Below are 72,089 nucleotides of genomic sequence, written 5' to 3' on the forward strand. Positions count from 1 at the left end.
AATTTTGTCTTTTGCTTTGCTTTTGGAGACAGGGCCTCATCCATGCAGTTTTGACAGTTCTTAAGCTCACAGAGATCTGCCTGTCTCTGCCTCCCAAGTGCAGGCAAAAAGGCCTGGGCCATTTTGCCCAGCTTTAAAAAGTCTTTTGTAATGCTCTCTCCTAACACATGTTCCCTGGTGTTTCTGATGCCACAGCTTTGGTTGTATTAGTGTTAGCAGTTTCCTTATATGGAAGAGTTTCTTTTTTCCCCATTTTTTCTTTTTATTAACTTGAATATTTCTTATTTACATTTCGAATGTTATTCCCTTTCCGGGTTTCCCGGAAAACATCTCCCTAATCCCTCCCCATCCTCCTCTCATTGCCAACCTCCCCCCAACAATCACATTCACTGGGGGTTCAGTCTTAGCAGGACCAAGGGCTTCCCCTTCCACTGGTGCTCTTACTAGGCTATTCATTGCTACCTATGAGGTTGGAGCCCAGGGTCAGTCCATGTATAGTCTTTAGGTATTGGCTTAGTCCCTGGAAGCTCTGGTTGCTTGGCATTGTTGTTCATATGGGATCTCAAGCCCCTTCAGCTCTTCCAGTCCTTTCTCTGATTCCTTCAACGGGTATCCCGTTCTCAGTTCAGTGGTTTGCTGCTGGCATTCACCTCTGTATTTGCTGTATTCTGGCTCTGTCTCTCAGGAGAGATTTACATCCAGTTCCTGTCAGCCTGCACTTCTTTGCTTCATCCATCTTGTCTAATTGGGTGGCTGTATATGTATGGGCCACATGTGGGGCAGGCTCTGAATGGGTGTTCCTTCAGACTCTGTTTTAATCTTTGCCTCCCTATTCCCGGCCAAGCGTATTCTTGTTCCCCTTTTAAAGAAGGAGTGAAGCATTTGCATTTTGGTCATCCATCTTGAGTTTCATTTGTTCTAGGCATCTAGGGTAATTCAAGCATTTGGGCTAATAAACACTTATCAATGAGTGCATACCATGTGTGTTTTTCTGTGATTGGGTTACCTCACTCAGGATGATATTATCCAGTTCCCTCCATTTGCCTATGAATTTCATAAAGTCATTGTTTTTGATAGCTGAGTAATATTCCATTGTGTAGATGTACCACATTTTCTGGATTCATTCCTCTGTTGAAGGGAATCTGGGTTCTTTCCAGCTTCTGGCTATTATAAATAACGCTGCTGTGAACATAGTGGAGCATGTGTCTTTTTTTATATTTTGGGGCATCTTTTGGGTATATACCCAAGAGAGGTATAGCTGAGTCCTCAGAAAGTTCAATGTCCAATTTTCTGAGGAACCTCCAGACTGATTTCCAGAATGGTTGTACCAGTCTGCAACCCCACCAACAATGGGGGAGTGTTCCTCTTTCTCTGCATCCTTGCCAGCATTTGCTGTCACCTGAGTTTTTGATCTTAGCCATTCTCACTGGTGTGAGGTGAAATCTCAGGGTTGTTTTTATTTACATTTCCCTTATGACTAAAGATGTTAAACATTTCTTTAGGTGTTTCTCAGCCATTAGGCATTCCTCAACTGTAAATTCTTTGTTTAGCTCTGAACCCCATTTTTAATAGGGTTATTTGTCTCCCTGCAGTCTAACTTCTTGAGTTCTTTGTGTATTTTGGATATAAGCCCTCTATCTGTTGTAGGATTGGTAAAGATCTTTTCCCCATCTGTTGGTTGCCGTTTTGCACTAACCACAGTGTTCTTTGCAGTTTTATGAGATCCCATTTGTCGGTTCTTGATCTTAGAGCATAAGCCATTGGTGTTTTGTTCAGGAAATTTTCTCCAGTGCTCATGTGTTCGAGATGCTTCCCCACTTTTTCTTCTATCAGTTTGAGTGTATCTGGTTTTATGTGGAGGTCCTTGATCCACTTGGACTTAAGCTTTGTGCAGGGTGATAAGCATGGATCGATCTGCATTCTTCTACATGTTGACCTCCAGTTGAACCGGCACCATTTGCTGAAAATGCTATCTTTTTTCCATTGGATGGTTTTGGCTCCTTTGTCAAAAATCAAGTGACCATAGGTGTGTGGGTTCATTTCTGGGTCTTCAATTCTATTCCATTGTTCTATCTGTCTGTCTCTGTACCAATACCATGCAGTTTTTATCACTATTGCTCTGTAATACTGCTTGAGTTCAGGGATAGTGATTCCCCCTGAAGTCCTTTTATTGTTGAGGATAGTTTTAGCTATCCTGGGTTTTTTGTTATTCCAGATGAATTTGCAAATTGTTCTGTCTAACTCTTTGAAGAATTGGATTGGTATTTTGATGGGGATTGCATTGAATCTGTAGATTGCTTTTGGTAAAATGGCCATTTTTACTGTATTAATCCTGCCAATCCATGAGCATGGGAGATCTTTCCATCTTCTGAGGTCTTCTTCAATTTCTTTCTTCAGTGTCTTGAAGTTCTTATTGTACAAATCTTTTACTTGCTTGGTTAAAGTCACACCGAGGTACTTTATATTATTTGGGACTATTATGAAGAGTGTCGTTTCCCTAATTTCTTTCTCGGCTTGTTTCTCTTTTGTGTAGAGGAAGGCTACTGAGTTATTTGAGTTAATTTTACACCCAGCCACTTTGCTGAAGTTGTTTATCAGCTTTAGTAGTTCTCTGTTGGAACTTTTGGGATCACTTAAATATACTATCACATCATTTGCAAATAGTGATATTTTGACTTTTTCCTTTCCAATATGTATCCCCTTGATCTACTTTTGTTGTCTGATTGTTCTGGCTAGAACTCAGAAGATATTCTTATGCCTTGCTTCCTTGAATATTTTTTTCTTCTGTTTTTCTTTTTTGTTTTTTTTTCTTGTTGTTGTTTTTTTTTTTTTTTTTTTTGCTTTTGAAGTGAGCAGTCTTGCTTCATTATGGCCTTACCACAATGAAACTATAAGTATGGAACCATGAGGGGATACAATTGACCATTTGCTATAAACTCTGAAACATATAAATGAAATGATTCTTTCTTATGTTAACCTGTTTATGCCAGACATTTGTCACAGTAACTCTGAACAATGCAGGTTTTTAATTCTTTTGTCCATTAGTTTTTTCTTTAAGTTTTTGAAATTTTAATTTCATCATTTCATCCACTTTTTTTCTTCCCTCCAAAACTTTTTAACAAAATGGCCTTCTTTTTATTAATTTTTGTTACATATATGTATGTACACATTATATTATTCATGAGTAGTTAAATACATCCTGTTCATTCTTTTTAAGATTTATTTATGTATTTACGTATATTAGTAATTTTTTATATGTTCATCTGCATATCAGAAGATGTCAGATGGTTGTGAACTGTTATGTAGGCTCTGGGAATTGAACTTAATGTGTGCTCTAAACCAGTGAGCCATATTCCCAGCTCCCCCAACCCCACGCCTGATTTTTTTTAAAAATTTATTTAATATGTACAGTGTTCTGCTGCATGCATTTTTTCAGGCCAGAAGAGGGCACTACATTTCATTATAAATGGTCAGAGCCACAGGTGGTTGCTGGGAATTGAACTCATACCTCTGGAAGCCAGTGCTCTTAACCTCTGAGCTATTTCTTTAGCCCCTGTTCATTCTTTATAATACTACTTGTATGACTGTTTTCAGGTCATATTTTTGGTATTGAATAACCACTTGGTGTGTTCTTTACTAAGAAAGATTATTCTTCTTGCTTTCAGTGACCCTTAATTGCCTTATATTCTTTGTGTAGTGTTCTTTCCCACTTCTGCTTTAATTTATCTGTGGTTGTCTTTGCTCAGTTTGTATTTATGCTGTCATGCTGGTGATATTTTTATTGTCTAGTTTTTGATGTTCCTAGGAGTCAGAGTAAAAGAGCAGATTCCCTGTTGTTCTGGCTCTTGAAATATTTCTATACTTCTTTTGTATCGGCCATATACGCTTATGTAACAGTTGTGTAGCTTGGTGTTCTTGTGGGAATTGGTTGCTTCTGATTTTGCTATCTGCCTTTGGGACCCTGTGCCCTAATTTTGCTTCCTTGTCAAGCCTTAATTTGAGATGTGTCTAGTCTTCCTGTTGATTGATATACCATGGCTAGTTGATATTCATGGGTGTCCTCCCTTTTCTAAAAAGAAAGGGAGGAGAAGTTGATGGTGTGAGATATGTGGCTGGGAAGGAGTGTGAAGAGAAGAGCGAGGTAAAACTGAGATCAGGATGCATACTAAATTAATAAATTTATTGTAAACATACATTAGCCATATATTTTGACTAAATACTTGACTTATACAGGTAAATAAAACCATATTTATTATAAACCATTGATTCTCTTCATTGTTATAATCCATCTATTAATTCTCTTCATTTTAAAAAAGAGATTCATTTTATGTATTTATGTGTGCTTCTGTGTTTCTGTATGCCATTTATGTAGAAGATGTCTGCAGAGGCCATAAGAGGACATAGGATCTCCTGGATCTCAAGTAAAAGCAATTGTGAGCTTTCTGAGATAAATGCTGGGAATTGAACTTGAATCTTGTGGAAGACCAGCAACCACCCTTAACCACCAAGCTACCTCTTTAGCCATTCTTTTCTTTTCTTTTCTTTTTTTTAAATATTGCATTGATTCTTTGTGACTTTCCATTCAAACATTTGTGTCCTACTCATGGCCCCATCTGCTCATATCTGTCTACAGCTCTTGTAATATCTCTCCCAAAAGAGAGTGTGCGCATGTACACACACACACACACACACACACACACACACACACACTCACACACACACACATTGTAGTGTGTCACAGTATGTCCTATAGTATACCTCTGTGTCCACACCTCTTCACTTGCAAATGTTCATTGCAATGTGTTATTAGTTTTAGTTGATATATCTGGATTCTGTGACACCATCAACATGGCTTTCTCTCTGTTGTAAGAATATACCTGGCATTTTTATAATGGTACTTGAAATTTTTAATTTACTTGATACTTAGTGCTTTCCTAAGAGCATTACATAATTTTTAACATATACAAGACAGTGGTGCTCAATTTTTCAAAAGTTCATTATTTCTGATAAACTTAATATTAAATGGCCCACATAGAGTGATATTAAATGAATAAGGTGACACATTTATTGTCTTTAAAATGTTATCTTAAAAAAGAAAATAGAAGAAAGAAAACTTTTATAATAGTTGAAAAACTAACTCTGTCTTCGAGATATACAATTATCTGCTCTGTCTATTTGAGCAAAAAAATAATGCTTACAAGGCAGCTCACTATGGAAACATTTGCAAAGATAGTATTAAACAAATGTTCAGAGGTGGTAGGTCTCTGCCCTACCACATAAGTGTCAGTATGGCGTAAGATCTACATCGGGAAATCTTGTATATATTTGGATGTTGACTTATCAACCTGAGCTGTCCTCAGTATGACTTCTAAGGAATGTGAATAATTTAAGTGTTTCAAGAAAAGTCTCCTCGATTTATTTAAACACTGGTCATATCTTGTCACTTTTGTTTTGGTTCACATTTATTAATCTAATTTAAAACCCTGAATACCAGATAAAGGATATATTTTCATTGTACAACTGAGAATATGAGGTATGTCTGGCAGTAACAATTTATATTCCTAAATACTAAGAATCTGGATTATAGAATATCACAAATTCAAATACTGGGTACACAATAGACTGAGTTTCTATATAAGAACTTAACCGGGATGACACAGTAAATCAAGAGAATTTGAATATGGTTCAGTGATAAAGTACAGACCTAGTATACATGAGTTCTAGCTTCAATAGCTACAGTAGAAAAAAAAAGAAACATCTTTCTAATTTTCACTATATACAAGTTACATTTATAGCTCAGCTACAGCATGTAGTCAATAGGCAGGACTGAAATAGCAACAAGAATTCACAACAGGAAAAGTAAAGGAAAAAAGAAACTCACAAACAAAAATAAAGCCTTTTAAACTATATTGCATATTGTGAATTTTCTTCTATTTTCCATTTTTAAACATATTTCATTCTTATTATATACTAACATGAACATGAATGCAAAGTTAGATCCAGAGTAACTAGGTCACTAGATAGTTTTTAACCTTATTGTATATTCTATTTTTTCTAAACATAAGGAGATATATATTTTTATTGGACTTTTTATTTACATTTCAAATGTTATCCCCTTTCCAGTTTCCCTTCTATAAATCCCCTATTCCATCCACCTATCTCCTGTTTCTATGAGGGTGTTCCCCCCAACAACCACCGACCCCCTCCCACCTCCCTGCTCTGACATTCCCCTATACTGGGGGGTCCAGCTTTGGCAGGACCAAGGACTTCTCCCATTGGTGCCCAACAAGGCCATCCTCTGCTACATATGCAGCTGAAGCCATAGGTCTGTCCATGTATAGTCTTTGGGTAGTGGTTTAGTCCGTGTGAGCTCTGGTTGGTTGGTATTGTTGTTCTTATGGGGTTGGAAGCCACTTCAGCTCCTTCAAACCTTTCTCTAACTTCTCTGGTGGGGACCCCATTCTCAGTTCAATGGTTGTCTGGTAACATTCACCTCTGTATTTGTCATGCTCTGGCAAAGCCTCTCAGGAGACAGTTCTATCAGGCTCCTGTCAGCATGCATTTCTTTGGATCAGCAATAATGTCTGGGTTTAGTGGCTTTATATACATGGGCTGGATCCCCAGGTGGAGTAAGCTCTGGATGGTCATTCCTTCAGTCGCTGCTCCCTACTTGTTCTCCATAGAGGAGATATATCTTATAAGGGCAAGCAATGCTTGTATTTCATTCCAAATTTTATATAAATAGTTTTGGCAGAAGAATAACTTCATAAAATCAACTACATAAACAAATAAATTAGGACATGTTTTATGCTTCAGAACACAATATTGCGTCATAGCATTTTTTGCTTTTGCTTTTTGTTGTTGTTGTTTATTGTAATCTAGGTTTAATCAGCACCACTCATTTAAACATTTCCTGAGATAAATGAATATATTAAAATGTGTGTTCCAGGATTTTCTTGGCGTAAAAATTAGAAATAAATTCAATGTTATAACTTTTCAAAAGCTGGAAAATGTACTATATTATTGGATTTTCTTTTTAAGTACATGGTCGTGCAATGAAAGCAAAGCTTTAAGATATTTTGACTTAACTTTTTGAAAGCCATTTTGTATTTTCTGGTCTGAAAAGTTTGTTGCGTATGATGGTTGACCTTGTTTGCCATCTTCATTGGGTATGGAATCAACTGTAATGGGCTGCTTGATGTTCTTGGAGAGTATTTCCTGAACGGACTAACAGGGCAAGGAAGACCATTGCTAAGATTGTCTGCACCCTCTTAAGTAGGTCCTGTTATATGGCGGTTCTGTCGAAGGCTGTTGATTATTAATAGCCCAACTCTGCCCATGTAAGTGAATTCATCGGCCCCTGTGGTTCCTGCAACCCTGCTGCCCCTGCTGCCCTGATGCCCTGATGCTCTCCACCTCTGAAATAGGAACTCAGCCTCTTCTGCCTTCCAGTATGGATGGAAATTATTGGATTTGGGGTAATCTTTGAAATCTAGAGTGCCTGTTAATGATACTGAAAAATACACTCCTGACTGAACGGACATCTGGTTCTTAACCCCTCTAGTGTGCAGAAAACCATTGTTAGACTATCTAGCATGAATCAGGAAAATGAATGCAGTATATTTACCTTTTAATATAAAGTCACTCTATTGGTTCGTTTCTACTAAGTCCATTTTCAGGGGATGTGGTGCCCTTTCTGACCTCCTCGGGCTGGTGCACATATGTGATGCACATATATTCAGATGCACACACACAAATGAACATAAAACTAAAATTTAGTTAAATGAAAAACATAGAGAACGATTGAGAAGCAACACTGGAAGCACATTCACATGCACACTAGCGCGCGCGCACGCACACACACACACACACACACACACACACACACACACGCACACACACAAATACACACTGAATTAGCCAAAGAGTGAAGAGTTGCATTATTCAGGATGAATGAATCAATCATCCATTAGAATCAATAAACAGGTGAATTTAAATTCAAATTTTTCAATATTTATTAGAGTTGTAACAAATATTTACAGTTTTACAGGATTTGAAAATGTCCTATGTAAGGAAAATTGCAATATGTAATATTTTTATAATTATAGAAAACTTTACCTGAAACATATTTTCATTTGCTTTTCTATGTATATAAAAATTATTTATTTTATTTTAAATAGAACTGTTAGCTTATGAAAATTCTATGAGATTTATTTTTGTTTGCTGTATATAAAAAATGATATCTGGAATTTGTAGACGTTTGCTTTATTAAATTGACTGTGATAGTTTGAATATGCTTGGCCCAGGAAGTAGCACTCTTAGCAGGTGTGGCCTTGTTGAAGTGGGTGTGGCCATGGTTGGAGGAAGTATGTCACTATGGGGATAGGCTGTGAGATCTTGCTCTTAGGTGTTGAGGATGCCAGTCTCTTCCTGAATACATTCAGATTTAGATGTAGAACTTGGCTTCTCCAGCACTGTTTGCCTCCATGGTTCCATGCTCCCTTCAATGATGAAAGTGTAAGCCATCTCCAATTAAATAATGTCCTTTCTAAGAGTTGCCTCACTGATGGTGTCTTTTCACAGCAATGGAGATCCTTACGAAGACAGAAGTTGGTACCAGATTCTAAGGTATTGTTATGATAGTCCTGACAATGATTTTGTTTGGAGGAATGTGTATATTTAGACTTTAGATTTGGAAAGAGGTGGCTTAATGAGCCATAATAATAGGAATATGAAAGACATTGGTGCTGAGGGTGCTTTGAAGTGTGGGAGCCTGCTCAAGCAGTTTCAGGGTAGAAGAATATTACTATGTGGCCTAGAAATAGTTTTGTTTTATTTTGGGGAAGAATGTGGGTGCTTTTTGCCACTGTCTGATGAGTATACCTGAGGCCAAGTCTAAGGTGAAGAGAATTCACTTTAATTGCATTGGGAAAGGAAGTCAGAACAGCCCAGCATAGAGTTTATCCTGTGGGTTGCTCTCATGAACACTATTTTTGATCGATTGTAGCAAGTTTAGAAAGAATAAATACAAAATGTAGAAGTCAAATTATAAAATGGTACCAGGAAGTGAAATGGAGCTGAATCTTCTGTTCTAGGACATAAACGTATTAAGGAAGTGGTGATCGAAGGGCAAGATTGTATCCAGCTAAGCTTATTATTTGTGTATCTGTACTTGAATGTCCCGCGCTTGACTTTCCGCCGGCAAGAAGCACGCGAGACATAGAAATTCTTGCTATGACTGATACTTTAATCCTATCTCATGGAGAAGCCCCGTGCGCCGGCTAGGCGCGCCTATTTAACCCTCCTGCACGCATCCACACCTGATTGGTTGCTTACTCATGATCTCATCAGGCACGCCCCGGAATGGGCAAAGACCTGGCAGGAAGGCACTCTTGCACATGCGCACAGTTAACTTCCTGATAGGGGGGCCAGCTGGCGCAGCGAAGGCTGGCGCCATCTTGACTGACTTGGCCTTCCACATGGGGCGCAGTGGAAGCCAGCGCCATCTAGTGGTGGCGCATGTTATTGCGGCCCTCTACACTTGAACAAGGAATGGTTAGATATTATTATTTGGTTCTTGTGTTCCAGTTGGACTTAATCTGGAATAAACTGCAGTCCAGAAATGGAGAAGAACAGAGGTTTTTGATCTGAATCATGAGGAATAGTGGCTATCAAAAGCTAAGCAGGCATTGTGATCCACACCTTTAATCCCAGGAGAGAAAAGAAAATAGATCTCTGAGTTCTAGGCCACCCTGGGACAGGAAAATATTCTAGGTGAATAAAAGCTCAAGTCTAGGTAGTGTGTTACATGCTTTTAAGCCTAGCACTTAGGAGACACAGCCATGCAGATCTCTGAGTTCAAGCCTAGTCTACAGAGCAAGTTCCAGGAAAGCTAAACTTAGGCAGGAAGAAGGAAAACAGAAAGCTGACGATAGTGTAGAAGAACAATGTAACCACGTTCTAACTCTTTAGAGTCAAGAGGAGAAGGAAACTACTAGGATAATTGATGCTGGTAAGCTGATGCTAAGAAATTATTGGTGATTAAGAGACCAGCTTCGATGAGGTGAAATTTTCTGGGAAGTGTTTTCTGTTACAACAAAAACAACCAAAAAAAAAAAAAAAAAAAAAAAAGGCTGTGTACCACAGATAGCCAAGATTATACCTCATACTGCAGTGGAATTGGTAATTTTTATGGATCACCAAAGTGGTTCTAGTTTCGAAGGTATGAAGGGGTGATGGAGAGCAGCTAAGGCTTGATACTATGAGACCAGCGAATGTTATTGGTGAAGGTGCAGCCTCATTGCAGTGGATTGCCCAAGACTGAAGGGGTCATAGAAATAACTTGAGGCTTGTTGTTATTAAGGGAGCCTTGGAGAACCTATCAGGGAAACCTAGTTGCAATGGTAGATTCCAGCAAATTGAAGATGCTAGTACCATGGAATGAGCACCAAGAGTAGCAGCATCGAGAAGTAGAGACAATCAGAGGCTAGAGTGCTAGAGAGAGCCAACCTAGAGAAGTGATCCATGCCATTTGGAGGATCCTAGAAGATCATGAGTGGATCCCAGACATTAGAAATGGAAGCTTTGAAGTTAAAGATACTTTGGAGACCTCAAGATGCTTGAGGCATACAAGCCGTAGGATACTTGTCCAGAAAAGCTGCTAACAGGGACTGGCAGCAGCCCAAGACAATGCAGTTTGTTTCAGTAAACAACAATGGAAAGAACTGGAGATATGAAAAGCACTTTGACATCAGACATAAGGACGTAGAGTTTGGAACTTGCCCAGCTGAGCTTTGTCTTACTTTGGTCCAGTATTTCCTCACTATGAGGTTTTGGAATGGTATGTATATCATATATTGTTTGAGATGTAGAACTTTCAACTTCTCCAGAACCATGATTGCCTGCATGCTTCTAAGTTTCCTACCATGATGGAAATGGACTCAAATTCTGAAAGTGTAAGCCAGCTCCAATTAAATATTGTCCTTTATAGGAGTTGCCTTAGTCCTGGTGTTTTTTTTTTTTTTTCAAATAGCAATGAGGGGTTGGGGATTTAGCTAAGTGGTAGAGTGCTTGCCTGGGAAGCGCAAGGCCCTGGGTTCGGTCCCCAGCTCCGGAAAAAAAAAAAAGACATCAAATAGCAATGAATACTCTAATAAGGCATTGATCTTATTCAAATGTTATTTTAGGAAGTAGCTAAGACAATATTAGTACATGCAAGGCTTATAGGAATGAAAACTAAGAAAGGATCTATTTCTAGATATGTGGAGATGAAAGTACAATGGCTTGTTTCAAGGCCATGGTTAAGTAGACAAAGTTCTGACTATGCCCAGGAAGAACTGAGTTTACCCATCAGTACATATGAAAAATAAAGTAACAAAGAAAGCAAACAATTGTCCTAGTGTGTGTTTGTTATCCCAGGACTGGAGAAGCTGAAACAATACTCTCTGGTGCTCTTAAGTCACTTTTAAGCTGGAGTTGATAAAAAGATATTTCTTTCACAAATTGTTAAATATGCCTTAGAAATAATACCCAACACTCGTTGTGTGCCTACATATGCACACACACACACACACACACACACACACACAACATTCATAAACATATAAGTGATTGTGACCTATATATTTACAAATTCACATACACATAGAAACACATACACTGGTATTCTTCTTGAAAAATTTCAGCACAGCTATTAAGATAAATATATATCCTGATTAATAATTACTTTTGTATTAATCATAATTTTATAAAATAGAAAAAATGGCCAGTTTGGAGAAAAAAAAGCAATCTTTTAATTGGAGACTATTACAGAAATGAACATCTGGTCAAAATTAAGAGAAGAACAGACTGCCAAGTTCCTAATCTTAACTGCTTTGTCTATAATGCACCTCCTATGCACAAGCATCAGGGAATGGAGCAGTAGAGGGAGCAGAGATATTAGAAAAACCACCCAGTGATTTCTCTATACGATGGGAAAACTGGACCCATGATTCTCAGTGGGATAGTTGCTTAAATAAGACTCCAGGAGTGGCAACATCAATTAACACACCATGGTGTGTCAAAAACAATAATATACTTTTCCTCCCTGGATGCAGAATTACATAAAATTAATATTTCTTGATAGTAGGAGAATCTATCCTCTCCAGGGGCAAATTGTGTGAGTGTGCGCGCTCATGTATGTGCGTGTGTGTGTCTGTGTGTGTGTGTGTGTGTGTGTGTGTGTAATTAAATAAACCCTATATTTGAAAAGGAGGCTGTTTAAGAGGATATTTGAGATAACAGGACTTTAAAGTGAAGGAGCAAGAAGGGATGTAACTGCAGAACTCATGAATGAAATTTCAATATTTTAAATATTTGAAGCTAATGTAATGTACACCAGATTGTCTTTTGTCAATAATTTTGAACTGCAAATATCAACCATTGAGATTCATTCATTTCAAAAAGAGTTCCTGAAAGAAATAGTTGAATTCAAAGTTAATTTTCCTCTACTTATTAAAGCACATTTCATTTTCTTGGTATTGCACAAAATGGTACCTGACCAATTATCACAAAGAATTTCCTTAGTGTCTTTCATGTTGTAGGCAACTGTTTAATGAGTGAAACTGCATTGCTTCAAGGTCTAAAAGTTATTTATGCATATTTTCTGTCATCAGTGATCCAACCAGACACTTTTGTCCAAAATTCTACAAGAAATAACATGATACTAACACTAGCCACTGATTGCCAGATGTTCTATGACCCCAGAGTTCTCTAAAAGCCCCATTCTAAACACTACTAAAATTAGATCATGTCTCATAAAACAGTAGAACACCTGCTGATAAAACTTACTGATTTTCTACACAAGCTATACTTGAAGTATATACGTTTAGTTTCATATATGTAGAGAGCCCTTCAGAATCTGTTGAGTGCTTGAGGTTATCTTTATATGTTAAGAAGTATTAAATGGCTTTTACCTTCTCTCTCCTCTCCTCCCATTCTTTATACTTTATATTTGTGTGGTCCCTCCTTATTCCATTTAAATTTTCTCTTTGTTTTCTTGCTAACAGTCATAACATATAATGGTTGCTTCAGTTTAAGAGGAAAGACTTTTAGATATGTTTCAGTGCAAAAGATTGCATTTGAAAGTGTAATTTGGATAGTATATTATTTTATACACACACGTGGCATAGAAGACCTAACAACTTACAGCTATAAAATTGAATGGTTGAGTAGCTAATACATCAGGCTCTCACTGCTTAGAAGATACTCTTGATAATTCCCAATATGAAGAGGACAACACCTGCTACAAGTACCGGAGTTATTTATTAATGCAGAAATATTTTTAAGTTAAACTATTTTTTTCAAATCTACCTGGGAATCTGTAACAGAATGATCATGAGTTTGAGGCAACTAAGACAAATATAGCAAGATTTTTCTCAAACTATAAACATTGAATCCCAAACTACTAAAAATAAAATTGTAATTAGCAAAATACAGAATAAATTGTATAAGTAAAACTAAATTATAAAAACTACACAGTAGTAATGGAAATTTAATTATTCCAACATATTCATAAGAACATCATAGGTCAAGGACAAATTATGCTTGTTTGAGGTGGCACAATCCATGCAGGAAAGTTTTTCTTGAAAAAAATCTTTCAGAGTTTGTACAAATGAAATTTTTATTTACTCTCCTTTAATCCCGAGTGTACTTAAAAATACAGATAACGTACACAGAGAAATTATCTATTGACATACCCCGGTGATGGAACATAAATTGACAACAATGTAAAGCACTGTGGTGGGTGAGGTTTTGTTTTTGATTTTGTTTTTGTTTCCAGTATTTTTCCCATTTTTCTAGGAAATCTAAAGGACTGAGCCATTTGGTCCTCTGAGGAAAGCTAACAATGTAAGGATGAATTTTAATGACTCTGTAATCAAACTAAGATTATCACAAACAGGAGAGATAATCAATACCAGGCCAGATTAGAGAATAACTAGTGGAGAACCCTTAACCTCTCCCACTTTCTGAGATCTCTGGGTGAAGACTGACACCTAAAAAACTAACGTGAAAAATTAAAGAGGTGGTAAAAGAGAAAGAGGAAGTCATTGGCTTCAATTCTTTTCATTATGCCCTTACCATACAAAGAAAAATTAGAAATTCCTGGTACAACTTTAGTGAATGATCGATATACTATTCTTGGAGTGCAGCTTTTTTGTTTTTGTTTCCTTGACCCCTAATGTAACTCATTTAAAACACCTTGGGTGCTGTCCCCTGTAATTTTTCCAAATTTGGGAAGCTTAACTGAATAATTAAAATGAAACAAACAGCTCCTTTAATCCGGTTTGCAGCTCCATATGAACAACAAAATCAACCAACCAGAGCTCCCAAGGACTAAACTGCTTCCCAAAGACTATACATGGACAGACCAATGGCTCCAGCTGCATATGTAGCAGAGGATGACCTTGTTGGACAACAATGGGAGGAGAAGCCTTTGGTCTTGCAAAGGCTGGACCTCCCCAGTGTAGGTGAATGTAAGGCTGAGGAGGCAGGAAGGAGTGGGTGGATGGGTGGGTGAACACCCTCATACAAGAAGGGAGAAGCAGATGGGATAAGCAGTTTATGAAGGGGAAACTGGTAAACAAGATAACATTTGAAATGAAAATAAATTTAAAAAATCCAGTAAAAATCATCACAAAAATGAAGTAAACAAAGAACGAAACACAAAATAATTAAAAAAATTACTTTTACTTACTTAGAGTAAATACATGCTAAAATACACTATATCATATATCATTGTATAACCATGAATCATACATAGATTTTAATATAACAGTTGTTGCATTAGGCAATCAAATTCTAATAAAATCATTGAAGTGAACATCCCCAACAATGTTAGGTTTTATATTTCGATTTCAATATGTACATACAAATATATAGAACTCTGAATGTTGTGGTATTTATTCAGAGATACTTCTGTGGTAAATCGACTTTGTACAGTATATAATTGAACAAAAGATAACCTCCATATACCTCACAGTCATGGTTTTCTATCTAAGATTTTGATATGAAAATTTTTAGTACTTCACATGTACACCTGAGATATAATACCCATTTTTTATATAATAATTTTTTGAAAGTCTCCCAAGGTAGTCAGGAAACCAACGTTATTAAATTTAAGGAATGACTGTTGGACTGCTCTCCTCCCTGGACAATAGATTAAGCACACAAAATAGGATTCACTTGGTCCCACTGGTTAGTTAAGCACATCTTTGCAATGCATTCTCAACCATTGGAATTTCCACTCAAAGAAAGTTCCCCTCACCTTGGCTTCATTCTCTTCACAAACATCTGCATCTTGGGTAACATAAATGCTTTCTGCCAATAAATAAAAAGTTTCTTGGAAAAACAGATTTCCTATTTGAAAGGGTTTTTTCCCAACAGTTTGAAAGTTGAAAAAAATGACTAATCAAAGTCTTCCATATGTCACAAAAACAGCTTAACATACAAATGAATCTAAACGATATGTCAGTAGATACTATAAAAATATCTTGTAAACTACATGTATAAACATAATTTGTCTCATGTAATTAATTTAGTCACTTTACATCCAAATCACAAAGTCCCCTTCTCCCAGACCTGTCCTTACAAATGGACAATGATCTCTCTGATTAAAGTTGAGTGACATTCTTTTATGAGTACAGAGGTATGTCACTACTTGTTGTTTTATTACTGTGCTACTTCAGCTGAATAAAAGAATTTTCTTTTAAGGACTATTACCTATAAGTACCAGAGATAATTCTATGCATCCATCCATCCATCCATCCATCCATTCTTCTATCTATCTATCTATCTATCTATCTATCTATCTATCTATCTATCTATCTACCTACCTACCTACCTACCTACCTACCTACCTACCTATCTATCTATCTATCTATCTATCTATCTATCTATCTACCTACCTACCTACCTACCTACCTACCTATCTATCTATCTATCTATCTATCTACCTACCTACCTACCTACCTACCTACCTACCTACCTATCTATCTACCTACCTATCTATCTATCTATCTATCTATCTATCTATCTATCTATCTACCTACCTACCTACCTACCTACCTATCTATCTATCTATCTATCTAACTATCTATCTATCTATCTATCTATCTATCTATCTATCTATCTATCTATCTATCTATCTATCTATCTAAGACAGCTCTGGTTTTTCTGAAACTTACTATGTAGAACAGTCTGTCCACTAACTCAGACATTTACCTGCCCATTCGCTGGGCCTCAGATTGCTGTTTATTTTAGCAGTTTTGGAGATGGGCTTCACCTCATTGAATGCTCCTTAAAACCAATCCAACAGGAGTTGATAGCACATTGTATTTGTGCCACTATCCCAGCAGTAGGCCTTACAGAAAGTTTGTTGTTGTAGGTCACAGGGTTTGTAGCTGGGAGATTCTGATGGGTCACTTTTCCCCTCCAGCAGTCTGTACAATACATTCCAATACCATTTTGTCCACATTTCTCTTATATTTGGGGTGCTTACAGAACCCTTTGAACAATGACTCAACAAACTCTAATATTGGAGATTCAATATGTAAAGTTGGACATTGCTTCACACACACACACACACACACACACACACACACAAACACATATACTACAGTAGTAGTGGCTTTTTAATGGGTCTTTAGTACTAGTTGTTCTTACCCCATCTTCCTTCGTTTACTCTGTGCTCACATCTCTCTCCTTATTTAATCCTTCTCTTCTACTTTTCTTTACCTCTTTATACCACTTTATAGTCACTTGTTAACTCCATATTCTCTGTGGTTATTCAGCTTAAAACATGCAAACAAAAACTTGAAAGCCAACAAATACATAAATCATATAGTATTTGTCTTTTGAAGGGTTACCTAACTAGGGGTGAATATTTCTAGCTTTACTGATTAAATTGCAGGTTTTACAATTTTCTTTATCTTAACAGCTGAATTATATTCTATTGTGTAAATGTTCCAATTTTTTGTGATCCATTTCACAGTTGATAAATACTCAGTCCACATAATCTACAAAGCTACATATAATATTGTACAAACATGATCCCTGTTGGTCCACCTGGGATAGCCTGCAGAGACAGGAACCTAGCATAACTGTAGTTTGAAAAGCTCCACCCAGCAGACAATAGAAAGAGATGCAGAGACTCAGGCCCAAATGATAGATGGAGTTTCAGGAATCTTAGGGAAGAGCTGGGAGAAGGATTGAGGGATTTGAGTTGGACAGGGACTCCACCGGATGACCAACACAGTCAACTAACTTTGACTGACTCATCAACCAAATAGTAATCCAGGCTGTACCTAGGCCCCCTGCACATATGTAGCTGAACAACAGCTTGGCCTTCAGAAAGGTTCCTCAAACAGTTGGAGCAGGGTCTGTCTCTGAACCTGTTGCCTGCCTGGCTCCCTGTTGTGGATCTCATGCCCCTAAATGAATCGCCTTGTCTGGTAAAGAGGATGTGCCCAGTCCTTTAGTGACTTATAGTAAACATTTAACTCTACAAACATTTTAAGAGAGTATTTTTTTCACCTTCAGCATGGACTTAGGCATACATGAAAGCCAAACCCACATTCCTCCTACATCCATCTCTTCAAGGGCATAAGCAAACTTCACATTAGTACCAGGGGTATTTTCAATTTCTACACTTAGGTTTCCTTTCCAATGAATCCTGTCATGAGCTGTACTGCACAATTTTTCTTTACATTCTAACTATAATTCATTATACACTTGTGATTTCATTATAACATATTTTTTTCTTGATTTTTAGAAAACTCTTCAAAAGTAGACTATCAATCACTGAACATGTATACAAAGAAATGACCTTCATGTCTGGATTCTTTTATTTAATATAATTTCTCTCACCTTGAATTAAGTTCTCAAGGTGGCCTGTAGTTTTTGAGCTTCTTGTTTCAAATCTCATTATAGAATTCTGATTGGAGATAAAAAGATATCATGCATGTATGTTTATTCATAAATATTATGTTTATTTTACATATGTATAAAATATATAAAAATGAACAATGCACACATATACACTTGCTTATCAAAAATTAATAATAAAGTAATAATTTAGCTTCCTCCTATATTTTCCTTTTCTGTTTAGATTCAGTGTGAGTAAAGGCTGTGATGAGAAACAAGCATTGTAATAATTATGAAATATTTGAATGTATATGTATTTCTTTTAAAATGTTTTCAGGTTTTAAATATCAAATTATATGATCTAATATATTTTCCTTAACTATTTAAAACAACACTAAAAATAGCCTCATATATGATTAAAAATGAATATCAAATAGACAATTTTTAGTTTTTCATCTGAAGGTAGACTAATTTTTCTATGTTTAGCAACACTTTGAAGTTTAGACTCACTATGATAGTTTTCTTTGTTTTAACTAGCAATTCCATATCCTTACTAAATACAGAAGAGGTATTTTTTTAACTAATTCAACAAATTTAGCGAAGTGGGGTATATATTTCCCACAGTCATTGTCAGTCAATCGACCTCACCCTTTGGTGACAGTTGGCTTACCAAGTAGACGACCAAGTAGGACAGAGCAGATCTAACTTTACTTCAAGTACTCAGAGCACTTAAAATTTCTTCACCAAGATTAGTAAATAACCTCCTTCTGCTTTCAAGTAAGTCTGTCAGTAGAGCTCATCTATTGTTTAGGAAGGACAAGAAGCAAGGTAAAGGGAGAATACAAGCTAAGTCTAACGTTTAGCCAGTCTTTGTTTTGTATATACCCATATTTTAATCACTTGACCATTAACATTAATATTTTAATTTTAGTAAGTGATATTTGACAATATTTTCTTATGAACAAATTATTTAATAAAAGTTTTTTCCTTCTATGTCTCTTTACATTATTATAATATGTTTACAATTTCAGTTTCTGGTAACTTAATGATTTTTCTTTGCAATATGTCTTTCTAAGTTTTATGATTATCTTGCAGATATTTTAATTTCAGGAAATTTGTTTTGTAACATATATTATTATTGTCCCAGAAAAATATAACATAACAGTAAATTGTCATGACTTTTAAAGAACTATTCCTGATATTCCTTAATTAAGTAGTTTGTTCATAGACTACTTTTTAGTTAATCACATGTTCTGCTACATCTCTAATAGTTAAAAACAATCTATTCTTAATGTTTTGCTTTTATTATATTTATTTTAATACCTGCTGCATCGTTGTCTTTTTGCCACATGGGACAGACACATCTTACTATGTTCATTTGCAGTCACCAGTCAATTTTCTCCAATTTTATCTAAAGCACTCTAATTGGTTAACTGGAATAGTAAAGTCAACAGTTTCTAAAGTGCCTATTGTGTTTCAAGTGGCATGCAACCATGTTATGTGCATCAAGTCCTAGGACCCACTTGATGAATGTAATATAGGCAAAGAGATAAACAATTTAAATATGCATTTCTTCTATTGTTTTATAGCTAGCACAGTTGATTTTTAAATTGATTGTAAAAAAGAATTATGTTCACAAAGATGAGTAAATCTCTCTTATATATTCATGGATTTAGTGATATATGTAATTATGAAAAAACAATCACTTAGTGTGATTTATTTAAAAGTGATAAATATGCTTAAAATGATTTTATTGTGGTTTGAAGCAGAATAATTAATACAAATACATCTATTTGTTGGTTAAAAACAAGCATTGTCTGGTAAAGTGATTTTAGAGATTTGTGTATTTAGGGCTGAGGAAAATCAGGCTAAGATTATATGTTCAGTACATGACATTCAATAAATGAATGATTGTATTTGATGATTATCTATTTCCCTACATTTGCAGTTAAACTGAAGAAAAGACAAGTTCTCAACATGTCAGATGTAGATGAACTGATAAGATCAATGTTGGAAGCCCGTCCTCAAAACGCCAACTCATAGATTGCATCTCCTGATTTCCATATGCCATTAGGTTTGTGCTATTTATCACAGGTCTTGTTTTCAGTTACAAAGCTCTTGTATATAAGAAAGCTACACTCTGGCCCATTTCTAAATCTAATCCCACGAAGTAATATACTTTCCAAAGACTTAACTGCTTTACATATTTATGAATTTCTCCACGGGCCCCCTAAGGGATTCATTTCTCAATTGTGTCATAAGACACCACAGTGTATGCTTGGCTTATTTTCCCATCAAGTATTGTTTCACAGCTACATGGTGTTTTCTATTTGTCGTTGTCTAGAGCAAGCTGAGGATGTAGCATTGACCCAGCCTGCTCACTGTGCAGGATTCATGCCTGCAAGCCCTGGGATATGTAAGACTTAGCACTGTACGCTTCTCTGTCATATCAGCAAGCTCATCTGCAGAAATACATTCTGACTGAGTAACCCTGAGGTAGACAGTGTTTAATTCTCCATTTCAAAATCTTCCAGGAATGGAAAAATGATTCAGCTGGAAGGCATCTGCCCTGTCAGCACCCTATTATCTTAACGCAGTGTTTACTCTGTTACTGGCTTCAGTTATCCATACACAGTTTGATAATCATTTTGAAGCTAGCCTGGTGTATAACGTAACACTGGCTCACAGTGTGGGTATGTTTGGTTTTATCGTGATACCTATGGATTTCCATCTATTTTCCTTCCTGCTATCTCTGTTCTTTTCATTTGAGCTAATATACTTTCAAAAAGATGACACAGGAGGAAAGGATTTTCAAAGATTGGTAAGCCATTTGTTAATAATATTTAATGCTTTTTAAAGCAGCAATTACCAAAGTATTGAGTATAATGTTCCCCATATCTAAACACAGTTAAAATGGTATTTCAATATACTCATAAATATCTTAAAATATGTCAAACATAATTCAAATGATGAAAGGAAATCATATTATTCTTCCAAATAAAATAATTTCTTTAGCAAAAATTTAGCATTATGTATGTTTGTGCATATCTATAATATACTCTGTGCAATTTCATGATATTAATATTAATAAAAAGAAAAATACTTTTTGCAAATATAGCTATTCCTAAACAGCTTATTGTGACATTTAACCATCAACCAAATAAAACACAAGTTGTGTATGATAAGGAAACAGAAAATAAATAAATGTAGAAGAGCAAAAATAATTTAACTGATTGTAATACTAAATACATTTTTCACAAAAGATATATAAATAACCAGAACATATAAATAATAAATATACGTGAGCAATTTTATATGCATATATATATAATTTCATTATCAACATTATAATGATACATTAAGAATCTGTTTTCTAAAAAAAAAAAAAGAATCTGTTTTCTGTGTCATGGTCATGATTCTAATGGTCAATTTTAATACAACCATTTTATGCTATTATTTCTAAATTGTTTTATCATTTTATTACTAAATAAATATTTCTTATGTTTTTGTTTTTTTCTTGGTATTGGTTTTGCAGGACAGAATTTCTCTGTAACAGCTCTGGCTGTCTCAGTACTCTTTGAAGACCGCACTAGCTTTGAACTCACTGAAATCTGAGTACTTCTGCCACCCAAGTGTTGGGATAAAATAATGCCCACCACTCCTAGCTAAATAAATTCCTCTAGAGTTTGAATTCACACCATCTTGTATAACATGTTATATTTTTAATACTAAAATAAACAATATCAAATCATGACTATATCGGTTTTCTTTAGTACCATTTAAGAACATTTACTGAAACATCTATTGTACTCATGTATAAAATGTTTAAAATTCCATTGAAATAATGTACTTATGTTTTTCTCTTAAAAGTTTTTTGGACTACATATTTTGGCAAAGAATTTCATATTGGATTTGAGAACTTTTTTGAAATTTATGTATTTCAAGGATCAAATCTTTGATTTAGTTAGATACTTATGTTGCTATCTAACTTTAAGTTTTCTTTCTAGCTTCCTTTTCATTTCAATGAACCAAATTTTCATAAAATGTATGACTACATGCATAGTAATGTATGAATATGGAAAGAGAGTGCATACCACCCTCTATTATCTTATTTATATGTACATGTGCACATGATTGTGTATGTAAATATGTATGCGTAATGCTTGGACACATTTTTATATGCACAGGACATGAATGAATGTATGTTTGAAAGTATATATGCATGTATATTTATGCAAAGATGGTTTACATTTTGTGGCATGTGGTGTGGTGTGTGTTTGGGCTGTTCTGGTATATGCACAATGTCGGGTATGTTTGTTTTCAAGTGTGTGTTATGTTTTTATGTTATGTGTGTGTTAAGTACATATGCAGGTGTTTGGGTGGGAAGGTGTAGGTGTGTGTATGGTTGGATGTGTGGGCATATAGCATCTGAGGACCATTTTAAAAAATCTACCACTATCTGGGTATCTTGATCAATTGCTTCATGGTCAATTTCAGAAAGCAAGGCATCATAAAGAAAAGATCGTTGTGAAATTTCTGATGAAGATTCCTTATCATACTCCATTTCCTACTTATTTTGAGATAGGTTCAGATAATCTTTTGTTTCCTTTAACTTATACGTGGACCATCTCCATTTTTATCTCCAGAAACGAAAAGAAGGAAGAACAATAACAAGAAAAATCCAATGCAATGTTCCTAGACCACAACGTTTCAATAAAGCTTTCCAGTGCTGAGTGAGAGTCTGAGATAGATTCACTTACATTGTGTCATGGTCATCACAGGCTGTGTAAGAGCCTGAATCACTAATTGACTGAAAAGGTAACTTTGTTCAGTGTCACAAAACAATTAGAATCCCAATGTCCTGTTCCTTTTCTCCAAACCAGTAGGGACTCTGTTCCCTAGTCCATGAATCTGTGGTTTGTATTACATAAAATTTTTCATGTAACCATAAAACAAAGGCTCACCCTTGAGAGAAGGTCTGTCCTGAAAGAGAGGGGGCAGCAGGTAACATTTGACTGTCCCTCAGCAGGTTTCCCACTACCTGCTTTGGTTGACCATAGTTCTGTTCTCTGATTGCTTTTATCTGTCTGTCTATTTGCCTGTCTGTCTGTCTGATTGTTTACACTAGAACCTCAGTAAAATTCCCTAACCTTGTGAAGTGAGGAGTGAAGATGCTTGCAAGGAGGTTAAGTGCCAGAAGGAACTTGGTAACTATCAGAGAACTTGCAAAGGGGAAAGATCTGAGGCATTCTGGTGAGCTGACTACAGCCATCACTGAACAGGGATAATCCCTAATGCTTCCTTGGTTAATATTCATTTTCCTCCTTCTGACTATGTGCCAAAATCCTCAAATAGTTTCATATATATATATATATATATATATATATATATATATATATATATATATATATATATATATATATATTCATATATATTCCCATCTACAAAATGTCAGTCATAATTTAATCAGCAATGCAAAAATGTGAAAATCTTGAAGAGAAAAAAATAAATTAGTTTTATTAGCCAACATTGAGGATATACAACTTAACATGTGTTAAAAAAAACTTGAGAATGATGTGTGTGTGTATGTGTGTGTGTGTGTGTGTGTGTCTGATATTTTGAATATGAACTATTGAACTATTGGGAATATTATATATATGTATATATATGTAATTTTAAATAGTGACAAAGTGTTCCTTTTAAATTGCCAAGAAGTACTTACTTTTGGATAGATGACAGGTAAAAATAATTGTTTTTAAAGTGAAAGTTTTCACAGTATTGAATATTTTTCTCAATGAATCGCTCTCATGTCATTATGAACATAAAAAAGTTTGAATAGTATTTTTCAAGACATGCCTATTTAAAGATCTACTGTCCCTTAATTTTTAACTTTACCTTTGCAAAAATCTTGTTATATTTCAGCTTCACATTTTAAATAATATTATAAAAAAATGAAGATAATATCTAACGTCATTGTCTTTATAGGAACATAGAATAAATGTCACAATGCACATACAGTCATAGGAATAGAGTCTATTAGAAAACAAACACACATGCATACAGACACTTATGTTTGTGTGTGTGTGTGTAAATTTATGTATTAATTATCACTGCAATAATTTTATTGAATGAATTTATAAAAAGTCAGCTACTTGTATTACATTCTATAAAAAGAAAGTAAACACTATTTTAATGCAGCTCTAATAGGCTTTTCTATAATTTTATTCAGCTCAGCAGAAAAATATAAAGGTATTTCTTTTTATTCTTACCAACAAACATTGTTTCACCTTTTCCATCAGTGTTAGACCTTTTAAATATTATCCTAAAAATAATTTCGCATTGTGTTTTCAAATCCTCTAATGTTTCTAAATTATTATAAAGCCATAGAGTCATGGGCCCATATATTAGGATATTGAATCACAATATGTGAACATATATGTACATTTGCATAATGAAAATGGAGCTCTTTGTTCATAATACATTATGAATTTTATCTCACACTGAAAAGCTCTAGTGGTTCCTATATTTAAATTCTGCATTAGTGTTTTAGCTTCTATAATAATATTCCAATTCCCTCTTCTTAAAATGAAGATTTATATACAGCTAAGAGTGTCCATTTGGAACTCTAAAATTAAGAACAGATATGATGGTAAGTAAACGAAAGATTAACTGGTGATTTCATTTTAATATGTTTGATTTACAGAAAAAAGTAAGAAGTATAATAAAATGAAGATAAAGACTGAAGTGTGATAATATGCTACAAATAAACTACTAGAATAGCTGGTTTAAACACAGAGCATTGCAGCAAGAGGATAGGGGGCTTATGTCTGTGAAACCAGGAAAGGGAATAACATTCAAAATGTAAATAAAAAACTGTCCAAGAAAAAAAAGAAAAGATAACAAAAGCCATTATTTATATAAGTTATGAATTTGTCAAAATCCAATTAATATCCAAATCCCCAAAGCAGATATCAAAAGAGATACCACTGAATTTTTTCAACAGTTGTGAGTGTGTGTGTGGAGGGGTGAATGATCATGTGTTCCAAAATAAGGATGTGGAGGACAGTATTCAGGTTCTAACATGTGGGATCCTTATATCAAACTTGGATTTTAAGGCAAAGTTCTCAATACATTTACCCACAGAGCTGTCTCTTGTGCTTCCTGACAACAAGAAAAGAATGCAAATAGAACCCAAAATTTGTAAAAGGAAAGAATAATAAAGGTCAGAACAGAAACAAATATGAGAAAATAACACAAGTCCACACACAGAACAAACAATCTAGTAAGGATTAGGGGGAAGAAGTAAACAAAATCAAAGCAATAGTAAGAAAAAAAGGAGAAAATTCAAATAAACAAATAGAAAACATTAATATATTATAACTGATCCCAAAGAAATACAGGTCCTTTAGAAATACTGTTAATAAATATGTATATATCTGAAAAAATTGAAAAAGAATGAACACATATAACATTTATCAAAAATTGTAGAAATAGGAAGTCCAAGCCAATTTAAAACTAGCGACAAAAAATTACTACAATCTTCACATCAGAGAAAATCTTAACAAAAAGGAGACTACAGTATTGATTTATACCACATTTGGCGAATATTTGTTAATTTTACTTTCCGTGTCTATGGCTTTGGTTCATGTGATCACTCAGCTGGCTATGACCTTGGAATTCACCCTCAGCATTGTACTGTTTTGTAGCTAAATTATTGAATTACTAGGCTGTGACTTCATATCTTGAACTATTTTTGTTGTGGTTTTAGGTTTTTATTTAAAACAAACTAAACAAAACAAAACTTCTTGGGAAACATCCACAAATGTCCTAGTGTTTAAAACTGGTTAATCTTCTTTAAATGGACTTGGTTTGAATCCCAGAGCCTATGTCAACCTCTTTGAACAGATACTGATCACTTGTTTTTCACTTCTAGAGAAAGCATCACATATTTCTGGAATCCATTGTCACCCCCAAACAAGTCTCTCTTTCTCTTTCTTCTCTTCTCTTCTCTTCTCTTCTCTTCTCTTCTCTTCTCTTCTCTTCTCTTCTCTTCTCTTCTCTTCTCTTCTCTTCTCTTCTCTCCTCTCCTCTCCTCTCCTCTCCTCTCCTCTCCTCTCCTCTCCTCTTCTCTTCTCTTCTCTTCTCTCCTCTCCTCTCCTCTCCTCTCCCCTCCCTGTTCCTCCCCTCCCTGTCCCTCTCTCTCTGTCTCACTGTCTCTCTGTCTCTCTGTCTGTCTCTCTCTCTCTCTCTCTCTCTCTCTCTCTCTCTCTCTCATGCATGCACGCACACACATACACAGAAACACACACATACACGCACACAGACACACACACATATACATAAATATATATATATATATGTATATATATATGCATGGTCAGAAGCATCAATAAAGCAAATAACATACATGTTGATGAGCACTAATGAATGAAGTGAATGAAGAGTTAATGTTGCAATTCCAAAATGAAATGATATTTGGATATAAAAAGCAATGTAGACCAATTTTCTGTAATATTGTGAATAATACAAGTATGGTAATTGCAATGCTTCAGACACAGAAGTATATCACATTATTTCACTTATGTGTAGATTATATACTCGTTGACGACATAGAAATGAAGATAAAACAATAACTCTAGACAGTAGGATACTACATGATTAAGAGGAAGTATAAAAATAAATTAATAAATACTAATTTATAGCGAGATATGAGTAATCAAATTTGTTTGATACCACAGTCTGATAGCTATGGGTAACAAAAAGATTCCTTACATTTAAATAAAATAGAGGAAAACAATAGTCTTTTTCACCATTAAATAAATATTTAAGCCAGAAGATGGTCAAAATGGGTTATATGTACTTTTCCCCAAGGCTGAACCCTAAGTTTGACCACTGGGTCTGACATGGTGGAAAGACAGAATATACACCTGAAAGTCTGGCCTCTGTTCTTCATGGTAAACATTCAAGCAAACACTCAGACATGGGCACATCCTGCACACATGCAGGAATTCATAATAATGATTTTTAAGATTTAAGTGAAATAATAAATATTCGATGATAAAGGCATACTGAGTCTGATTTGAAAAAATATACAAGCATAAAATCACATTACTATTGGAATATACAGAGTTTTATATATTCATACATAAGTTAAAAAATTTAAGTTTTGAAAAATTATACAGCAGTAGAGAACTTCCATAGCATATAGGATGCATGCATTTAATTACCAGTACCACCAGTATAAAATTAGTTAATTAATTTTAAAAAAACAGTTATTTTTCTTCATACACACACATATATTGTATGAAGAAATATATTTCAATGATTAGTTTTCTCACAGTTGAAAATTATGTATATTATGATATAAATTTTGATTTTTAGTTTTCTTAAATATTTCATTTAAATTATACATAGAATTCATACTAAAATGCCATCTATAAAATATTTCAGAATAAGTCTAGAAATTGTCAGATAAATCATCTCTATTAGATAATTTTTTCTCACTTTATATTCAAATAAATGTATTAATTATATATTTTCTTGGGCTGGAGAGATGGCTCAGTGGTTAAGAGCACCCGACTGCTCTTCCAGAGGTCATGAGTTCAATTCCCAGCAACCACATGGTGGCTCACAACCATCTGTAAAGAGATCTGATGCCCTCTTCTGGTGTATCAGAAGACAGCTCTGGTGTATCAGAAGACAGCTACAGTGTACTTATATATAATAAATAAATAAATAAAAATAAAAAATAAGAGACTTTATTTAAAAAAATTATCTATTTTCTTCATATTTGAAATTATTAGCTCTTCTATAATGAAAATACAAGTATTCTAGCCCTTATTTAAATGTAATGTTCTAAATACATTATAATGAGAAGCTCATTATTTTGTTGCTTTCCATGTACTTCAGAGAAAGTACATGTATATTTGCTTACAATTATTTTAATTACTTTATAACTTCTTTTTTTTATTATTAACTTGAGTATTTCTTATATACATTTCGAGTGTTATTCCCTTTCCCGGTTTCCGGGCAAACATCCCCCTCCCCCCTCCCCTTCCTTATGGGTGTTCCCCTCCCCATCCTCCCCCCCTTGTCGCCCTCCCCCCAACAATCTAGTTCACTGGGGGTTCAGTCTTAGCAGGACCCAGGGCTTCCCCTTCCACTGGTGCTCTTACTAGGATATTCACTGCTACCTATGAGGTCAGAGTCCAGGGTCAGTCCATGTATAGTCTTTAGGTAGTGGCTTAGTCCCTGGAAGCTCTGGTTGCTTGGCATTGTTGTACCTATGGGGTCTCGAGCCCCTTCAAGCTCTTCCAGTTCTTTCTCTGATTCCTTCAACGGGGGTCCTATTATTTATAGATTATAACGATAGAAACTCATTTTTATAGTTCCAGAATCTAGAACATCCAAGGATAAGAACAAGGAATATTTAGTATCTTGAATGGATCTCATTTTACAGTTCATAAATAGAACCATATAACTGACTTCACAAAGGAAAGAATATGAATAATACAGAAGTTAAATTACTATTGTATTAGTTATTTATTGTTTCTATAGAAAACACCCAGGAAAAAAATCTTAAAAAAGAAAAAAAAAATATTTGTTGCCAAAGTTTTTTGTTTTTTTTTTTTTTTTTGTTTTTTTATTAACTTGAGTATTTCTTATATACATTTTGAGTGTTATTCCCTTTCCCGGTTTCTGGGCAAACATCCCCCTGCCCCCTCCCCTTCCTTATGGGTGTTCCCCTCCCAACCCTCCCCCAATTGCCGCCCTCCCCCCAACAGTCTAGTTCACTGGGTGTTCAGTCTTAGCAGGACCCAGGGCTTCCCCTTCCACTGGTGCTCTTACTAGTTGCCAAAGTTTTAAGGCTATGTCACTTCTCTCTCTTTTGCCCCCAACCCCCACTGGATTTTTTTTATTTACATTTCAAATGTTAACCTCTTTCCTGGTTTCCCATCCATGAACCCTCTATCCCTTCCCTCTCCCTCTTGTTCCCAACAACCCACCCCTTCCCACCTCCCTGCCTCTGCCCTGACATTGCCCTAAACTGGGGTTCCAGCTTTGGCAGGACCAAGGACTTTTCCTCCCATTGGTGCCCAACAAGGCCATCCTTTGTTACATATGCAGCTGCAAACAAGGGTCTTTCCATGTATAGTCTTTGGATGGTCGTTTAGTCACTGAGAGCTCTAGTTCATTGGTATTGCTGTTCTTATGGGGTTGCACACCCCTTCAGCTCCTTCAAAATTTTCTAACTTCTCCAAAGGGGACCCTGTTCTCAGTTCACTGGTTTACTGCTAGAATTTGTCACTGAAGCTGTCATGCTCCTGCAGAGCCTCTCAGAAGACAGATCTATCAGGCTCCTGTCAGTATGCACCTCTTGGCATCCTCAATATTGTCTGGGTTTGATGGCTGTATGTGTATGGGCTGGATCCCCAGGTGGGGCAGGCTCTGAATGGCCATTCCTTCAGTCTCTGCTCCAAATTTTGTCTCCATATCTCCTCCTATGAATATGTTTGTCCCCTTTTTAAGAAGGACTGATGCATCCACACTTTGGTCGCCCTTCATCTTGAACTTCATGTGGTCTGTGGGTGGTATTTTTGATAATCTGAACTTTCTGGCTAACATCTACTTATGTTATGTATGGTTTCTTTTCTTTTTTTTTTTTTTTTGATTGGGCTATCTAAATCAGGATGATATTTTCTAGTTCCATCCATTTGCCTATGAACTTCATGAAGTCATTGTTTTTAATATCTGAGTAGTACTCCATTGTGTAAATGTACATTTTCTGTAGCCATTCCTCTGTTGAAGGACAAGTGGGTTCTTTCCAAATTCTGGCTATTATAAAGAAGGCTGCTATGAACATAGTGGAGCATGTGTCCTTGTTATATGTTGGAGCACGTTTTGGGTATAAGCCCAAGAGTGGTGTAACTGGATCCTCAGGTAATACTATGGCCAATTTTATAAGAAACCTGGAGAATGATTTCCATAGTGGTTGTACCAGCTTACAATACCACCAGGAATGGAAAGTGTTCCTCTTTCTCCACATCCTCCCAGCATGTGCTGTCAACAGAGTTTTTGATCTTAGCCATTCTGACAGGTGTGAGGTGAAATCTCAGGGTTGTTTTGATTTGCATTTTCATGATGACTAACAATTTTGAACATTTCTTTACATACTTCTCAGCCATTTTATAGTCCTCAGCTGTGAATTCTTTGTTTAACTCTGTACCCCATTTTTAATAGGGTTATTTATGCTCTCGAATCTAACTTCTCAAGTTCTTTGTATATATTGGATATTAGCCCTCTATCAGATGTAGGATTAGTAAAGATTTTCTCCCAATCTTTTGGTTGCTGTTTTGTCCTAACCACAGTGTCCTTTGACTTACAGAAGCTTTGCAATTTTATGAGTTCCTATTTGTCGATTCTTGATTTTAGAGCACAGGCCATTGGTGTTCTGTTCTGGAAATTTTCCCCAGCACTCATGTGTTTGAAGCTCCTCCCTACATTTTCTTCTATTAGTTTGAGTATATTTGGTTTTATGTAGAAGTTTGTGATCCACTTGGACTTTAGCCTTGTACAGGGCTGTAAGAATGGATTTATTTCCATTCTTCTACATGCTAACCACCAGTTCAACCAACACCATTTGTTGAAAATGCTATCTTTTTTTACTGGATGGTTTTAGCTCCCTTGTTAAAAATCAAGTGAGTGGGGCTGGGGATTTAGCTCAGTGGTAGAGCGCTTACCTAGGAAGCGCAAGGCCCGGGGTTCGGTCCCCAGCTCCGAAAAAAAGAACCAAAAAAAAAAAAAAAATCAAGTGAGCACAGGTGTGTGGGTTCATTTCCTGGTCTTCATTTTTATTCCTGGTCTTCTCTGTCTCTGTACTAATTCCATACATTTTTATCATTATTGCTCTGTAATACAGCTTGAGGTAAGCATCGGGGCTTCCCCCAGAAGTTCTTTTATCATTGAGGATAATTTTTGCTGTCCTGGGTTTTTTGTTATTACAAATATATTCGCAAATTACTGTTTCTAACTCTATGAAGAATTCAGTTAGAATTTTGATGGGGGTTGCATTGAACCTGTAGACTGACTTTGGCAAGATGGCCATTTTTACAATATTGAGTCTGCCAGTCCATGAGCATGGAAGATCTTTTCATCTTCTCAGATCTTCTGAAATTTCTTTCTTCACAGACTTGAAATTCTTGTCATACAGTTCTTCACTTGCTTGGTTAGAGTCACACTGAGGTATTTTATGTGACTATTGTAAAGGGTGTTTTTTCCTTAATTTTTTTCTCAGCCTGTTTATCCTTTGAGTAGAGGAAGGCTACTGATTTCTTTGAGTCTATTTTATACCCAGCCACTTTGCTGAAGTTGTTTATCAGGCCTAGTAGTTCTCTTGGTGGATCTTTTGGGGTCACTTACTTATACTATCATATCATCTGCAAATAGTGATATTTTGACTTCTTACTTCCCAATTTGTATCCCTTTGACCTACATTTTTTTTTCTGATTGCTCTGGCTAGGACTTAGAGTTCTATCTTGAATAAGTAGGGAGCGAGTGGACAGCCTTTTCTAGTTCCTTATTTTAGTGGATTGCATCAATGGAAGGTAGAGTGGCAACAGTGAGTGATGGAAACACACACTGTTCCTGTTTTCAGAGAGCAGCACAGCAAGGTAGTCAGGCCACTTGTAAAATTTCAGTATGCATTGCCTATTTTACTACTAGGTTTCTATTTTCTTCATATTTTGACATTTTGAGAGATTAGATTTTGGCCTTGTATTGCATCAATTTCATTATTTATTAGGATGACTATATCTTAAATTGACGTTTTCTTTTGTAATTAAGAGGCTTTTTATTTCCATGAAATATATTTTGCAACTTTTAGTCTTATTTTCTGAGTGACTGCAAGCATAATATTTAGTATGGGTTTCTTATGTAATCTATATAATAGTGAATTCTGTCCTCTCCATAAAAGAAATGGTTGTAGACCTAAACATGCAGTTCTCAAAGGTGGGAAGAGAAATGTCTAATAAACATTTTTAAAAGTTTTCAATACTAGTAACCACAAGATCTAATGCTTTTATTTCTTCTCATTCCAATCTAGAGGGATGCTGTCATCAAGTAACAAAAGGCCAACATGTTTTATTGAAAATTGAATGAAAAGAAACCGTTATTTATTGTTGATTTACTATGAAGAGGCAATGCCAGTATTGGAATAATAGTTGTTATGTCATTCCTCAAGAAGCTAGAAATGGACATAACATATGATGAGTTATACCATTCCTAAATGAATATGTATACTACAGCTGTGATATAAGCTCAATAGCACATTACTGATCTATTTATAATAGCTATGAGATGAAATTAGTCTACTTGTCCATCAAATAAATTATATTCAACAATAATATTTAAATATATGCATAAAATATTAGGTATCTCTAACCTATTCAAAGTATGTCCTCAAGTTGTTGACACTTAAAGGAAATCCCAAAAAAAAGTTAGAGAGTCTCATGCAAAATGCATTCCTGAAGAGCAATCTCAAAGTACATATTCTAACTTGACATATTTGAAGAATGTAAAGAAGCAACATATAGTCAGCTGTCATTACAATGTTTTTTCAGTAGGTACACAAAACAGGTTGTGATATGGGTATATTCAGTAATTTTTCAAATTATATAAAACCTGACATTACCTGTAGACCTTTACAAAGTGTAATATCCAGACTCTAGTACTAAAAATGCTCAACAGTTAATATTCCATATATCCCAGACATGTGATATTTAAAACAATTTTTCCAGCTTTGTTCTAGAAAATCTGGCATTATCCTCTCATTAATTTTAATCATCTGATATCAAGTTTATTTATGTATTTATTGTGTTTGGGTTTTTTTTTTTGTTCCTTTGAATGTACCTGTTTGTGTATGTAAGGGTTGGTGTCCATATCTGACATTATTCAAATGCAGGTCAGTGAATTCCAACTTCTTTGTGAAAGGGTTACTCTTTTGTTTCTGCATATGCCAGACTAGCTAGTTTGTGGTACTCTAGTGAATGGCTTGCTTCCCTTTCATGTTTTTCCATAGGATAGATGGAATTACAGATATAACCCAACATGTCCTGCATTAACTGGTTTGTAGATTCTGAGTCTAGGAATCTTTAAACTTTCTAGATAGAAGCATTGCCAAGTCACACTCTAATTTTCCATGAACTGAAACTTATTTTCTTTAAGGATAGTTTCTCTTCATCATAAACTATTTCTCTGAATTTTATCTCTATCTGACTAACCCGTGTTGCTTTTGATGTCTTATGTACAAGCATTGTTTTAGAATCTACTGAGGAGTCTACCATTACAAGGTTTGCATGATTTTCACCCCATTTTATATAGCTCTTCTCTTCTCATATTTTATGGGATAAGTATCAATAAATAAATACAAGTTGGAGAGAAAAGAGCCTAAGTTGTATGAAAATTTATATCCTCTTCTTTTCATTGATGCTGCCAAAGTTCACATAGCTTACCTATTTTGTTAGTACATTCGGCTTTTTAAATAATAATCTTCTTAATTCAGGAAAAAGATTATACAATACTCTTTTGTAACCTCTACCAAAAAACACAGTGCCAGTTACTGAGATGTAATGCTAATAACATGTTGACCTGTTTAAATGGATATGAAGAAGTTGGGATGTATGAAAAACAAAAGAATATTTTTTAACGGTGTATTTATTTGTATTTAAAATTCTTGCTTTTAATGCTCATCTTCCACCACCCGTCTGGTATACTGTGGATTAAATTTACACAAATCCAGTTAAGGTCACTTCTGTAACACAGCAACAATGATTTTACCAATACAGTCTGAAACAAATTGAGGTCAGTGTGCATTTTCTCATAGCCTTGCTCTTCGCTTTCTTCCATGAACTGCAGAAGGTTTCAATTTACTGAAGCACTGAGGTAGGTAAGATCCAATCAAAGTAAAAGGAAAATCAATACATGCTAACCTCGGAGGGCTAAATAGTAGTGACATCAGTCACCAGGAAAACTTGTTTGCAGGTTTGAAATACTATTGTTCTGTAAAGCTATAGGAATGAAACTGTGACTCTGATCTGTTATAAATTATTTTCCACTAAAATACTAAAAATTACCAAAAAAGATAACCAAGTAACTCACCTCTCTGGGTAGAATGGTGTATGGCAAAGAGGGAAAAATCTGACTATACAGGATTGGGAAAAAAATGTCACTGAATTATAGTTAGTATAGTCTAAACTTCATAAATGTTTGTGATAACATTTATATAAATATTTCTCTTTTGATCAATGCTTTTATTGGCCACATCAAAGCAGTTCATATATTTTTAAAAAAGTATAAGAAAAGAGGAATCAAATTAAAGCCAAAAAAAGTTATGTCATCAAATGTTATATTCACATATATCCCAACTTCCTTATAATGATTTAAACATGTGAATAATTTATTAGCATTATGACTCAGTAGTACCTCAATTTTGAGTATATTTGCATCTATAAGAACGTAAGAGTTAATATTATTTCTGCTTGTACATTTAAAATATAATGCTACCTATTAAATATGATGGTATAAGTAACTTAAAATGCCAAGAGAACATTAATAATTAATTACATATTTATTAACTGGGCTTGGCAGTATAGTAGTTCAAGGTCACCTGGAGTTACAAAGTGAGACTTCAATAAAGCTAGAAACACCAAGGTGTTTAATTAAAGAAAGAAGGAGGAGAGAAGCATTAAGGAAGGGGTGGGAGGTGAAATGGAAGGAAGGGAAGAAGAGAAAGGAAGGTTTGTATCTACTGAAATGGTTAAATCACTCAAATAACAATATAATTGTGTCACAATATATTTTGATTTATTTTAACAACATTGATATTATTCTTCCCCTCCACAAGCCTCCTATCCCTTCCTCCCTCCCCCCAGCCTCTTTGAGGGTGCTCCTCCACTCCCGCCTCAGCGGCCTAGTGTTCCCCTATCCTGGATCATCAAACCTCCACCGTACCAAGGGGTTCCCAGTGATGCCACATACGGCAATCCTCTGCTATATATCCATTTGGAGCCATGGGTACCCCCTGTGTACTCTTTCGTGGGTGGTTTAGTCCCTGGGAGCTTTGGGGTCTGATTGGTTAATGTTGCTCTTCTTAGGAGGCTGAAAATCCTTTCAGCTCCTACTGTTCTTGCCCTACCTTCCCCATTGGGGTCCCCAAACTTAGTTCAATATTTGGCTGTGTATATCTGCACCTATATTGGTCTGGCTCTGGCACAGCTTCTCATGGGACAGCTAAGTGTTTAGATAATCATTTTATTTGGAAACTTTGTGCCACAAAAATCATCCTAATATATTTAATTCCTAGAAACTTAAATTTTGTGTAAGTTAAAGTCTTGTATTCTGTTACTTATTCTATACAAATACCAAATAATTCTATGCATGGCATTTATTTAAAGTAATTGCATAGAATACACAAGCTTGAATTCATGTCAATATCTTAAATATTTCTCTCCTCTTTTCTTTTCATACTTTCCTAGTTATCCTTTCATTTACAATTTTGCTATTGGTTCCTCTTTCTATTGTTTCACTTATGCACCCAATATTTGAACCAACTCTTTAATGTAGCAGAGACATAAATTCCAGATATTCCTCATATTATAGCTTAAGCAGACTGGGTTTTTGAGAAATGTCTGGTTTTCCCAGAGAAGATTATGATTCATCCAGAAAGGAAATGGGTTTTAAGACAGGATACCTGAACCAGGAAGGTGAAGATTACATATCATCGCTGAGGGGCAGACACATGTAAGGACATTGCCTATGATTAAAAAAGTCTTTGCCACATGAATCAGGTTGGGACCAGATGGATACTGGCCTCTCTTACTTTTACCCTTTCTTTTTCATCTGAGGCCTCATAAAAATTTGATTTAATATCTTGCCTGATCTCATCTCTTCCAGGTGTGATGCATAATAGGGTCAAGCAGTTAGTGTATTAATGTGAAAGCAAAACTCCCTGAGAACTGCTATTACCTTGTTAACCGACTGGAGCTCTCAAGGGGACGATAAACAGTGGGATACCATGACATGTGGTCCAATGAATTCTTGCTGCACTTTTTCTCCAGGACACTTTCTCTTCTTTGATAACTGGGATCATTTAGTCTCAGCTTCACTTAAGCCCTTTCCTTTTAGATTGCTTGGATTGAATTTGGGGATTTGTACGTGCTAGGCAAGCACTGTACTGCTAAAAGATGATTCCAGGACCATTTAAAGTTTTAAAAATAGAGATATAAGTTGGGCATGGTGACACATGCCTTTAATTGCAGCACTTAAGAGGTAAGAGTAGATTGATCTCTATGAGGCACAGGTGTACACATCCCATATTATGACCCAGGCCAGCAAATGCTGCAAAATCAAAACAAAATAAATATATCTTTAAGTAGTAAAGAAAATGTTTGGAAGGCACATATAATTTTTTCTTCAAGTTAAACAAAATATGTGGGGGCTATAATATTTCATTAAAAGTACATTGATGGTAAACTGGAAACCCATTCTGTTATGTCAAATAACCTTCCACTTGTGTCATTGATATATTGCTAGCATGAATGTAAATTTTACTCCCTACTATGGTCAAAACTCAACACTAGATGATAGAATATCTTACTGTGTGTGACATACTCTCTATGGTTATGGTAAGCAATACTAAGGACATTTTATTGTTTGCTTGTTTATACTTTTAAAATTTATTTATTCTTTGACAATCCCCTACATGCTTATCATGTAGGAAATTATCTGGTTTCTCTTTTTTCTATACTTTTTCTCTCCATCACCTTCCTCCATTAAACATCTTTGCCCAACTTCATCTCTATACTACATGATGATATTATTGTATTGGGTGTGGGGGGGCAAATTTTAAGCTAATTTTTCCTTCTTGTGTTTTACAGCTTTTTAAGCCATATAAAGTCATACCCACCATGGTTTTTATAGAGCCCATGAAAACTATGTTTACAGGTCAGCAAGATCTACATTGATATCCATGATCTTGAATGGGGGAACACACTTGTAAAAAGGAAAACAAGTAAGAGGCAGAGGTGTATTGAAAGAATTCACCCTCTACAACGACAATTAGCCACTTTAATTTTAAACATAAATTTCTCATGATAAAAAAACAAAACTTATGTACCATGAAACATCATAGTAAGAAACACTCATTTGTTGGAAGAAAATTTCTATTGGGAAGGGGTCTTGTGCAATATTTGGATCCTTTGTTGAAGATACATCACAGCTTTCCCATTGTTGTCAATGATTCTAACCTCCCCTTTGTTAGTTTTCAGCCAGTATGTCACAGCTTCTAAATAATACCTTGAAACCTCACAAAATTCTAGCCTAGTAGCATATACAGCTAGAATAAATGACTAGCTACTGAGGGGAAGAACTGATGCCTTTCCACAATGTTTGGTTATGTCTTTATAAGTGAAAAAATGAAGAAAAAGCAAGAGTCTCCAGTCTTTTTTAGGTTAAAAAGTAAAAAGGCAGACCATAGGTATAAGAAAAATAAGTGACAGAGAAACTATGCTGTCTCAGAAGAGGAAGGTTTGGATACCCAGTAAAAATGATGATCACTATAGCTTCTGTCTCCAGTCTCCCTCCAGAACCAATGGCCAAGAGTCATTCCCACATGGAAAATATTGCCTTATATAGGAAATCAAAACAAAACAAAAACAAACAAACAAATAAAAACAACGAAAACCCCCAACTTGTCCTGTATCCCTTGAGTACTCTGAAGTTGGACTCTGAACTTATTCCTGGCACAACTTCTACAATCCCTGAAGTTCTGCAGGGTAAAGATGTGAGAAAGGCTCTTTTATTCCTAACCTCATTGTGATTCCATGGCTTCTTCAGACACAGTTCTCCCTGTTTTCTGTATGGCCTCTCCGTTTTAGGACCTAATCCTATATGGCTCAGTTAGGAAGATTTTATGGTTTGTTACCTATGGGTTAAATGTGCCTTGGGAGGAAGGGTACAAGTTTGGATTACTTTTGGGCTCTGAGAAAAACATGGAGTATGAGTGATTCTGAGTGGCCGTGGTTGACAAGGAGCTAGGGCTTATATGGTAGAGAAGCTGATGCCATTTCCACTCTGTTTTATGAAATCATCTAAATCATTAACATAATTAAAATCAAAGTGCCAGGTTCTGGCTAATGACTGTCATTGTCCAGTATACAGACAAACCAAAATTCCATCAAAAAGTAAAGGAAAATCACAAGTCTTAATTTTTCTTATTGGAGCTTACAGACAAAGGAGAGTACATTGGCATAGATGATTTAGAATTTATGGAGGATGCAGGATCAAGGTAAAATGGAAACTAGACCTAGATAATGCAGGCATCCCTTGAGTTTTGGATTAACCTAAGGTACCGGGAAGGTAGAAAAGAAGTACTTACACTTTTATTTTTCAGAAGTGAAGAGTTGGGGGACACATACTATAATATTCCCAAACAGTTGAACAATTGGGGCTTGTGAAAATTTTCCAGGACTATTGACCATGTGAATCTCAAGATGAGATGAGGAAAAGGCTCTCCTAAGACCCCAAGTCCTAGCCTAGGTACCTTTAATCTGGAACTCCTGAATTATCTTGTGCCATCATTTGGCTGCAGTAGACATATGGTCTGATTAGATAGATGGAAAGTGACCTCTCATCTGGAGGTCAGACTGTGTCAGAACAAAACAGACTCAAGTGAGAAAAGAAACAAAAGATGAAAGATACGGACGGCTCCTGGAGAAGGAAGGGCTGCATTCCCAGGCATAATGAGTGCACCAAATTGGGTTTATCGTGATTACCAATAAATCCCCGGAAATGATCCTCTCATTGGTCATGGAGACAAAGGTTACAGAAGACCAGAAGTCTGTCACCAAAGTTGATACCCTGGCAGATGTTTATTAGTTTATCGTGAGTCCAGTGGTTGCCAGTGGTTCCTGGAGGGATACAGGATGCAAGTAGACTAGAGAAGGGAGCTCTGTCAGAAGTGTGGGGCTGCCAGTGGACTCTGGGGGCCTGCTGCAGTTTGGTACCCCAAATGTTAGTTTTAAGAGTACAGAGTCAATAGACAAGAGGCAGAAAAGAGACCAAAGTCTGACTTCAACAGATAAAAATGTGTTTATAAGTAAACAGAATAAAGGGGACTATATCTCCTCCCAGGGGATGGGAATTCTACATGAGGTAAAAGCTGGCTTGGACCTCCTATAGGAGTAACTGGGGCTCTTGGGAATCAGAAATTTGGTACTACAGTGGAGAATACAAAGGATTTTTTCTAAAACCCTTACTTGTATAAGGCAGGCAGCCTCAGCAAACATTTCTCTCTGGGTTGTAGGTGACTGACAATAGTTTACAAAGCCAGTTGAAATCTCATAGGGCTCTTGTTACTACAACAGAGGCACTATCTCCTGTCTTTAGTTTCTCTGTCTCCTGTGGTCTCCTGCCTGTCTATTGTCTATTGTGTGTGTCTGTTTTCTGTCTACCACCTCTTCCTTAAAAAAAAGTAAAAAGAAAAAAGGCTTTGCTCTGTCTTTATTGACCAGCACAGAAAACATGATATGGGAGAAGAATGAGGAATTATTTTTTTTCAAAAAATTTAGGAGTTTTACAAAGAAAAAAGTTACATTACTAACCCTTACTGACCTGAAGTAGAACTCAATACAGAAAATAATTGTTATCAACCTATCTCCACATGTTGCTTCCAACAGTTATGAGGAACAGTTGTTTTCTTTAAGTTTGCTTTTTACATATTGGGTATTTTCAGTAAATGACCATCATAACACACACACACACACACACACACACACACACGCACGCACGCACGCACGCACACACACACACACACACACACACACACACACACGCACACTCCCACCGACAGACAGACAGACAGACAGACAGAGGAAAGGGTATATTGCCACCAATCATAAAAGATTAGATTGCTTAAGATTAATGCTACCTATCTTTATCAGGGCCTTATTGCTCTGCACAGACAGCATGACCAATGCACGTTCTATAAAGGACAATATTTAATTGGGGCTGGCTTACATGTTCAGAGGTTCAGTCCGTTATCATCAAGGTGGGAGCATGGCAGTATCCAGGCAGGCATGGTGCAGGAGGAGCTGAGTTCTACATCTTCACCCAAAGGAAGCCAGGAACAACCTCAGCATCCTAGGAGGAGCTAGGAGGAGGGTCTCCAAGCCCACTCCATAGTAACACACTTCCTCCAACAAGGCCACACCTTCGAATAGTGCCACTTCTTGGGCCAAGCATATGCAAACCACCACACTACCCATTAATTTAGGTTGTTAAACTGAAATTCCCATGATTACATGGGAAGCCCAAAGCATTGGTACACTTTATTCTTAAAATCAAGTTAAAGATGATAAATAAATGTAAAGAAACTTATTGAATACATATCTTTAAATGGAATGGAGCAGAGTCTGAAGGAAAAGCCATCCAGAAACTAGTCCATCTGGGGACCATCCCTTATACAGACACCAAACCCACCACTGTTGCTGATGCTAAGAAGAGCTTGTTGACAAGAGCCTGGTGTAGTTGTTTGAGCCTGACCAATTCAGATGAGAATTCTCACAGACAACTATCATACTGAGGATGGAGAATCCAGTGGCGAACTTAGGGCAAGGACTGAAGGAACTGAAGGGGTTTTCAACCCCATAGGAAGAACAACAATATCAACCAACCAGACCCACCCGCCAGAGCTCCCAGGGACTAAACCACCAACCACAGAGTACACATGGTAAATACCATGGCTCTACCTGGATATGTAGCAGAGGATTGACTTAGCAAGCATCAATAGGAGGGGTGTTCCTTGGTTCTGTGGAGGCTTGAGGAACCAGTGTAGGGTAATTCTAGGGTGCTGAGGCTAGAGTGGGTATGTAGGTGGGGGAGAACCCACATGGAAGCAAAGGTAGGGTTAAGAGGATAATAGATTTGTGGAGGGGAAACTGAGAACGGGGATATTGTTTGAAATGTAAATAAATAAAATAACCAATAAGATATGAAAAAGAGAAGGTAAAAAAGATGGTCTTAAGGTATATTATAAACTTCATCACATAAAGGTTCAAGTTTTGAGGGCTAGAGAGGCATTTTCTGGAACAAAAGCTATTCACATACTCAGTTAGTTTTTATATAGTACACATTCTCCTGTTGTGGAATGGCAGTGCTTACAGTAGGTTCAGCCTCCCTACATTAGTAAAAAGTGAAGAAAATTGGTCCACATACATGTGGCCTACATACACGCTCACAGTTCCATCCGATAGAGTCAGTTTTCTGTTGAGGTTTCTTTTTTTTCTATGCATCTATCTGATACCATCAAGATAACAGTTAAGTAAAATCTGAATTCATCTTTTCTTGAGGGCACCAATAGCAATAGTTAAACAGACATAGTTTTAGAGGCCTCTAGGACACTCCGAGGGTTGTGTGCCACATGTGAGGCCAGGGTTAATTTGCATTCATGGAAAACCAACTGATTTAACAAACTGAAAGAACATCATTGTCTAATTCCTCATTTGCAAGGTGTAGGGAGTATTTAATTAATAAAAGCCAAAGCAAATAACAGAAAAAATATATGCACCTATAACTTAAGAGATAAACAAAATATCATAAGTGTGGGTCTTATTTGCCTTAATCTCTTACTGCTTATTTGAAATGAACACAAATACTTTTTATTAAAGAAATGTGTAAAGGAATTGTAATGCAGGAATCTGGTTGCTTTGGCAAGGGATAACATCCAAAGACGTTCTAGTTCTGTATGATCCAGCAGGAATGTAGACACACTCTTAGTATGCAAATTTATTCCCAAACAATGAGCGTAAATATAGTCTGTAGAAGGAAGTAGCCATGTTTGAATGTGAAGTCTAATTGAGGGTCAAAAAAAGTGAGGGATAAGAGAAAATTTTGACAGATTGAGTCAGGGACTGAATATGTTCAACTCTCAAGTAGACAGGAAACAGAGGAGTTGAGAGAGCAGCACAGAGAGTGTAGTTCATGCAGCTCAGGGCAGATCAGCAGAACTAGTTGAAGCCAGAGAATCAGAAAGAGGCAGAAGATTAGAGCACATTGCCAAAGTTATTTTGAGGCCAAGCTGAGGAATTCAGTGAGAAACTGAGTGAAGCTAGATTGAAACACTCAATTTGGAGAGGGATTCGAGGCAGAATAACAGAGTTGAACCAGGTTAGAAAGAACTAAAAAGAGTGAGCCTTTTCAACAGTGATACCCAGATTATGAAGCATTCTCTGTCTAGGTTTGCTGATGGAGGCTGGAACCTGAATCCTTCAAAGTCAGGACTTGGTGAAGATTAGATTGAATGGAGGCTAGAAGTTTCCAGGTCTAGGTCTAGAGATGGTTAGCATGAAGTGCTCTGGGATCAACCCAAGCCATGTATTCGTATAACTTGGTACAACTACTATCTCATAAATTCATCTGAAGAAATTAAAGTGGCATTTACATTTACAGTAAGGGTAAAAAAGACTAAAGAAAATAATAATCAGTCGAGTTTGGACCTTGCAGCTCATCTTAAACTGGCTAGATTACTTATAATAATACTTTATCCTTTACCTCAGTTGCCCATCTGGCAAATATTTTGGTAAGATATTTTTTTTTCGTTTTATCTTGCAAAACTGATGCCAACAATAGCAGTGATTGTGATGCCTCTGTCTTAAATATCTAGTATCTAAACCTTGTCATCTGGACATTTTCCTGATAATGGATGCTCAGTAAGAGATTGTGGTTTAATCAGGCTTTTTCAAATGGATGCTAAACTAACAGAACGTTGACATTTTGACATTTATATAATTCAATTTTTTTTATTCATCTGTTCTTTGGGGCTCCTTTGATCACATCTCTTAGACTCAGACTTCACTGTGCTGATCTACAAGGTCATAGAATAATATACTTCTCAAATTCCTTCTGAATGTAATTAACTTTTTTTTTCTGGTTGAAATTTCTTCAGTTAAAGCAATTCTTTAAGCATGAAAGCTAAAAATGCATTCCCAATTGTCTGTGTGACCCAAGCCCATCAGTGTTGTGGAGGTCACTGGTTGTGACAGTAGGCTTGTCATGTACTAAGACCTTTTGTTTCAATGTGATGAGTCCTGGTTCACTTGGTTTGAATGTGTCAGTCCATTTTGGTAAAATATTGATAATTTTATACAGTAACTTGCACAAAGTTCCTTTCATGGGTAAATAGTAGAAACTTGGAAAGTGAAGCTTTTTAATATTGCAGTAATATGGAAGTTGCATACCATAAAAATATAAAAATTCTCATTATAAAGAATTATATAGCATAAAAGTGATGATACTTTACATATAAAGTCATAAGATTAAATAAAAGTTTAGAAGAACAAAAACAAATGAAAATTAACCAGAAATAAATTCCTTAAAGTAGCTCCAAGCCCTAGAATATAAACTGACAGGGAACATAATAACTTTCTTGAGAGCAATCTGCGAAATCAATGGAGGTTCCATATAGTACTAACTTTCACTAAGTGTCAGGATCTGCAACTTTGATATTAGCATGAAACAAAATAAGAACACTCTTTTGTAAAATAATCATAGTGGTACCATTAAATTCGAAGGAATCTTATTGTCCTTTATCTTTCAGAAGTGTTTAACATTTAAAAATAATATTTAAAATATTATTTGTCTCAGTATTATTAAATTTTGGAATCTATAATTATGACTGATATATTATTTATAATTTCAATGGGTTTACTGATATATTATATGGTAAGTACTAGCAAGCTTGTAACGGTGAACAGGGCAGACCTTTGCTTCACTGAAATAACCTTCTATAGAGAAAAATATAAACATAATGATTTACTGAATCGTCAAGTGGTCTACTTTTCCTTACAATATTTTATCATTCAGTCTGTGCTATTGTAGACGAGCTTTTGCAGTGACCAGCTTTATCTATTGCCTCCTTAGACATCAAACAGCAACTTGGCGTAAGCAGGTTGTTCTACAAAATGAGTACCCTCATTTCCTTATTTTCTCACGTAAACAAACTCATGGCCTCTTATATGTGGAAAGTTTAGATGGTATTTGTGTATGGGTGCAGTGAGCAAAACGAGACAACACATGGCAGTTGGGGCTGAAGGCTAATGAGCAAAGGATGTCCTCTAATATAGCCTCTATCTTGGTTCACTCATTATTTTTGAGATTACTTGCGAACAAATTACTTTTATGTAAATATTTACCAAAATTTAACACGCAAAGAAGCATAGGTTTTGCTACTGAGAATAAGGTAGCACAGTCATATGTATTTTCATTTACAACTTATTGGGGTAGAAATAAATAAAAGAGGGAATAGGTTTGTTCTGGGGTTATGGGGATTGATGAACATGAAGCAGCAAGTATAAATATCAATATATCGTATGTCTTTTCGACACTGACTTGAAATTTCCAACAAAGAAAAAATACCACAGGATACTCTGACATTATGAAATACATCATCATTCTTAATAACCAGTCTGAGTTACAAGCAGAATAATATAAAGACTCAGTTAAAAGCCAGCATGACAGTACTTCTCGGAGTTGATCAGCTAGCCTATAGACTGGAAAATAAGTATTCATTTGATGGTCATTGTTAGAAGCTATGATTAAAAGCATGGTACTAAAGAAACAACAACATGAATAAAGGCAAGCGACTATTAAATCTATAATAGGTTCTACAGTCCTATGTGTCCAAATAGCAGTTATACTCTGGTAAAAATGATGGAAAATGTGTTGATGATTATAAGACCATCATACATGCTTTTTTCCATTTGTTGGCTACAGAATACCATAAGGTACAATTATACATCAGTTATCATTGATGAAACAACATGGCATCTTACATAATTATCTCTATGTATTTCATATGCATATAGCTATTAATGTCTGTGAATATATATTGCTGTATATGTGTGTAAATTGCAAATATATAATGCTTACATCTTGCATTTACATACTTGTAAGTTATTGAAAGGAAAGAATAAACAAATAAATCCAGGGCTGGAGGGATGGCTTAGTTAAAAATGCATACTTCTATTGTAGCAGAGCCAGTTCAGTTCCTACCTCCTTTGTCAGCAACTCACAATTATCTGTAACTCCGATTTCAGGTGATCTGACACTCCATGATTGTTTGGAAAAATATTACTTGCATTTTTATCAACCCACAAGCAGACACACATTCTAACATAAAAAACACAAGTCACACAATAAAAGATTTAAAAATGCAATAATCTTCCAAGCATGTAGGCTTATAAAGCCAATTAGATAAAATACTTTAAAAGAAGGCAAAACAAACTTTCAAACAAGCAAATATCTACGGGACTCATAAGGTAAGAATGAACATGCTATTTCAAAATCAATATGCAGTTTTAACGAGCATAGTAAGATAGTTATTAAAATGAAATCTCAAATGTGTAAAATAAAGTCTTTACATTCTTTTTTAAAGATACTTACTGAACAATTGTTATGGCAAACAGTTTTTTGATGTCTCTAAATAAAGAAACAATCAACAGAAGTTTTCATTAATCATAAAACTGAATAGAAAATAAATACTTAATAATTATTCAGTGAGTATACTAGAAGGAAATAAGTGCTAAGGCTAATAAGTCTTGGATCTGCATAAGTAATACTTGAGATGAAAATGGTCATTGCTGGCATGCCACTAAACTAAAAAAGCAGGAAATGATTAGACTGGAATTTTCTTCCTGTTAGTGATGCCTTTAATGAAATAAATTTCCAATGCTATTTTTAAAAGTGGCAGAAAATACAGAAATCATTAAAGAACTTTTTTTGAGTTAAAACAAGAATGAGGAGATCTGGGCTAAGAGTTAAAAAAATAAATAAATCAAAACAAAACAAAAAGTTCTTGCTGCAGTGGAGGGAATAAAGACAATTCCAGCCTTATGATTAGATAGATATTACAGATTCAATTCACTCACTCATTATTAACATATTTTAAACATTGTCAATAAAATATTTCTCTATCACTTATTTATCTAAGTTGCAATATTTACTAACTATACAAATAATATATTAAAAAATGTTGACAACCATATTTGTAAATTAACAAATATGATATGGTAATCATCTAATAAAATATAAAAATTATGTGACACATTTGAAAAAATTATAATCTGAAAAATTCAATGAATTTATCTAACTCACATAAATTATTATTTACATCTATGTATGTACAACGGGATAGAGTAGAGTAGATGAATTATTGTTGTTTTGTGAAGAAAAAGAAACAAAATTTGAAGAAGTATTTGATGTAGTATCAGAGACAAAGAAAACTTACAAGAATGATACAAAGATATTTAGTATGAATAATTGAAGAAAAAATTAATTTACAAATTATAGAGAGCTTTAGAGTGCAGTATTGAAAGCTAAAATTGATAATTCACTTTTAAGATACTGAGATAAATTTGTCTGTTAAATATGTAAATGAAATATATGAATATGCAGTAAAAGTATATATCAGTCTGTTGTTGACAAGAGTGGAGCAAGGAACATAAGGGAGATAAAAGTCTTGAACATAGATGCCTGCTTGGAGAATTATTGCTCTGTGAAGACATCAACTAAGAAGCTAGAAATCTATGAATGACTGGACCTCCCAATTTAATTTAATTTAATCTATGGAGAAAATTGTATCACATAAGCTGTTAACAGGCTAGAGTCAAACATTTGGAGATATTTGAGAGGGATAGTTCACTAGGGATGAACACACAAAATTGTGAGCCAGTTGCTCAAATTTCATGACTCAACAACAGAAATACAAATATACCTTGACCAGGGACTCTTTTTCCCTCTTTAAAATGTATTCAGTGAGATAAATTTTCTCAGAAGTTGGGTGAAAGAGTAGATAAATTTCATTATTTCTTATCATTCATCAGTGGATATTCATAAATATGTCTTAAATTTCAAATAGAGAATCCAATTATTAAATATCCCAATCAATGAAAATTCACAAGTTCTTGAAGTTAATTAAACATTATGTATTGCCATTTCTGTGCCTGAAGAATATGAAAGTTTTGTCCTAGAAGAAAGGTTGTGTATGGCAAGTCACAGGAGACCATCTCCTTTGCAGTTGTACTTGTCCACAATAATAACCATCATTCTAAGAGTTGGACAGTACCATTGTTTTCACAAATGTGTTCTCTTTAACTACTATTTACGTCTTTCTTTATAGACACAGCCATCGATAAATTTCTTTTCTTTTCCATTCTATGACTGCAATTCTGGCCCTACAGTGGACACAGAAATGGATTTGTTTGTTGTTTGTTGTAGGGCAAAGAAAATTTAATTTCATTCTGAAAATGAATGTGTTTGAAGATATTGACACATTATAAAACATGAGACATTCACTCATTGCAGTTGCTTCACTATTTTTGCCCCTTCAGACTACCTGGGATCACTTTAGCATCATTCTCTGACTCCTTCAATTTTAAACATAATATCTACAATTGCCTACCATAAATTTCTGCTACATCTCCATGTTAGGGATGGAAAATACCATTTTCTTATATATTTGGTTCTGAGCCTAGCCTTTAACGGCTGAGCCATCTCTCCAGCCCCCATTTTCTTTCTCTAATGTGTTTGCTTGCATCTTTATTTTTGTCTGTTATTAATCATTTAATTTTTTTACATTTCAAATTATATAACTCCCTTCCTGGATACCCATTCAAAGATCCTCATTCCATTCCGTCTTTCCTGCCTCACTGCTCTAGCATCCCACTATGCTGGGGCATCAAGCCTCACAGTACCAAGGACCTCCCCTCCCATTAATGTCACATAAGGCTATCTCTCTGCTACATATGTATCTAAAACCATGGCTCCCTCCATGTATACTCTTTGGTTTGTGGTTTAAACCTCTGGAAACAAGCCAGATGTCCTTCAACAGAAGAATGGATAGAGAAAATATGATACATTTACACAATGGAAAATACCATTTTGAAGCAAATCTTTAGTCAACTATCTTCCTGAAGAACAGCTTGATTGTTAGTTTTCTCCAATCAGGTTAACATATAATTATAGCCCTACCACCTTTCAGAGGAAGCAGATAAGGGCCTGAGTAAGAGAATTCCTCAGTGAATATGTTAGCATAACCATAGCCATGTGACTCTAGGAACTAAGAGTACTTGGAAAATAACAACAACAATAACAATGACAAGAACAACAACAATGGTTATTGATTTGCATCAGGTCAGGTTAAGAACAGTAAGACCTTGCTCTGTCCAAGTACAATAGTTTACACAGGAATGTTCAGTGTTCACATGACTGAGCCACTGTAGCTTTCTCCTCTTTCTAGATGTTTACAGCCTAACACTGTTAGCCTCCTATTACAGCCCCTCCTGATATGCAGGACATAAGAAACTCTCTGAAGTTCAGGGTTGCAGAGTAATGCATACAAGTCAGTCACAGAGAAAATCACATGTAATCCCATCTAAACTGTACATGTGTCTGTTTTTCCTTCAGTCCCTGCCTACCACTAGTCAGGCTTCCAGAATGCAAGCCTAGTAAGTCACAGTAGAGAATGTCATACTTACTGAATCTACATGACTCTTACCCAAACCTGTCATTAAGTAATCTTTCATTTACAGAGCCATCCGATAATTTAAACAGAAAAGGGACACACTACATAAACCTGATGACCTCCTGTGTTTGATCTCCAGAGTCCAAGATGGACAGAGAATCTCAGAATGCCCACAATACAACTCACAGACCATATGAAGCTCAAGAAGAAGGAATACCAAAGTGTGGAGGCTTCAGTCCTACTTAGAGGTAGGAACAAGATAATCACCAGAGGTAGAAGGTGGGAAGGATTTGGGAGGAAAAGAGGAGGAAGAAGAGAGGAGAAGTATCAGGTATGGGAGATGTACAGAAGGTCAAGAAATTGAACAGAGGTGTGTAGCAATGGGGGATCTGGAACTGGGGGTAACCACCATCTGGTAGCTTTTCCCAGATGCCAGGAAAGCAAGAGGCTTCCAGGCCCTAACAGGGATGAGACTACATGAAATATCCAAAAATTGGAAGAGAGAATCTATAGAGAGCATATCCAGAGGATAGACACTGCCCCAAGTTTAGGGAGGGAGCCACCCACCCATTTCAAAAATATTAACACAGAATTGCTCCTGTCTAAAGGAAATACAGGGACAAAGAGTAGAGCAGAGGCTGAAGGAAAGGCCATCCAGAGACTGCCCCACTTGGGGATCCATCCCATATGCAGACACCAAACCCAGACAATTTTGCTGATGGCATAAAATGCTTGGTTGACAGAAGCCTGATATAGCTGTCTCCTGAGAGGCTCTGCCAGAGCCTTATCAATACAGATACAGATGCTTGTAGGCAACCATCAGACTGAGTACAGAGCTGAGGAGGAATTAGGGGAAGGGCTGAAGGAGCTGAAGGGGTTTACAACCCCATAGGAAGAACAACAATATCAACAACCAGAGCTCCCAGAGCTGCCAGGGACTAAACCACTAACGGAAGAATACACATGGAGGGGCTCATAGCACCAGCTGCGTATGTAGCAGAGGATGGCCTTGTTGGGCACCAATGGGAGGAGAGACCCTTGGTCCTATGAAGGCTGGATGCCCCGGTGTAGGAGAATGCTAGGGTGGTGCGGTAGGAATGGGGGAGGAGCATCCTCATAAAAGCAGGGGCGATAAGGGGTTAGATAGGGGGTTTGCAGAGTGAAAATCTGGAAGGGGGATAACACTCGAAATATAAATAAACAAAATAAACAATAAAAAAATGATGTCCAAAAAGATCAACTTGTCAATTCACCTATAATAATAAATAAACATAATTTTGTATTTATAGATTATCTGACAGAAAACCTGGAGACATGACTACTTTATATGTTGCAAGAATACAGAATAAGAATTAAAGAAAGTACTTACTAAGCTTACAGATTTTGATTGTGGATTGGAGAACTCTTGTCAGAATGAGAATGTGTTCTTAATCTCAGGGTCATGGGTTCATGCCCCATGTAGAGCACCTGATATAAAAGTATCTTTTATTTTCCTGATGCAATTGTCATCTGAGAGGCTTACTACTCGGAAGCCTCTATTCTCTGTACAATCTAATCCAAGCCTAAAATGTTTTTAGCTATTGATAATTGCTACTACCTAAGCTCACCTCTTTCTGTCTCTTTCTGTTCACTGGCTTGCTAATTCAACTCAGAAGTTCTGGTTCCAGCTCATCACCAAGCTGATCGACTCTATCTGGGAAGTCTCTCAGATTCTCCTGAATCTGCCTGGCCTCATAACTTAGGCAATATGGTTAAATTTCTGGCTTTTCCCCCCATTGTCTTCTTGTTGTCTTCACTTGTGTGCAGCTTGTTCTTGTTCTGCAAGCTGTCTCTGTATAACTGTCTGAATAAAACTGACTTCTCTTTTCTTTTCTCTCTGCACTGCTGTCTTAGGTAGCCTTTCTTTTCTCTGTTCTGGAGAGAGTTAGGCAATCCAGTTCTGACAAATCTTTCTCTGATCTGTCACTTTGACTTGCATCAGACATCTGTCATGAGCATGGGTGCTTTCATCTACAAAGTAACCCTACTTTCATTGTTTGTGATTAAATACATATACTACATGTGTGCCTGTATTCAGGCCACAACACCAATAGAAAGAGTTTTCCAGCAAACAGCTCATTCCTTGGGTTTACAGAGTGAAACAAATATGCAACAGTTGTAAAAGTAGTTTTGGGATTGGAAATAAATATTAACTGTGTTCTATGTAAAAGGTTAGTGAGATGTGAAGGTTAAAAGGATCTGGAATCTTTTAAATGGCATGTTAAGAAGCCTTGTACTTTTCAGGTAATAGAAGACAAAGAAACAATATTTTGTAGATATAAAACATAGGCTGGTGTATTTTATGTTAAGAATTTATCAAGTAGGAACTAGAAGAAAAAATCAACTAAGAATAATCATGATACTACTTGTGTTTAGAGACAATAACATGGTATCATATTCTCTGGAAGCAGAAAAATGAAGAAAGGAAAATTATTGAATTAGTAAAATTAGGCTAGAGTTTCATAAAAAATAAATGAATAAGATGTAGACAATTAGAAATCCCAATGACTAGATTCAAAGTTTCAACAGTGCTATAGTTGAATATGCCGTGATTAAAGGTGAAAATGAAAATTAAATACAAAATAAAATATTAAACTAAGCATGGGGAAGAGCAGTGATAGGAAGATTAGGTTTTCCCAGTATTGGCTGCCAGGTGGTGACTGGATGTCTTGATGAAAGTACAAAAGAGACAACTGTACCTAAGGGTCCGAAGCTCAAATAAAATTGGAAGAAAGAAAAATATCTAGCTTTTCTGAAGAAAAAACTTTGAAACTTCAATAACTAAGGTTATTATATCAGTACAGCTAGTTTTTGCTGTTGTTTCCAGTAGATATAAATTTTACTCTTCTAACCATTCTAGTTAAAAACATTTTTGAAGTTTGGATTGCATTATTCAGTTTTCTCTGCAATTAAAAGTGAAGTTTCTAGGGCTGTAGCTAAGTAGTAGGGTGTTGGCCTCACATTCATGACACCCTGATTTCAGTCTCCAGTATTGGCATAAAAAAGAATGAAAATTAGTATGTAGTTTATACAATAAAGACTGTAATCTCCTAAAATTATTTCTAATTTATTTACAAATTATTTTACCTATATAGTCTTCTGAATTTTTAAATGGCATGTTAATTCCTTATTTCCATAGTAGTATAATATAATTTGTATATCTTTATTTTTTCCCTAGAATAAACCATTTTATAAAGCAAGTGTATCACCTATAAGCATGTTTAGTGTTGACAGGGAAGCTTGCACTTAGTTACTTAGTACTTGCTAAACTGAAAGTTTTTCAGTTAGAGTGTATTCTTCTAGACAAAAAAAAAATATGTATGAGTGAAATATTCCTATAAAAATACTCAGTGGTATCTTCTTAAGAAAATTTGAAATATAGGAAACACAACTGAGTTAATACTAAATTTGAAAAGCATGATGATATTCTCACATAATTTTTATAAAACAGAGGCTGACCTTTCTGTTAAGGAACGCTAACTTCTAGACAAGAACAACGTAGTGACACACACTCAGCTATGTGATGTTTGCTACCAACACCAGTGCGGTGTGAGAGCATTCATCCAGAAGTGAGACACAGCACTTTCCTTTCCTGAGTTGTGCCCTTTGTTTCATACTTGTAACAGTAACTTCGTTTCTTCTGGATTAGCATCTTCAAGACTCCATTTAATGTTATCTGAAAGAATGCATAACATAATGTTGGTAGGAAAATATATATTCATCTCTGTTCAAAATTCTTTGATCTCATATACAATATGTTTTACTGATTCCTTATACCAAACATTGTAGCAGTAGTTTTAACACAGATGTATTCAGTAAGTTAATGCAGCGGCTGTTTTTCTATATCCTAGCTAATTCCCCAATAATGACACAGACAGAGCAAGATTTATTTAATCAAGCTTTACCACAATACCAGGGCAATCATTGATCTAATTTAATCCTCTAAACCAATCTGGCCTCCTCTCATCAACATCCCCATAATACTTGCATTTAGATCCTTTATTCTCAGCTGAACTCTCCTAATTCTACTTTCCTCCCTCTTGGTTGAATCTGCTTTCTTCTTCTTGCTCTCCCCTCCCCTGACTAACAGAAGCCCGATCCTATTTGTCTTTGTCTTCTGTCCAGGCATTGGCTGATCAGATTTTATTGACAAAGCAGACAATAAATGGTAAGCATTCTTTACACAAAGATGAGAGATTATTTTCTTCACATAAGCATATCAATGTTGTTTGCAGATTTAGATAAGATATAGGAGAAATCAACATTTAAATAACACAAGTATAATGTTTACACTGCACAAAAATATTATGCCTTCAAAGCATGGCAAATTTATTGGACTAAGTGATTTTTCTGGAATTAAATGAATCCTTAATGACTTGTTTAATATATGACCAGTTTCTGTATTTATGTAGTGATTTAATTGAAAATGAGGTACCAGAAGAAATCTCTGAGGTGGATTAATGTCAAAAATAGTCAGGTAACAACTGTTTTGTCACAGGATTTCCTATTCACAGGCAGTTAAATTCTCTTGTTAGCCCTCTGATATCATCACTTGTATGTCACTACATGCAGAGAATTGAAAAGACTACCATAAATAAAAGTTCAGTTGAAACACACTCCCTGAATAGTCTAAGCTTACATCCACAAATTATAGAAAGTATATGATATTTGTCTTTGTAAATATGGGTTACCTCAGTTGGAATGATTACCTATAGCCATGTACATTTTACTGTGAATTTCAAATTATTGTTTTCTTATAATAGAAAGCAAATTAAATTGTTTGAATTACTACTTTACTAACATACATTAGGTGATAAACGTCTAGACTAGGATTTCTGGCTGTAGTGACTAGAGCAGTAATAAATGTGTATAGCAGTTATCTTTATAGTAGCATATAGAGTATTTTGGATGTATGCCCAAGAGTAGTGTAGCTACATAATGTGGTAGATCTATTTTTAGCATTCTGAGATCATCACATTACACTGATTTCCATATTAGTTTCACAAATTTATATTTCCACCATCAGTCAATAGATGTTCCTCTGTCATCATATTTATTGTAGCATTTTTTACTTTTTTTTTAAATTTTAGTCACCCTCGTGATATGATGAAATCTCAAAGTAGCTTTCATTTCTTTATACATGATGAATGAGAATATTGAACATTTATAATTGTTTCTCAACCATTTGTATTTTAGCAAATGAGAATTTGTTTTTAAGTCTCATGCCCCATTTCTAAATCAGATCATTTTTTTTCTTGCTTTTATGTTTTGAGGGATTTTGTTGTTGTTGTTATTGAATTCTTTGTATATTGTAGATAATAGCCTTCTGTCAGTTGTATGTAAGGGGGCATAGGCCAATTTCAAGGAAAAGGTGATATTAAGCACTTAAATGAAAAAAAGTGATGAATAAGAAGTAAATGGGGCAAGAGGTGGGATGTAATATGTGCATATGAGATCCTAGTATTGGTGTCCTCTGATGTGCTCTATCAGCACCTGAATGAGACAGATGCAGACCATTGGACTGAAGTCAGGGATGCCTAAGGAAGGCACAAGAAAAGGATTAAAGGAGCTGAAGGGGATGGCAACCCCATAGGAAGACCAACAATATCGACTAATATGAATCCTTGGTAACTCCCAGAAACTAAGCTATCAACCAAAGAGCCTACATAGGCTGGTACATTTGCCATTGAATAAATAGTTATATCCTGTTAGCTATTATTATCTTGGTTATCGTTCCATTTGGACTACAATAAGCTACAATCCAAAACTGGAAGCCACAAGCTTTTGAACCAGGTCTTGAAGAATAGTAACTGTGAAAAGCGTAAGCACAGGCATGGTGGTCCAATCATTTAATCCCAGGAGACAGAAGCAATCGCATCTCCTGAGTTCAAGGCCAGCCTGGTCCAGAACAAGTTTCAGGTAAAGAAAGGTTTAAGTCCAGGTATAGTAGTACATGGTTTTAATCCCAGCACTCAGGGACATGCAGATCTCTGAGTCGAAGGTCAGTCTACAGTATCATGTTCCAGGGCAGCCAAGCTTAGATAGTGAAGGAGTTGTAAAACAGAAACTGGTGATAATGTAATAGGAAAGGGGGCCATGTGCCAGCTCCGGGAAGCAGCTTATGCCATGTGGCTCTGGCTTTAGGGTCAAGAATAAAAGGGGCTACTGAGACAATTGATACTACTTAACTGGAGCTAAAAAATTAGCAGTGATTAAGAAGAGACCAGCATTACCGAGGTGAAATCTTCTGGTTAAATATTTTCTGAGAATACAAATAAGCTGTGTTCCATAGATAGCCATGGTTGTAATATTTAAGAATCATACAGTGGGTACTGATTTTAAAGGCGTAAATGGGTCCTGGAAAGAAGCTGAATCTTGGAGTTGTGAGAGGCTACAGAAGGCCATTGGTAAAAGGGGAGTCTTAGTTGCAGTTGTTGGTCCAGAACTGAAGGGGTCATGCAAAGAAGTTGAGGTTTGGCACCATGGAAAGAGCCCATGAGAGGCTAATGGTGAAGCCTAGATGGAATGGAAGATTCCAGTGAATTGGAGATGCCAGGACTATGAGATGATCACCAAGAACAGCAGCAGTGGAGTGGACTCTACCAGAGTCTGGATGTCTACAGATGGCAGAACTTGAGAAGTTCCCCAAGTCTGTTTGAAGGAGCCCAGAAGATCATGTGTAGATTCCAGATATTGGATCAAGAAGCTGCTAAGTTAAGGTTGCATTGGACACCCCAGTATGTTAAATAGGTAGAAGCCCATTGGATACCTGCTGATTAAAACTGCTTGCAGGGGATGGAAACAGTCCAAGAGATAGAAGTTTGTTGTTGCAAAATGCCAGACCTGCTAACAGGAGTCAACAAAAATGAAAGGAGTGAGAGATCTCAAGAGTACTTTGCCATCAAACATAGAGACTTGCTGTTTGGAGTTTGTGCAGCTGGTTTCTGATCTTGTTTTGGTCCAGTATTTCCCCACAATGACATTTTGTAAGTTTATTGCATCATGTTGGTGGTATGTGACATGCTTTTGGATTTTGATTTCATAAGGGATTGCAGTTAAGAGACTTTGAACTTTGGAATTTTAACATTTTTGAGACTATTAGAGACTACAAGATTTTTTTTAATGGCTGTGTATGGTCCCCATAGACTCATTTGTTTGAATAACTCTAGGGGTGCCAGAGATAGGAATGTGGTGGTTTGAATATACTTGGCCCACTAAAGAGGCAGTATTAAGAGGTTGGAGTAGGTAGGTCTTGGAGGAAGTACGTCATCTCATGGATGGGTTTTGACACCCTCATTCTAGCTGCCTATAAATCAGTCTTCTGGATGAAGTTGGATCAAGATGTAGAACTTTTGGCTCCTTCTGCAATTCTGTGTCTGCCTTGATGTTGCCATGCTTCCTTCCATGATGATAATGGAGTGAATCTCTGAACCTGTAAGCCACCTGCAAGAGCTATATTCATTCTTCTTAGAGACACACGTTCCAGTTATGTGTTCCAGTTATTGTAAGTCCACAGATCCAAGAATGTATGCACAGTATATACTGTACTGAATACATTTTTAAAAAACTATAGTAAAAGGAGACAGAAAGCTAAGGAAGAAGGGTAAATCTGAAAAGAGTTGAGGATAAGTCTGATATAAATACAATGTACAATATTCTCAAATTACTAAAAAAACAAGTGGCAAAGTTCAAGATGATATAATACATTATTAAGTAACTTAGCAAAACTATCCATTTCAAATTAGCGACAACATATTCATGAAGCTCAGGTTATACAAATTAACACTCTGCAAGTGAGGCAGTTAAAACTGAACAATAGAATGCATCAAATAGACTGCAATTTCTGAAAAAAATCATTAAAAACTTATGAATAACAGAATTTGAGAGGACAAAGGAGGAAATCAGAAGTTAAAAGTCATCATACAATCCACAGTAAGTTCGATCATAGTCTGAGTACCTGGAGATAGTGTTCTCAAGTTAACAACACAAAATAACCAAAGAGTAAGTCAATTTCTCTGGTTTTCATGGACACTGCTACATGAAATTACAGTATTGAGCATCTAGTGAATCTCTTTTACCTTTTCATTGTCAGATTATTTTTCCTTTTTATCATGGGAAATGTCATCAGTCATCACTATGCTTACTAAAATATTTTGTTAGCTCTTTCAATGGCATATATATATGTATATATATATGTATGTATATATGTACATGTGTGTATGTGTGTCTGTATGTATATGTGTTTATATATGTATGCATATATTAAATTAATAAGAATGACTTAAAAAGTCAATAGTATTCACTTTTTCAATGGAAAATGCACTTTAGTCTGCTCCAGGTATAAACATTGTTAGCAAGTATATAGCTCCTTCCTATTAGCAGGAGGTTATACAATATACTTTTAAAGAATGTTGAGCTTAGGAGTTAAGTATTCATTTGCTATATAGATACTGGCACAGAGGTATTTGAGTTTAGGACTAGGAAATGTTTCCATGGGTGAAAGTAGCCTAGGCTGAATGAGATGCTACTTCACAGTGAAGAAGAGAATGAGATTGTGTAGTGTTTAATACACTGGTAAAAATGAATGGAAACCCAGAAAGCAAAGGACAGCTGCTAAATCTTTCCCGTCTTTGGGGATAAATCCTGTTTCGGGTAGCCCAGGTATTTACCATCTGTCTCACAAGGGTGAGTGCATTCCATACGTTATTTTTAGTACTTTAAAATATTTAAGATTTTGTACTTAAACAGGATTCCAGGCTAGTTGTTCATTTTGTGAATAGCCACCATTTTGTGACATTTGTTCCCCAGTAAATCAGAAAGCCCGTAGGGTTAGTCACCTTTCCTCAGTTCAATAAGAGGTGGTTTTATAGGATTAATGGGCTCTCTGTCTTGATCCTCAATTTTATTAAGTACCACAAACTCACAATTACAAATTTATGTACTCTTACTTTCTTTTCTCTTGTCTCTCAAGCCCTTTTACTATCATAGTTAATTTTTATCATTGTACAGCTATTTTAAACTATTTTTAAGGAAAAAATATAAATACTGCAATTGAAAGGAAAGAGAAATTTACCCCTGTGGTCACAAATATAATGAGTACTGTTGTCTGTGCCCTGGACTACTCACTGAACAACCCTACCTGACCTCGGTGGTTGGAGGTGAGGTGACATGGAGGCAATGACAGACTCTGGGAGCAGGTAAGAAACACAAGAGCAAGCTCAGCTGAAAGCTGATACAAGTTCCTTTAATACCCTCCACCCAAGCCACATTGGTCCCAAGAAAATATCTCTTCTAAACAGTGCTTCCTGATTGGCTGGCATTGTCTGTGCCAGCAATCCTTGATCTCTCAGGCAGTCCTAAATGATGTCCTCCTGGAGGAGATGCTTTTGCATCTATTCCTGCTACAGAGTGCAATGATGGCTTTTTCAAGAAAAGTCTCTGTACCCTCAACTTCAACCCTTGATCCTAAGGGATATGAATGGAATTTGCTATTTTTAATACAGGAAGTGTCTGTAAAATTTTGGTGTTGCTTACTGTGATTGGCTGTCTCAGAGGCTCCTGCAATATACTATTGTTTCATACAGACCTAGAAAGTCTTTGGATGTGATCATTTGCCAGAGCAGCCATGTTTCTGGGTTAGTATTCTTTTACACTTGGGTAGCGGCCTTGATAGTCTTTGCTTCCTGTGACTTAACAGTGTTTCACAATTTTGTGATCCTCCTTAGATTTTATTTGTTTGTTTGTTTGTTTGTTTTTTGTTTGTTGTTGCTTGTTTGGTTCCTGAATCACAAAAGCTTCTCTACTACTTCCAGAATATATGTTTCAGAAAAAAACTACAATATGACTACCAACAAGCTGTAATATAATAATTAAATAGAGAATTAAAAATGCAAGGTTTGTCAATGTAGACATAGGGAAACTCTATGAAGTAGACCTAGGTCAAGACTGTTAAGACTGTACCTTTTGTTTTGTGTGCACTGAGCTATCTATAGAGACATACATAAATCCTTGCTGAATCTCCCAGTATAAGAAATTGCCACCAAGGTATTTTGGAAACTTCATTTTTTTTACTTTATTACTGCAATTTCATAGGAATAAATACAAAACTCAAATACTAAGTCAAGCTACCCTCTACAAAATACTATATTATGAGAGACTTCCCTGAGATTCCATCTCACATGATTCAGAATGGCTAAGATCAACACAGGTAACAGCAAATGCTGGCAAGGATATAGAGAAAGGGGAACATTCCTCCATTGTTGGTGGGATTGAAGCTGGTACATCCACTCTGGAAATCAGTCTGATGGTTCCTCAGAAAATTGGAAATAGTTCTGCCTGAGGACCCAACTGTACCGCTCCTGGGCATATACCCAAAAGATGGTCCAACATATAACAAGGACACATGTACCATAATGTTCATAGTAGCCTTATTTATAAAAGCCAGAAGGAGGAATCAATCCAGATGGCCCTCAATAAAGACATAGATACAGAAATTGGTACATTTCCACAATGGAGTACTACTCAGCTATCAAAAACAATGTCATCGTGAAATTCTTAGGCAAATGAATGAACTTGAAGATATCATCCTGAGTGAGGTAACCCAGTCACAAAGGAACACACATGGTAAATACTCACTGACAAGTGGATATTTACTAAAAAGTTTGGAATACCCATAATACAACACACAGACCATATGGAACTGAAGAAGAAAGAAGATCACACCCAAGTGTGGATGCTACAGTACTGTTCAGTAGGGGAAAGAGAACAATCTCTGGGAAGTAGAGGGAGAAGGAGATCTTGGAGGGGCAAAAGAGGGGGAGGGAAGAGGGGGGCAGTTCAAATATGGGAGGAGATGAGAGAGAAGTGCACAATGTCAGAAATTTGAAAGTAGGTATGTAGCAGTGGGGAAGGGGAAACTGGGGGTAGCCACTAGAAAGTACCAGATGCCAGGGACACAAGAGGTGCCAGGACCTGACAGAGAGGATTTTAGTCAAAATGCCCAGCAAAGGGGAGAAAGAACCTATAGAAACCGTATCCAATCGACCGGCACAGCCTTCAGTTGAGGGATGGGACCAGCCACTCACCTTAAAAATGTTAACCTAGAATTCCTCCTGTCAAAAGGAAATGCAGAGACAAAATGTACAGCAGAAATTGAAGGAAAGGCCATCTAGAGACTGCCCCACCTATGGATTCATCCCATCTACTGATACTAAACTCAGACACTATGCTGATGCCAAGAAGTGCTTCCTGACAGGAGCCTGATCTAGCTGTCCCAGAGAGGCTTTGACAGAGCCTAACCAATACAAATGCACATGTACACAGCCAAACATTAGACTGAGCACAGGAGCCCCAATGTGGAAGGTAGGGCAAGGACTGTAGTAATTGTAGGGGTTTGCAATCTCATAAGAATAACAACAATATGAATGAACCAGACACTGCAAAGCTCCCAGGGACTAAACCACCAACCAAAGAGTACACTGGGAGTATCCATGGCACCAGCTGGATATGTAGCAGAGGACTGCTTTATCTGGTATCACTGGGAGGGGAGCCCCTTGATCCTGTGGAGGCTTGATGACCCAGGACAAGGGATCGCTAGACTGCTGAACCAGGTGTGTGTGGGCAGGTGGGATGGCATCCTTATAGTTGCCGTAGGGAGGGAGGAGGGAATAGGGGGCTTGTGGAGGAGAAAAGGGGAAGAAGGACAACATTTGAAATGTAAATAAATAAAATAACCAATACAAATTAATAAAAGGAAAAAAACCTGAGAGATTTCAAATAAAAGAGTCGAGGAGAGAAAGAGCTTGAACAAGAGAGTTTAAAATCACATGAAGCATAAGGTTGGAGCCCAGCCCAGCTCAAAGAAGTGTGTATATGTTTTGGATTCAAATTCTAATTATACACCAATAACTAAAAGTAAACAAAGAATTGAATAATGTTAACTTAAAAAGACTATAGCAATGGTGAAATAGGGGTTGGGGATTTAGCTCAGTGGTAGAACGCTTGCCTAGCAAGTACAAGGCCCTGGGTTCGGTCCTCAGCTCCAGGAAAAAAAAAAAAAAGAAATGGTGAAAAAAGAAAATATGGAGGAATCAAAGGTAAAAAGGAAGCAAAGAAAGAAAATAGAGATGAAATGATGGTTAGAGGAAGAGAATAAAAAAGACATGAAGAATAGGATAAAGGAAATACAGAATATTATTGCTTTAAATATTTATGATATTACTCAAAAAATCATTTACGTACTAATAATCAAGTATACAGATTTACCAAAATATTCCAATTTTTCTATCACAAGAAGTCAAAGTTATAGTCGATATTTTTTACAAGATATAATTTATTCCATATAGTGAATTTCTCATTCATTCTTCTTTATTTCATTTATTTCTGAATCTAATGGGTAAGAGAACAAAGAATAGAGAAAGAAATAGGGGTGGAAATCACCTAACTTTGTAATGTGATTTCAGTCTTTTTTTTAAGAGTATTTAGCCCAGGATGGTCAGTGTTGTTATGGACACACTGGCACCGTTATTAATGGCTGTGGAGCTTTGGGTCCTGCAGTAAAGAATTCTATTACTGCCATCTTCTTTAGCTGGCTGTCCCATTTGGCAAATATTCTGCATGACTGCTATGGTGCTCCCATCTGTCACAGCTCAATGCTACATCTAGGACAGACACTTCAAAAGGGCAATTGTTCCCCTGTCTAGTGGACTTAAATGTAATAAGAAAGAAGATAGTGGGTGTTTACATAAATAACAGGAGAAATATATCTACCAAGTAATTTTAAAAGTCAAGCAATCTAAATAATATGCTCTTATTTAACTAATACAAAATCTGCTAATCTATCCATTAATTTGTAGGGGAAATCAGTCTAGCAAAATAAAAATTTCAACAAAAGTATGAAAGTTATTTTTAAAATTTAGTTATTTACCATATTATTTTAAATTCATAAGGAGTAGTGTTATTTGAAGAGTTAAAAAAGTAACTGAAGCTTCATGGTTGCTGCCGCTGCAGAGAGCCCCTGGGCAGCACCCCACGAGCGAACCTGAGCCTCGGGACCACAGGTAAGACCAAATTTTCTGCTGCAAGAAAGCTGCCTGGTGAGCTTGGGACAAACGGAAGCAGAATTTCTCTAGGACCAGGCACGTTCTGTGTTTACCGGAAGTCCCACACCCACAGATCCCGGCCCGCATCAGCTCTCTGCTCCCAGACCCGGTGAGAGAGAGACCCAACCGCCTGGTCAGGTGGGCACTCCTGAGGCTGCAGAGCGGAAGAGACCACCAACACTGCTCACCCCTGCCCACATCCCTGGCCCAAGAGGAAACTGTATAAGGCCTCTGGGCTCCCGTGGGGGAGGGCCCAGGAGCGGCAGGACACCTGCCTGAGACACCCCCAGAACCTGAAAGAAACAGACCAGATAAACAGTTCTCTGCACCCAAATCCCGTGGGAGGGAGAGCTAAACCTTCAGAGAGGCAGACAAGCCTGGGAAACCAGAAGAGACTGCTCCCTGCACACACATCTCGGACGCCAGAGGAAAAAGCCAAAGACCATCTGGAACCCTGGTGCACTGAAGCTCCCGGAAGGGACGGCACAGGTCTTCCTGGTTGCTGCCGCTGCAGAGAGCCCCTGGGCAGCACCCCACGAGCGAACTTGAACCTCGGGACCACAGGTAAGACCAAATTTTCTGCTGCAAGAAAGCTGCCTGGTGAACTCAAGACACAGGCCCACAGGAACAGCTGAAGACCTGAGAGAGGAAAAACTACACGCCCGAAAGCAGAACACTCTGTCCCCATAACTGACTGGAAGAGAGGAAAACAGGTCTACAGCACTCCTGAAACACAGGCTTATAGGACAGTCTAGCCACTGTCAGAAATAGCAGAACAAAGTAACACTAGAGATAATCTGATGGCGAGAGGCAAGCGCAGGAACCCAAGCAACAGAAACCAAGACTACATGCCATCATCGGAGCCCAATTCTCCCACCAAAACAAACATGGAATATCCAAACACACCAGAAAAGCAAGATCTAGTTTCAAAATCATATTTGATCATGATGCTGGAGGACTTCAAGAAAGACATGAACACACTTAGGGAAACACAGGAAAACATTAATAAACAAGTAGAAGCCTACAGAGAGGAATCGCAAAAATCCCTGAAAGAATTCCAGGAAAACACAATCAAACAGTTGAAGGAATTAAAAATGGAAATAGAAGCAATCAAGAAAGAACACATGGAAACAACCCTGAATATAGAAAACCAAAAGAAGAGACAAGGAGCTGTAGATACAAGCTTCACCAACAGAATACAAGAGATGGAAGAGAGAATCTCAGGAGCAGAAGATTCCATAGAAATCATTGACTCAACTGTCAAAGATAATGTAAAGCGGAAAAAGCTACTGGTCCAAAACATATAGGAAATCCAGGACTCAATGAGAAGATCAAACCTAAGGATAATAGGTATAGAAGAGAGTGAAGACTCCCAGCTCAAAGGACCAGTAAATATCTTCAACAAAATCATAGAAGAAAACTTCCCTAAGCTAAAAAAAGAGATACCCATAGACATACAAGAAGCCTACAGAACTCCAAATAGATTGGACCAGAAAAGAAACACCTCCCGTCACATAATTGTCAAAACACCAAACGCACAAAATAAAGAAAGAATATTAAAAGCAGTAAGGGAAAAAGGTCAAGTAACATATAAAGGGAGACCTATCAGAATCACACCAGACTTCTCGCCAGAAACTATGAAGGCCAGAAGATCCTGGACTGATGTTATACAGACCCTAAAAGAACACAAATGCCAGCCCAGGTTACTGTATCCAGCATTACTCTCAATTAACATTGATGGAGAAACCAAGATATTCCATGACAAAACCAAATTTACACAATATCTTTCTACAAATCCAACACTACAAAGGATAATAAATGGTAAAGCCCAACATAAGGAGGCAAGCTATACCCTAGAAGAAGCAAGAAACTAATCGCCTTGGCAACAAAACAAAGAGAATGAAAGCACACACACATAACCTCACATCCAAATATGAATATAAAGGGAAACAATAATCACTATTCCTTAATATCTCTCAATATCAATGGCCTCAACTACCCAATAAAAAGACATAGATTAACAAACTGGATACGCAACGAGGACCCTGCATTCTGCTGCCTACAGGAAACACACCTCAGAGACAAAGACAGACACTACCTCAGAGTGAAAGTCTGGAAAACAACTTTCCAAGCAAATGGTCAGAAGAAGCAAGCTGGAGTAGCCATTCTAATATCAAATAAAATCAATTTCCAACTAAAAGTCATCAAAAAAGATAAGGAAGGACACTTCATATTCATCAAAGGAAAAATCCACCAAGATGAACTCTCAATCCTAAATATCTATGCCCCAAATACAAGGGCACCTACATACGTAAAAGAAACCTTACTAAAGCTCAAAACACACATTGCACCTCACACAATAATAGTGGGAGATTTCAACACCCCACTCTCATCAATGGACAGATCATGGAAACAGAAATTAAACAGTGATGTCGACAGACTAAGAGAAGTCATGAGCCAAATGGACTTACCGGATATTTATAGAACATTCTATCCTAAAGCAAAAGGATATACCTTCTTCTCAGCTCCTCATGGTACTTTCTCCAAAATTGACCATATAATTGGTCAAAAAACGGGCCTCAACAGGTACAGAAAGATAGAAATAATCCCATGCGTGCTATCGGACCACCACGGCCTAAAACTGGTCTTCAATAACAATAAGGGAAGAATGCCCACATATACGTGGAAATTGAACAATGCTCTACTCAATGATAACCGGGTCAAGGAAGAAAGAAAGAAAGAAATTAAAAACTTTTTAGAATTTAATGAAAATGAAGATACAACATACTCAAACTTATGGGACACAATGAAAGCTGTGCTAAGAGGAAAACTCATAGCGCTGAGTGCCTGCAGAAAGAAACAGGAAAGAGCATATGTCAGCAGCTTGACAGCACACCTAAAAGCTCTAGAACAAAAAGAAGCAAATACACCCAGGAGGAGTAGAAGGCAGGAAATAATCAAACTCAGAGCTGAAATCAACCAAGTAGAAACAAAAAGGACCATAGAAAGAATCAACAGAACCAAAAGTTGGTTCTTTGAGAAAATCAACAAGATAGATAAACCCTTAGCCAGACTAACGAGAGGACACAGAGAGTGCGTCCAAATTAACAAAATCAGAAATGAAAAGGGAGACATAACTACAGATTCAGAGGAAATTCAAAAAAATCATCAGATCTTACTATAAAAACCTATATTCAACAAAACTTGAAAATCTTCAGGAAATGGACAATTTCCTAGACAGATACCAGGTATCGAAGTTAAATCAGGAACAGATAAACCAGTTAAACAACCCCATAACTCCTAAGGAAATAAAAGCAGTCATTAAAGGTCTCCCAACCAAAAAGAACCCAGGTCCAGACGGGTTTAGTGCAGAATTCTATCAAACCTTCATAGAAGACCTCATACCAATATTATCCAAACTATTCCACAAAATTGAAACAGATGGAGCCCTACTGAATTCCTTCTACGAAGCCACAATTACTCTTATACCTAAACCACACAAAGACACAACAAAGAAAGAGAACTTCAGACCAATTTCCCTTATGAATATCGACGCAAAAATACTCAATAAAATTCTGGCAAACCGAATTCAAGAGCACATCAAAACAATCATCCACCATGATCAAGTAGGCTTCATCCCAGGCATGCAGGGATGGTTTAATATACGGAAAACTATCAACGTGATCCATTACATAAACAAACTGAAAGAACAGAACCACATGATCATTTCATTAGATGCTGAGAAAGCATTTGACAAAATTCAACACCCCTTCATGATAAAAGTCCTGGAAAGAATAGGATTTCAAGGACCATACCTAAACATAGTAAAAGCCATATACAGCAAACCAGTTGCTAACATTAAACTAAATGGAGAGAAACTTGAAGCAATCCCACTAAAATCAGGGACTAGACAAGGCTGCCCACTCTCTCCCTACTTATTCAATATAGTTCTTGAAGTTCTAGCCAGAGCAATCAGACAACAAAAGGAGATCAAGGGGATACAGATCGGAAAAGAAGAGGTCAAAATATCACTATTTGCAGATGACATGATAGTATACTTAAGTGATCCCAAAAGTTCCACCAGAGAACTACTAAAGCTGATAAACAACTTCAGCAAAGTGGCTGGGTATAAAATTAACTCAAATAAATCAGTTGCCTTCCTCTATACAAAAGAGAAACAAGCCGAGAAAGAAATTAGGGAAACGACACCCTTCATAATAGACCCATATAATATAAAGTACCTCGGTGTGACTTTAACCAAGCAAGTAAAAGATCTGTACAATAAGAACTTCAAGACACTGAGGAAAGAAATTGAAGAAGACCTCAGAAGATGGAAAGATCTCCCATGCTCATGGATTGGCAGGATTAATATGGTAAAAATGGCCATTTTACCAAAAGCGATCTACAGATTCAATGCAATCCCCATCAAAATACCAATCCAATTCTTCAAAGAGTTAGACAGAGCAATTTGCAAATTCATCTGGAATAACAAAAAACCCAGGATAGCTAAAGCTATCCTCAACAATAAAAGGACTTCAGGGGGAATCACTATCCCTGAACTCAAGCAGTATTACAGAGCAATAGTGATAAAAACTGCATGGTATTGGTACAGAGACAGACAGATAGACCAATGGAATAGAATTGAAGACCCAGAAATGAACCCACACACCTATGGTCACTTGATTTTTGACAAAGGAGCCAAAACCATCCAATGGAAAAAAGATAGCATTTTCAGCAAATGGTGCTGGTTCAACTGGAGGGCAACATGTAGAAGAATGCAGATCGATCCATCCTTATCACCCTGTACAAAGCTTAAGTCCAAGTGGATCAAGGGCCTCCACATCAAACCAGACACACTCAAACTAATAGAAGAAAAACTAGGGAAGCATCTGGAACACATGGGCACTGTAAAAAATTTCCTGAACAAAACACCAATGGCTTATGCTCTAAGATCAAGAATCGACAAATGGGATCTCATAAAACTGCAAAGCTTCTGTAAGGCAAAGGACACTGTGGTTAGGACAAAACGGCAACCAACAGATTGGGAAAAGCTCTTTACCAATCCTACAACAGACAGAGGCCTTATTTCCAAAATATACAAAGAACTCAAGAAGTTAGACCGCAGGGAAACAAATAACCCTATTAAAAAATGGGGTTCAGAGCTAAACAAAGAATTCACAGCTGAGGAATGCCGAATGGCGGAGAAACACCTAAAGAAATGTTCAACATCTTTAGTCATAAGGGAAATGCAAATCAAACAACCCTGAGATTTCACCTCACACCAGTGCGATTGGCTAAGATCAAAAACTCAGGTGACAGCAGATGCTGGCGAGGATCCTCAGAAAATTGGACATTGAACTGCCTGAGGATCCAGCTATACCTCTCTTGGGCATATGCCCAAAATATGCCTCAACATATAAAAGAGACACGTGCTCCACTATGTTCATCGCAGCCTTATTTATAATAGCCAGAAAATGGAAAGAACCCAGATGCCCTTCAACAGAGGAATGGATACAGAAAATGTGGTACATCTACACAATGGAATATTACTCAGCTATCAAAAACAACGAGTTTATGAAATTCGTAGGCAAATGGTTGGAACTGGAAAATATCATCCTGAGTGAGCTAACCCAATCACAGAAAGACATACATGGTATGCACTCATTGATAAGTGGCTATTAGCCCAAATGCTTGAATTACCCTAGATCCCTAGAACAAACGAAACTCAAGACGGATGATCAAAATGTGAATGCTTCACTCCTTCTTTAAATGAGGAAAAAGAATACCCTTGGCAGGGAAGGGAGAGGCAAAGATTAAAACAGAGACTGAAGGAACACCCATTCAGAGCCTGCCCCACATTTGGCCCATACATATACAGCCACCCTATTAGACAAGATGGATGAAGCAAAGAAGTGCAGACCGACAGGAGCCGGATGTAGATCGCTCCTGAGAGACACAGCCAGAATACAGCAAATATAGAGGCGAATGCCAGCAGCAAACCACTGAACTGAGAATAGGTCCCCTATTGAAGGAATCAGAGAAAGAACTGGAAGAGCTTGAAGGGGCTCGAAACCCCAAAAGTACAACAATGCCAAGCAACCAGAGCTTCCAGGGACTAAGCCACTACCTAAATACTATACATGGACTGACCCTGGACTCTGACCCCATAGGTAGCAATGAATATCCTAGTAAGAGCACCAGTGGAAGGGGAAGCCCTGGGTCCTGCTAAGACTGAACCCCCAGTGAACTAGTCTATGGGGGGAGGGTGGCAATGGGGGGAGGGTTGGGAGGGGAACACCCATAAGGAAAGGGAGGGGGGAGGGGGAGGTTTGCCCGGAAACCGGGAAAGGGAATAACACTCTAAATGTATATAAGAAATACTCAAGTTAATAAATAAAAAAAAAACCATTAAATTATTTAAAAAAAATAAAACTCAAAAAGTCAAAAAAAAGTAACTGAAAGTATCTATTTTATTTACCTTAAATACATATATCATAATGTGTTGAATCTTGAATAATTTTATGAAGTCTTTCATTCAGCTAAGAAAATAGAATATTATAAGCTGATTTAATTCTCATTGCACTCATTTAAGTGATTGTTCCTTAATGAAAAATGAGTATAACGATTTCAAACAAGTTTGATGATTTATGTGTAAAGGAATTTTAATCCAGAAATATGTCTATTCTGGCAAGGGATCACATCCAACAATCTTTTAAGTCTGTGTGATGCAGCTGAAATGCAGACATACAAGACACTTAATGCCTCTGTCTGGAATACAAATATACCCTTAGTACACACCTTTAATCTCAAACAATAAAGCTGATGTTAGTTTGTAGAAGGAAGTAGCCATGTTTGAAATTGAGTTCTGACTGAGGGGATGAATCAGAGAAAGATCTGACAAAATGAGTCAAAGATCTGACAAAATGTGGCAAAGATAGGCTATCCCCAACACTTACAAGAACATAGCACAAAAGAAGAGGCTACTTAAGAGTAATACAGGGAGAGACATAGTGTAGTTCAGTGCAGTGGAATTCAGTTGATTCAGTGAAGCTCAGTTGATTTCTCTTGTGAAGTTTGTGAATTCCTTAGAATTAGTGCAGTGGAGGTGAATTTATTCATGAGTTTGTGTATTTCAGTACAGGTTACCGGAGGCATCTGAAGCCAGAGTATAGAAGGGAGCCTGAAGATTAGAACAAATCACCAGATTTATTTTGAGGCCAAGCAGAACATTTTAAGAAGAATCAAGAGTGACCAGGTTGAGTCAGTCACCTTGGAGAGGAACTTTTTCTGAATTGAACCAGCTAGTCAAATTTTAGAAAAAGCTCAAAAGGGTGAGCATATTTAGCAGTAAGTCTCCAAGACAACAATTACATATAACAAATAAAAGTTACATTTACATCCATGAGAATTGCTTCTACACATATTTTTGCCTCATACTGCAAATCACCATTTTAATAATACAAAGAAATATATATGCAGCAATTATAAGTCACCACATCTCAGATTACACATTGTTTATTCAGTGCTGACATTTGTTTTTGTAGTGCTTCCCTTCTTTTAAATAACATTGATTAATCGTTGCCAGTAGGTCATAATACAAACCTCCAAACATTGCAGGCAATTGTCAAAGCTACTGGTTACTCTCCATAATGTGAGGCAAAGTCCTACATAAGAAAATGTGGATATGTCATTGAACATGGTGAATTGAAGTGAACCTGGTGCCTAACTAGAAGCTCCATTCATAATGACTAATATTTAATGGTACTGAAAGATGCTTTCCATGCTACCAAAGAAAGAAAAGATAATCATCAATATCACCAGATATAAATACTGTGATCTACAAAAGCCACATGCCAGTTAGATATAGAGGTGCAATGGTGGCACAAGCGAACATCCTATGGATTTAAGGACCATTTTGTGAGGTGGAACTCATACCTGACAAAGCTAAATTGGCCAAGAACTTGAGACTAGATAGAGGCCAGGGACCTAAAGTAAAACCAAATAGTACTGTTCTGCTAAAGACAAGTAATAGTAGAAAGACCCTGAAGAGAGAATGTACCATAGACCAGTACTTTGCTCATCTTTTCTCAGAGCAGTATCGTCTTGATAGAGAATAACAAAGAAATCTGTAATTGGTCAATGTGCAAACAATGTGAGACTTTGGCATACCTAGAATAAATGGAATATCATCAAACCCCTTTCTCATCAAATCTCTGGTGAAGAGAATGTTGAAAGATTTTAAGAGCAAGAAGACATGGGTTCCCCAGGGAAACAGTGTCTTCTAGGCACTATAGGACATATACACATACAAACTCACAGAGACTCTGGCAGAATGCACCAAGCCTACAAAGGTCGTAAGGCAGACAGTGTTTCAGTACTGAGAAAAGTGGACATTGGCTCCTAGTCGCAAACAAGAAACTCTTTTAGAGCCTCATTGAGTACTTTAGCCACAACTCATGGCAGTCGTGCTATCCAGGAGTAGTTGGTCAAATGAAATTGAATCCAGTGGTATTTTTGTAGATTTTTGCCGGGTCATATTTGCTCTGTTTGGGCAGTTTGTTGTTGTGTTGTTGTTTTATGATTCTTCTGCTTGTACATACTGCTTTCTACTTCTCTGTTTCTTGGGATTGTGTGTGTGTGTGTGTGTGTGTGTGTGTGTGTGTGTGTGTGTGAGAGAGAGAGAGAGAGAGAGACAGAGACAGAGACAGAGACAGAGACAGAGAGACAGAGAAAGAGAGAGAGGAAAAGTACATAAAGTTGTATATGTAAGGAGGTAAGGAGCCTGGAGGAATGTGGTAAAAGCAAAAACATAATCAAAATATGTTGGATGAAGAAATTCAATACAGAAGGACTCATTTGTGTGTGTTAGAGAGAGCTGCTTTGAAATTTTGTAGAATTCAGCTCTTTCGTCACGTGTGAGCTCTGTGGATCCAATTCAATCAGGTCTAAATGCAGGCACGTTTAATTAGTGAGTGATCTAGCTGGATCATCTCTTATTCAAAAATATCATTTTGATCTCTCTAGTAAATTTAATTTTTCATTCAATACCCATGGGAAATATTCATGCATATTTTGTGTATCTTTTTGACTTTCAAGAGTCCATGTATTAATTGATTCTTTATTAATGCTTTTGTCATTATTTTAAGCATTTAAGTAGAAAGGCAGTTTTATTGTTTACATGTGTTACTGTTCCCCTGAGAAAACATCATGAAAGCTTTTTCATACCACTTTGTGTAATCACATAAATTCATTATTTATATATTTTACAAAATTCTATTCCTAGTCTTTACTGGATTTATGATTCATTTCCAAAAATTTAAATGTCATATTTTAAAAGTCTTACATAATTCTTCCTCCTAAAATAAGGAGCAAGAATTATTAATGTGTTTTATTTTCTCATAATAATGAAATTGTCAGGAAAATGAAAGTATTTCTAAGTTGTAGTTTGATTATTTTACATGATATATTTTTCTGAAACATAACATTGGTTTTTTAAAATCTGAAGGTCTAGTTATCATATCTCATGTAACTTGTCCATAGATGCATACTGTGATGAAAATGCTTTCAAAACCCTCATTTAATGATCATAAAAATGAATGCCTCACTTTAAGATCTTTTTTAACCAGCAATTTTTTCTATTTGCAAAAAAAAAAATCTTCTGCCTGGATGTCCACAGAGAACTGTCCTCTTGTCGTTATATGAAAGATTTTATCAGTGAACTCTTGCAAATGAAGTGCAGAATTGATACACGACACAAGCCCTGAATTTGCAGAAAATAAGTGCTAAAACACAAAGCTTATAAAAGGTTTTGGTAGGAAAATTGAGTCCAGGTTCCATTTTACCCTAAGCTCTATTTAGCAAGACTTTATTTTATTACTATGCAATTCAGTAAGCATGAGTAGTTTCTCCATCAATTCTTTTATCCAGTGGCAACATAAACACTCACACTCTCTGAAATAAAGGAGCTGGAGTATGTGAGTTGCTCCATTCAAGCAGCTATTTTTAAGTTTGTGTCAGCATTTCCATTATATACCCAGTTTCCTGAAGTTTATAACTCGCAGTAAAAACTAACCCTTGGGTTGAATCTTTACTTACAGAGGTATTTTTTCAGAGCAACTTATGGAGACATAGCTGCAAGACACCCCATTTCTGCTAATAGAAGCTAGGTCATGAATCCCTTTTTGGCACATTGAACAGATTTATCCTGTAAGTTTTCTACCTGTGGAAAATTATTTTTTATTTGAATGGGAGAAGTATTTTGGGTTGAGTTCCATAAACCTATAAAATGAGATGCTTGTCTGATGAAGATATGAATTTTCAATAGCTTGGCTGTGCCTGTAGCAAACATTTGGTTATTTTTTTTCTACTACAGATCTGACCTTGGAAATGATATGTTAGCTATTATTTTATAGTGTAATTAAAATTAGCTTGTTTTGCTCTAGATTATTATAGATACTTCTCTCATAATCTCACATTTA

At 36.4% G+C, this 72,089-nt stretch overlaps 1 long non-coding RNA gene across 1 annotated transcript; it reads left to right on the forward strand.

Annotated features, from left to right (window-relative positions):
- The first annotated feature begins 8,426 nt into the window (after positions 1 to 8,426).
- Positions 8,427 to 22,633, forward strand: LOC120097188 (uncharacterized). Its single transcript, XR_005494432.1, has 3 exons — positions 8,427 to 8,517; positions 19,850 to 19,975; positions 22,548 to 22,633. It is a non-coding gene; the product is annotated as an uncharacterized LOC120097188 (long non-coding RNA).
- Positions 22,634 to 72,089: the final 49,456 nt, after the last annotated feature.

This window comes from Rattus norvegicus, chromosome 15, assembly GCF_036323735.1.
Source record: "Rattus norvegicus strain BN/NHsdMcwi chromosome 15, GRCr8, whole genome shotgun sequence".
In the NCBI taxonomy this organism is placed as follows: domain Eukaryota; kingdom Metazoa; phylum Chordata; class Mammalia; order Rodentia; family Muridae; genus Rattus; species Rattus norvegicus.